Source organism: Helianthus annuus, chromosome 3, assembly GCF_002127325.2.
Source record: "Helianthus annuus cultivar XRQ/B chromosome 3, HanXRQr2.0-SUNRISE, whole genome shotgun sequence".
NCBI classification, from domain to species: Eukaryota; Viridiplantae; Streptophyta; class Magnoliopsida; order Asterales; family Asteraceae; genus Helianthus; species Helianthus annuus.
In genome coordinates, this window is record NC_035435.2 from 6,436,467 (window position 1) to 6,508,076 (window position 71,610).

General features: G+C 35.9%; 6 protein-coding genes and 1 long non-coding RNA gene across 13 annotated transcripts in view; 2 read left to right on the top strand and 5 right to left on the bottom strand.

Annotated features, from left to right (window-relative positions):
* Positions 1-2,470: 2,470 nt before the first annotated feature.
* Positions 2,471-9,627, top strand: LOC110928555 (probable lactoylglutathione lyase, chloroplastic). Its single transcript, XM_022171566.2, has 9 exons — positions 2,471-2,757; positions 4,502-4,691; positions 4,784-4,908; positions 5,540-5,604; positions 7,369-7,581; positions 7,750-7,797; positions 8,483-8,590; positions 8,693-8,833; positions 9,290-9,627. Exons 1-9 carry the CDS (start codon positions 2,631-2,633, stop codon positions 9,329-9,331), a joined length of 1,059 nt encoding a protein of 352 aa, XP_022027258.1. The 5' UTR covers positions 2,471-2,630; the 3' UTR covers positions 9,332-9,627.
* A 1,301-nt stretch (positions 9,628-10,928) lies between these two features.
* LOC110928556 (probable RNA methyltransferase At5g51130) lies at positions 10,929-26,723 on the top strand. 3 transcript variants are annotated; one of them, XR_004888176.1, is made up of 9 exons: positions 10,929-11,126; positions 21,645-21,759; positions 21,873-21,920; positions 22,013-22,268; positions 23,579-23,666; positions 23,841-23,906; positions 25,113-25,192; positions 25,294-25,362; positions 26,525-26,572. XR_004888176.1 is itself a non-coding variant. In XM_022171567.2 (8 exons), the coding sequence occupies exons 1-8, from the start codon at positions 10,995-10,997 to the stop codon at positions 26,612-26,614; spliced, it is 864 nt and encodes a 287-aa protein (XP_022027259.1). In that variant the 5' UTR covers positions 10,929-10,994; the 3' UTR covers positions 26,615-26,723. The 3 variants fall into 3 exon arrangements, 1 of the variants encoding a protein (XP_022027259.1); XR_004888177.1 differs by having other exon boundaries at positions 25,116-25,192; XM_022171567.2 differs by lacking the exon at positions 25,113-25,192 and having other exon boundaries at positions 26,525-26,723.
* Positions 26,724-26,975: 252 nt separating this feature from the next.
* On the bottom strand, positions 26,976-29,591 carry LOC110928554 (putative aldehyde oxidase Art an 7). Its single transcript, XM_035987947.1, has 3 exons — positions 29,103-29,591; positions 28,404-28,567; positions 26,976-28,362 (listed from the first exon to the last, which is right to left on the bottom strand). Exons 1-3 carry the CDS (start codon positions 29,589-29,591, stop codon positions 27,102-27,104), a joined length of 1,914 nt encoding a protein of 637 aa, XP_035843840.1. The 3' UTR covers positions 26,976-27,101.
* Positions 29,592-36,140: 6,549 nt separating this feature from the next.
* Positions 36,141-39,759, bottom strand: LOC110928553 (auxin-responsive protein IAA27). The gene is made up of 5 exons (XM_022171564.2): positions 39,309-39,759; positions 37,823-38,049; positions 37,207-37,348; positions 36,919-36,980; positions 36,141-36,412 (listed from the first exon to the last, which is right to left on the bottom strand). The coding sequence occupies exons 1-5, from the start codon at positions 39,638-39,640 to the stop codon at positions 36,375-36,377; spliced, it is 801 nt and encodes a 266-aa protein (XP_022027256.1). The 5' UTR covers positions 39,641-39,759; the 3' UTR covers positions 36,141-36,374.
* A 9,525-nt stretch (positions 39,760-49,284) lies between these two features.
* On the bottom strand, positions 49,285-60,840 carry LOC110928552 (NADPH:adrenodoxin oxidoreductase, mitochondrial). 5 transcript variants are annotated; one of them, XM_035987340.1, is made up of 15 exons: positions 60,679-60,840; positions 60,280-60,406; positions 58,523-58,759; positions 56,706-56,810; positions 56,173-56,286; positions 56,037-56,090; positions 55,071-55,187; positions 52,985-53,094; positions 52,801-52,874; positions 51,980-52,041; positions 51,697-51,895; positions 51,430-51,493; positions 50,349-50,416; positions 50,042-50,181; positions 49,285-49,747 (listed from the first exon to the last, which is right to left on the bottom strand). In XM_035987340.1, exons 3-15 carry the CDS (start codon positions 58,631-58,633, stop codon positions 49,532-49,534), a joined length of 1,434 nt encoding a protein of 477 aa, XP_035843233.1. In that variant the 5' UTR covers positions 58,634-58,759; positions 60,280-60,406; positions 60,679-60,840; the 3' UTR covers positions 49,285-49,531. The 5 variants fall into 5 exon arrangements, with proteins under 5 accessions (XP_035843233.1, XP_035843235.1, XP_035843234.1 ...); XM_035987342.1 differs by lacking the exon at positions 60,280-60,406 and having other exon boundaries at positions 58,523-58,689; XM_035987341.1 differs by lacking the exon at positions 60,280-60,406 and having other exon boundaries at positions 58,523-58,710.
* Positions 60,841-62,584: 1,744 nt separating this feature from the next.
* Positions 62,585-63,204, bottom strand: LOC110927505. Its single transcript, XR_002585679.1, has 2 exons — positions 62,960-63,204; positions 62,585-62,886 (listed from the first exon to the last, which is right to left on the bottom strand). It is a non-coding gene; the product is annotated as an uncharacterized LOC110927505 (long non-coding RNA).
* A 3,190-nt stretch (positions 63,205-66,394) lies between these two features.
* LOC110928551 overlaps positions 66,395-71,610 on the bottom strand; it is a 5,528-nt gene continuing 312 nt past the window's right edge. Inside the window, exons 1-5 of the mRNA XM_022171560.2 lie at positions 71,607-71,610; positions 68,630-68,714; positions 68,367-68,421; positions 67,410-67,548; positions 66,395-66,784 (exon numbers count right to left, since the gene is read on the bottom strand). The exon at positions 71,607-71,610 is cut by the window's right edge and continues 312 nt beyond it. Of these exons, the coding sequence (XP_022027252.1) occupies positions 66,686-66,784; positions 67,410-67,548; positions 68,367-68,421; positions 68,630-68,714; positions 71,607-71,610 (382 nt within the window). The 3' untranslated portion in view covers positions 66,395-66,685. The remainder of the gene's footprint in view (positions 66,785-67,409; positions 67,549-68,366; positions 68,422-68,629; positions 68,715-71,606) is intronic.

Sequence of the window (71,610 nt, forward strand, 5' to 3'; positions counted from 1 at the left end):
ATGGTACGGAATTCGTATACGAACCAATTCGCTATCAATTCGCGAATTTAAGGTTTGATTCGTCGTTTCAATTCGTTAATTTGGATCGTTCCAATTCTTGTTTCTAGAGCTGTTCGTAACTTGGGAATCCTGGCTCTGGTGCTGCACCATCAGCAGGAAAGAAGTAGAATAGCGGCTGTGCGTAGGGTTTCAACTTTAGGTTTAAATAAGTTTAGAAATTTTTAACATTTAACCCCTCTATCTTTTACTACTTTACATTTAGTGTGTAAAGCTTTAAATTTTTACATATAAAGTGTATAACTAGTTGTTTTATTTTAACATTTAACCCCCTCTATCTTCACTAGTTTACATTTGGTCTTCAAACTTATAAGTTTGTACACAAAAAAATATAAAATGAACATTATAAATGGTACACCGTACCGGAATAGCGTACCGGATCGTACCGAAATGAACCTACCCCCGTCCGTACCGAATTCGTGCCATCTAGCGAATCGCGAACCCGAACCGCGTACCCGAACCGGAGCGAACCACGAATTAGGTGACTATGATGTAGACAACCTTTGCCTCTACCGCGTAAGAATAGAGAAGCTGCTTCGAGTGAGACCCCCAACTCGATAATAGTTTTGCATCAAGCCTTGGACATAAGACACATAACACTGAGCAATTCGGACAAACGCCGATTAGTACATGTACCCCCATTGTCTTTCGGCTATCAACACCATAGATAAAAAGAATATTTAATTTATGATTTCATAGTAAATTATCGACATAACATTTGTTGTACAGAATAATAAAACCCCAAACATACCTATACTTTAATGAGCCATAGGCCCAAACCTACACGTTTATGAGCCACTGAACCCAAGATTAACGAAGTTGGGTTTAACTTAACAACTGGATAAATTTGGGCCAATGATAACAAAAAGCCCGTATATACATGGGCTCTTATCAGAGTTGCGCAAAACCTGGATTTTTTTTTTTTCGAAAAGCAATTCCGAATTTCCGATTACAAACCAATTCCAGACAATGGCGGACTCAGAAATTATTTACTAGGGGTGCGGATGAGACGTTTAACCATATTTTCAAGGGATGCGGTCGGGTTTTTTTTGCCTAAAATATACACTATTTTTTTTTTCAAGGGGTGCAGCCGCCCAACCACGACTGTGGGTAGGTCCGCCACTGGTTCCAGGTATGGTCAAAAGTTGTTCCACTGAAACATGGATATATAACCGGTCTTTAGGGAGGAAAATGATTGGTTCGGTTCAGGTTCTGATTTTTTTCTCGGGTTTTAACTAGTTCGGGTCGTGTATTATCATGTCAGAACTAGTTTCAAAGGATGTGGTAACACTTGGATGTATGCCTTGTGGATATAGTCAGTTACATAATGGTTCCTCCATATCCAGTTCCTAATTTGTTCCGGGATTTTTTTCGTTTTTCTTTTTTCCATCTATGGCTCTTATTAGAGGTGCACAAATCGGTTTATTTTAGTACCCAGGTCGGTAAACTGGTTTAGATGGTTATTTTATCATTTTTCTTTTAACCAGTTATTACTTTAACCGGTTATTTTCGGTTAATTAACCGGTTATTTTCAAAAATATAAATTATTTTTTCGGTTCTTTTTCTAGTTAACCAGTGCATCGGCTAGAAACCGGTACCACCCTAAAATATCTATATCTGGTTACGAACCAGCAGTTAATATTAAGTAGAAACCGGTTATCTATGAAGCACGGGGACACCATTTACGTCGAGTACCCGTCCCGGGGACGGCTCGGGGACGTTTTCCAAACGTACTCGGATGTTGGGGACTTCTACATATGCTTGGGGACGGCTCGGGTACTTCCAAAACAAAGTATCGGGGACGTTTCCTAAAATATTTAGGGTTTTAACCCTTTTAACTTCCAAAATACGAATGGTTGGCCTTTTTAAATTACATATGCTCGGCCTTTTAACTTCCAACATTCACGTCATTGTATTATCAAGTATCAACAGTAGGATCGAATTATCATTCAGCGAATTATCAAGTATCACTATCAATAGTAGGATCTTTCGCTAGATGAACCAGAATTTGAAAACGTTTCAATTAACGATAATTAATTACCTATGGTTTAAGTAGTGTTTTTGGAGTTTAATATATTTTTGGACTTTGTTTAATATTTTTTTTTGGACTTTGTTTAATATAATTTTATTTTTAATATTTTTTTTGTCGTACCCGTATCTTGTATTTTGAATTTTGTCGTTCCCTGTACCCATATCGTCCCCGTATCCCAGTCTCATACCCGTATCCGTGCTAGCCGGTTATTGGTCTACCGGTCCCGGTTAACAAAACCGGGTTTTTTGCCAACCTCTTACCTCTGGTTCTTATGCACGTGTAAAGATGTTATCCTGGCTAAGAATACCCTTACACCTGCAACCAAACAAACCCAAAACACCGATAAACCCACATTCATCTCATCCTTTCATACGTCACCTTTTAGCGGAATCAATCCTTCTCTTCTTCCTACACAAAACCAGTTTTATTCTCTCTTTCTCTCACACACACACATACACACTTCACTCACACACACAAAAATCGCCTCAAAATATCGATAGTGTGTGTTTAATTGTTTATGTGTGAAAATTATTGAACAAAAATGGTGCAGATAATGGCGTCAACGGTCCGTCCTTCGATCTCACCGTTCGGAACTGCTCGGTTTGGTGGTGGAATCTCCGTGTGCGATTCGTCTTCGCGGTTCGGTTCGATTCGGTTTGGTTTCAGTGGTATGGAATGTGAAATTATGATTAGGTTTTGTGTTATGTTGATTTGAGTATTTTGTTATGTGTGTATGTGGATAGAATGATTGATAGGGTTGTTTGTTTGATATATGGTTTTAATTTGCTGAATTAGGTTTAGTGTTTGCTTAAGAATGGATGAGTTTTAGGGCATTCGTGTAATTTTAGGTGTTTTTTGTTAGAATTGTTGTTAGGAACATGTAGGAACTAGGATTTTGGAATAATGTTGTGTGATTTTGCTAAAAATTTTGTTCGTTTTTGGTTACTCTTGAGTGGAAAGTTTTTAGGACACCTGAACACGCTTAACTGGTGAGTTGTAATGTCGTATAATAGAAACGTCTTTGGACTCGGCGTGCTCGATGAGGTTTGCCCCATCTTTGTAAATAGGACTAGAGATGAAACGAGAATGATATCGTTTGCCTATGAGGAGGTCATGAATTTGTTTTTGGTTATTGAATGTGAACTTTAGCAAGGTCACCAACCCGGGATTCCCACCCAAGCATGTTTAAGGGGCTGTTTGCCAACTTCTGAATGGTTAAGTGCTGAACCAGTAAGAGGTCTGAACCATTAAGAGCCAGTATAATGCTTAACCGTTCAGAGACAAATGTATGACCAATTCAGATTAGAGGTCTTAACCATTCAGATTCAGTATAATACTTAACCATTCAGAGGCAGATGTCTGAACCATTCAGACATCTGCTCACGAAACAAACAGTCTGAACCGTTAAGTGCTGAACCCGTAAGAGGTCTGAACCATTAAGAGCCTCATTAAGAGGTAAACAAACAGCCCCTAACTGTGTAGTTTTCCTTACATCCATGGTCAAATAGTCAATGCGCCCGATACACGTTGGTGGGATTTAGGGTCGGACATTTATGACTCAACATCTCTCTCAGTCTCTTGTGAACTGAACAATATGGGATTTGCCTAAGGTGTCCCATATGTATTTAGGCATTTATTGCTTGATATTGAAATTTAGGTTCGATTAAAGCATTCACATTGGAACCTTCTTCTTCATCTATAAATTTGATCTAAAAAATACATTTTTCTATAAATTTTGTATACTTTTCAAAAACATCCCACATCCAATTCTTTATCTCTACCTCTATCTCACCCACAAACACTTATTTTATTATTATTTTCTCTTTCCTACACACAAAAAAAAATAAAGAGTTGCATATAAACCTCTAAATATAGAGGTGTACTTTACTATTCTATAAAATGTTCTTTATAATAGAGAATCCAATGTAGTGTTGTTTTAGTTGTTTTCTCTATATTTCTCTCTATATTATATAGAAAGTATGGATATAGAGGTTCCAATGTGAATGCTCTTAGCTCAAGCTTAAATTAGAGCTCTTTTTCACAATCGTCTAGTTATTTTTCAAAATTTGATCCTAAATAAACTTTAATTACCCAAAAAGAGCCTTTTACTAGCCCAAAACAAGCCAGAGTATGAATTTGAAAGGTCAAAAGATATATTAAATTGATAAATAAACTGAGAGATACAAGAACTCAATACACCGATCCAACAAAAATCTATGAAATTTAACAGGCGGCAGCCTAGAGTTAAATGTGTATGCATGTTATATATTTATTTACAAAATGCATAATTCAGATGTAATATGGTATTAGTATAACAACTTGCTTATTGTATGTTTAAAAAATTTGGAAAAACGAGGGCTGCAAGGTTAACTGGTCTTTATTTAAAATTTATGATTTTGTATATTTGCCCAGTGGGACCACAATCGCAACGTTTTGGTCTGAATAGACAAGAAGGAAACCGTAAATCAGCTAAAACAATTGTAAGCATGGCTCAAGGAAGCACAACAATCACACAGGAAAATGCATTGGAATGGGTAAAAAGTGACAAAAGAAGAATGCTTCATGTTGTTTACCGTGTTGGGGATATGGATAGAACAATAAAGTAACATTTAAATTTAACCACATGTTAATTTTCAACAGTTTAATTCTTAAATATTTGTGAATATGTGGATATCAATTGATTTATGCTTGCAGGTTTTATACAGAGTGCCTGGGAATGAAACTGTTGAGAAAAAGAGACATACCCGAGGAGAGATACACGAATGCGTTTCTTGGATATGGACCAGAAGATTCTCACTTTGTGATTGAACTTACATATAGTAAACCATTTTTAAACTATTGTTTGTAATGCACAAAAAACTGACTATCATCAATGCGGACACAAAGCATTATATGCTCGAAAAATATGTGATTGCATTGCGTACATATTTTCTTTCGTTTTATTCACACCCTCTTTCTTCAAAAAAAGAAAAGAAAAAGAGTAAAATGCCATATTCGTCTATGAGGTTTGGCCAGTTTTGTGACTTTCGTCCAAAGGTTTGTTTTTCCGCATCTGAATCCAAAAGGTTTGAAGTCTTGCCATTTTCATCCGACTTGTTAACTCCATCCATTTTTCTCCGTTAAGTCGGGGGTATTTTCGTCCCTGAGAAAATGGATGGAGTTAACGAGCTGGATGAAAATGGCAAGATTTCAAACTTTTGGATCCAGATGCGGAAAAACAAACCTTAGGACGAAAGTCGCAAAACTAGCCAAACCTTAGGGACGAAAATGACATTTTACTCAAACAAAAAAGAAGTGTTAGTTTGGATAGTAACATCGGTGGTTGCCTTATACTTTTATGATGTTAACTTGTATAGCATGATACTTCATATGAGGCCTCTAGGTTAGTTTCAAAGCCGAATAAATATATATAGATTCTTTGCTTATGACTAATAACATTTATGCTTCCAGATTATGGAGTTGACAAATACGACATTGGAACTGCATTCGGTCATTTTGGCATTGCGGTTGATGACGTGAGTGAATCTTATACCATTTGCGTCCTCTTTAAGTTCTTGCATCTGCATATACACCATGAAGTTTTTGCACGGGTCAAAATGGGTTGGGTTGACCATAATACTTTTTGAAGTTCAGTTTTATAAAATAATTACAAAATGGGTTGGGTTGACCAGAAATATCTTCAGACGCTGGCCCGTTGCTGGCTCTCTAAGTAAACGGGTCGAAATCACGTCTCCATTTAGATATATTATCCTCGTTTTAACTTATGTAGTTAATATCGGTATTATATCACCAATATATCGGTTATTGGTCCCCATGTAAAATATCAGTGTCAAATATAGGTACCGATAGTATTGGTGATATTGACCAATATTTGACCCATAGTTATCGATAGCGCAGATAGCGTTCACTATCGCGCGCTTCGTAGCGAAGCGCCAATGTCTCGCAATCTGTTACGTAGTGACTGAATAGCGTGATTATAGCGGATTCCGACGACAAATTCCGGCTGGAAACCTGCAATTTCTGCCGGAAACTTGCTGGAAAATAGGAGAAAGAAGAGCGGCTGTGTTTTCTTGCGTGTTAGGGTTAAATAACTTTATGGATTTTAACATTTAACCCCTCTATCTTTCATTAGTTTACATTTAGTCCCTAAAACTTGTAAAAAAAATTACACAAAAGTGTAAAATTAGTTTGTGTATTTTTAACATTTAAACCCCCTATTTTAACTAGCTTACATTTGGCCCTTAAACTTCTAAATTTATATATAAAAAGGTATAAAATTAACATTATTTACATATAAAATTTATAGATAGCTATTTTTTATTTCTTAAATTTTTAACTACCTTATCGCTAAACACGAAATAGCGGGCACTATTTCATCACTATCGCTACGTAGCATATAGGTACCTTGTCGCTATTCGCTATCGATAAATATGATTCGACCGAAATTTTGCTGATATATCACCGATTTTCCCGATATCAGTACCATAGTTATTAAAGGCGTTAAGCGCACTCAAGGCGCATAGGCATCGCCTGGGGCCTAGGCGTAAGGCGCAAAAAAAGCGTGGGCCCGAGAAAAAAAAAGCGTACAACAAAAAAAAACTTAAAATATTTTTATATAATAGAAAATTATACTATTCTTCAAATAAAATAAAATAAAGCTATTATATAACATTTAATATCGTCTATTTAGTACCAAAAGTTATAAAATTGCTAGAGTTTCATTAGATAAAAGTAGAAATCTACTTAGAATCTTGCAAGAATTTAGAGAATTTGGTCGAAAACTCTCAGGAATCTAGGAATCTCGTTGGAACCTACGCATGAATCATCACTTGGAGAATTAAAGCGCAATTGCCTTGACTTAAGGCGCAATTGCCTCGCCTTGCTAGGAAATTGGGCCTAGGCGCAAGAGGCGATGGCTTTTAACAACTATGATCAGTACCTTTCTTCTTAGTTCTACCATTCGTCTTTCTTCTTATGGCTGCTATTAGTGTTTTAAGTCTTAATTGTTAAATGTTAGTGTTTTAAGTCTTAATCATTTCCTACGTGCTACAATTGTTAGTGTTTTGCAAGTTGCAAAAGGTTAATTTGTTAACGATAGGAGAGTATACCGAATTGTTAGTGTTAAATTGCTATATAGATATACATAAATTCTACATGATATTAAAATTACTGATTTCCCACTGCGATAACCTATATCTCAAATATCGGTCCTTGACCAATATCCGATTTTTTTACTGCTTTAACTGCATAGGTTTTAACAAAGATTTGGGTTTTTGCAGGTTGCCAAGACTGTCGATCTTATAAAGGCCAAGGGTGGCACCGTAACCCGGGAACCGGGTCCCGTCAAAGGTGGAAAATCAATAATCGCATTTATCGAAGATCCCGATGGTTATAAATTTGAGCTTATAGAAAGGGGTCCCACTCCTGAACCCCTTTGTCAAGTAATGCTTCGTGTTGGAGATCTTGATCGTTCTATAGCTTTTCATGAAAAGGTGTGTGGTTTTATCTTATCTAAAAAATATTTTATTCTCACATTCTATTAATTTTTGTGGGCTAACATGAAAAGGTGTCTGGTTTTGTCTTAATTAAAAAATATTTTATTATCACATTCTATTTATTTTTGTGGACTAACTTTTTTTTTAATCTCATATGTACTTTAGGCTTTTGGTATGGAGCTCCTTCGCCGAAGAGATAACCCTGAGTACAAGGTATATTGATGAGAGTAATGTTACACGTGCCAAAATATATAATCTTTTTATAAATAAAAGATTATATTGATGAGAGTACATTGTTCATTATTATCTAGATTATTATTTATGCTGTTGCAGGCTTCCTGTTTATAGACATTATAATCTTCCTCTTTTTATATTGAGTAAAGTACACATATGGTCCCTATGGTTTACCAAAATTTTGGATTTGGTCCCTAGCTTTCCAAAAGTACACGGATGGTCCCTGTGGTTTGCACTTTGTAACACATTTAGTCCCCAGCCAACAAAACTAAAGGTTTTAGCATGTCCAATTTAGAGACTAAATGTGTTACAAAATGTAAACCACAGGGACCATTCATGTACTTTTGGGAAAAGCTGGGGACTAAATGCATTACAAAGTACAAACCACAAGGACCATCTGTGTACTTTTGAAAAGGTAGGGACCAAATCCAAAATTTTGGTAAACCACATGGACTATCTGTGTACTTTACTCTTTTATATTAAATCAAGGTTTTTTTTTTTTTTTTTTTTTTTTTTTTTTTTTTTTTTTCATATTTGGGATCTTGAATCTCCATATTTTCTAAAATGTTTAAATTTGACATGTATTGTCGTCTTAAATAAGCCTGTATCATTCATTATAATATTTTATTAATAATTCGAACAAAGCACTTGGTTGATTCTGCAGTACACCATTGCAATGATGGGTTACGGACCAGAAGATAAAAACGCTGTACTGGAGTTGACTTATAATTACGGGGTCACAGAATACGACAAAGGAAACGCTTACGCTCAGGTCAACCGAGACTTCTTTTTGGTATTTATGTCATCGAATATCATCCTAATCAGTCAAATTTGGTAACTTGTTTTTTTTTTTTTTTTTTTTGCTCGGTAACAGATAGCAATAGGCACAGACGATGTTTATAAAACTGCAGAAGCGGTTAAGCTTTTTGGCGGGAAGGTTACCAGAGAACCCGGGCCCCTACCTGGTATCAGCACCAAAATTACCGCATGTTTGGACCCTGATGGTTGGAAAACGGTAAGATGTGCGGGTCTGGAACGGGTCAAAATGGTTTAGTGTTGAAAGAGGTTTTTTATTACGTATGAAAGGGTTGGGCAAGGTTGGGTTGACCCATGAACGTCTTTTATTCATTTTCAAATTTTATATAAAAATAGTTAATGTGCTACAAAAACAGTTTTATAACAGTATTAAACTGAAGAGTAAAGTAAACGCATGGTCCTTATTGTTTACCAAAATTTTTATTTGGTCCCTGGCTTTCTAAAAGTACACGGATAGTCCTTGTGGTTTGTACTTTGTAACGCATTTAGTCCCCAACTTTGCTTAAAAGTACATGGATGGTCCTGTGGTTTGCACTTTGTAACGCATTGAGTCCCTAACTTAGGCCTGCTCAAAACCTTTAGATTTGTTAGCTAGGGACTAGATGCGTTACAAAGGGCAAATCATTTGGATAACTTTTTTGACGATAATTTGCAGGTCTTTGTTGATAACGTTGATTTTCTAAAAGAGCTAGAATGATGATGATGTGGAAGATTTACTCATTCGGGGCTGAAACGCACACATCAAACTGTACCACCCACGCCATTTTGTAGATAACTGAGCAGTGGTTGCAACTTGTCACAAATTTGAAATCTTGGTAGAATGGCTAATAATGTGTATTTTTTTTTTTTTGGTGAAATTAATTGTGAACAGCCAAGGAAAAAGAGGAAATAGCATTGTAGAATTGGTGAAATCATTGCTTTATGCATCATTTGTTCCAATACATGTTGAACTTGTGTGTTTTACAATACATCTTACCGTTGTTTAAACATTAATTCTCGGTTTTGTACGAACATGATGTGGTCTTCAAATCAATGTCTTGAAATCAATTGAAGATTCAATATGTTTGGGGACTGTAAGTCTAGTATAAAAATTAATATGAAACATGTTGGCATCATGTCAATTATCACTCATAGGGAACCTTAAGAAATGAGTCTTACAAGCATCTGCAGATTTGAATAAGGAATTGACGTTTGACTTATGCAAGAATAAAACAAATCTATACGTACCTTTGGATCATACCTGTATTTGGCAACCTTCCTTTAGTACCTGATGAACCAAATCGATTCCAGCTGGGCAGCTGAACAAGATAGGTATTGCCTCGTTATTATTGGAACAGGTACCGGTATGTGTATTTATGGTTTTCGATCGGTATAATTATAGGGGTGTAAACGAGCCGGGCCGAGCCCGACTAGGCTCGAGTTCGGCTCGTCATGTTTTTATGAAGCTTGAGCTCGGCTCGGTTCTAGCCTTATTTATTTGAGCTCGTGCTCGACTCGCGAGTAAAATGCAAAGCTCAAGCTCGGCTCGGCTCGGTTTGAGCTGTTTTGAGAATAATCCCAAACTAGCTAAAAGCTCGGCTCAAGCTCACTTGTATATTGCTTAAATGATCTAAAGCTCGGCTCGTGCTCGGCTTGCCAATCTTATCATCATTATTATTATATATATAAAAAACTAAATTTTGTTTAGGCGCACGATGTTTAGGTTCGCGAGTCTAAACGAGCTTTGTATTTCAGTCTTGGGCGCGGACTCGATAACTAAACGAGCTCTATTTCAGGCTCGAGCTCATGCTCGTCAAGGCTCGGCTCGTTCGAGCTTATAACCGAGCCGATCACGGGTAACTCTCAAGCCTCTGGGATTGTTTATGCCCCTAGGTATATTACACGGGTTAGATATTCTTTTGGCCCTATCACCACGACTTTATATTTTTGGGTTACTACCGAGTACGGATACTGTAACGAACCGAAACAATACCAACTCACTGGTATATATAATAAATTATACATTAATGTAGTTCAAAAACCTGTTGTATATTAAATTTTAGAGTTAATTACTGTTTTAGTCCATGTGGTTTGTCAAAAATCACTATTTCAGTCCATTAGTTTAAAAATTGCGATTTCAGTCCCTGTGGTTTCACTTTCGTAATCATTTCAGTCCACCTCGTAACTATTTCAGTCCCTGTACTTAACAAAATAATGGATTGAAATGGTTACGAAAGTGAAAGCACATGGACTGAAATCGCAATTTTTAAAGTAATGGACTGAAATAGTGATTTTTTACAAACAATCGACTAAAACATTTATTGACTCAATTTTATTTCACTACAACAAAACCCTGTGTGCATAAACCCTAGAAGACGAAGATGGAAGACGAAGAAAAACCTCAAAACGACAGCGTACAAGCAATCAATGACAACAAACAATCCAACAAGAAGAGAAAGAAGCAGAAAGAAGTAGCTATATTCGGCAACTACAGAAACTATTACGGTTATCGAGTAAGTAAACCCTAATTAATTTCTCACATAATCATTTCATTCATTTTTCAACTCTTCGTCTTCTTCATGCATTGAATTTACTGTTTTAGACATCAATTCTTGAGAATTCAGCACAATTTTGGTATCTAGGGTTTGTTTTCAGCCCTAATTTGATGCATCAAGCTTAGTTAAATAGTAATTATATGATGATATTGTTTTGATCTTCTTTGTTTTGATGTTTACAATGAATATTAGTAATTTAGGATTCATACATCTGATCAATGCACATAGTTGTTAATAGCGAATAGCAACAAATAGCGACAAGGGACCTATATGCTTCATAGTGAGCGACCGCTATTTTATAAATAGCAATACACTAGAAAAAGAATTATGAAAATTTTTATATGTATATTACATCAAAGTATCATGGTATATATGTTATTTTACATGTATATTTAACAAAAACCTATAAATCCAGCTATTTACATAAAAAAAACTGTCTGCCTATGCAGTTAATAGCGGCGCTATAGCGGTTAGCGGACGTATGGGTTTGTAGCGGTCCAAATAGCGGTGGCTCATAGCGGTTCCGCTATTAGCGGCGCTATAGCCCGCTATTTGGCCGCTATTTGGAAACCTGTATAGCGGTAAAAGTCAAATTAGGTCAAAATTTGAAAAAATCGGTCAAAAGTTGCCTATAATCGAACCAAATCGGTCAAAACTGGATCAGATATTAGTCAAAATTTGACCAAATCGGTTAAGTGAAACGAATTGTTACCTTAATTTGAACAAAAATCAGTTGTTGCTCCATGATTTTGAACCATTGTAGAGATAACTGGGTACTATGCCTGATGAAGAAGAGAAGGGGAGCGGGAAACGGCATATGATGAAAGTGGGGATGATTAGGGTTATTTAAGTTTGGGTATTTTAACATATAACCCCCCTCCATCTTCATTAGTTTATATTTAGTCCTCATACTTGTGAATTTATATATAAAAAATATAAAATTAATGGTATATGTATATAGGTTTAGGTTCTTTTGTGAACACTTTCCAAGTAATGAACAAAACGAACAGATCCTGGCCATAGATCTTCTTAACCTTAACATAAGGGTAGGATCGTCTTTTAACATTTATAGTGTTATATATAATTTTATTTTTAAATTTCTCATGGCAGTTATCAGATAAACCACCCACGCTTCAACATGTCTAACAAATTCAAAATTCAATCGATCAACCAAAAAAAAATATGCGCCCATATCTTCCAGTTCGTTCTTCATATCATCAACCATCATTCAATTCGTTCTTCTGATTATCAACAACCAATTGAGCAGCGAATTTGTTCCACTGAAGATTTACTAATCACGACACATGATCAGCATGTTATTTCAGCGAATTTGCTAATTCATCAGAGCTCTCAACGACCAGGATTACAACATCAAGGTATAATCTTAAAAAAATTATGTATACAAGTTTGCTTCCAGTGGCGTTCAGGAGATTACATAGCTGTGTATTGTTCGGTTTTGGTTTTATAATTCCAAAGATTTATATTTTATGACAGATTCCAACGATCAACCCGATGTTGCAACCAATTTGTTTGTTCCTCAGAGCACTGAACGAGCAGTAGATCATCATCAAGGTATAATTTTAAAACAATCGTTTATACAATTCAGTATCCAATGTCATTGTGAGTTTAATAGATAACTGTATTATGTATTGGTTAGTTTAACTAACAGTTAAGATTTATAATTCACCACAGAGGATACCCTTTTGACAGAGACGAACGATCAGCCCAATGTTGCCGCCGTTTTTGAAATTCCTCATAGCTCTGAACCAGCAGGAGATCATTATCAAGGTATATTTTTAAATAATTGTTTATACAAATCAGTATTGAGTGTCGCTGTAGTGGTAATACATAGCTGTATTATATATTTTTTGTGTATTTTTTATAGTACTTAAGAATTATATTTTTTTGACAGAGGGTACTCGTATTACAGACATGAACGAGCAGCCCGACGGTCCAGCCAATTTGTTAACTCATCCGAGCTCTAAACGAGCAGAAGAACATCATCAAGGTATAATTTTAAAACAATTGTTTATACAAGTTGGTTTCCAGAATCGTTGAGTGTCAATACATAGCTGTATTATGTAATTTTTAGTTTTTAGGATCTTTAAGGTTTACAACTTATGACAGATACCAACGTTCAGCATGATGCTACAGCCAGTTTGTTAATTCCTCATAGCTAGATACATACATCCGAGATGGTGTAGAGATGCCATCCTAGCAAGTGTTCACTTCCTGGAGAATAGGTTATGTGACGACCAAAGTAGGAGTGGTGTGTTGTGGCACGAGATTTGTGATAACGTGAACATGTGTAGAGATAGGGTGCGTGGCAATATTGAGAAATTACAAGAGTTAAGTGACCAGATAAAAGCTATCAAAGATAAGCTTTTCAGCGAGATACCATGCGACCATTCAATCAATAAAAAAGGTGTTGTGATAGAGGATGTAATTGCGCATAAACAACCAGCCGAGGTTTCTTGCACGGCACCGCGGAAAATACGCAACAAAGGATGTGGTAAGCATAAACGAACAGTTAGTCCGGGAAAGAAAGCAATCAAGAAGAGTAAAAAACCGAGAACGAAATGCAATTTCTGCAAAAAAACAAGTTAGGGATCATGATAAGAGGAACTGTCCACTCAAAAAGGGGGATCCGGTTAAGGACGACTCGACAACCGACGAAGAAGATGAGATATACGAAGATGAAGAAACCGAAGAATCTGGGTCTGAGGATTTTGTAAGAGAAGAATATTTTCCGTAAACCGTAACAACATTCGCCTATTTTTCTAAACAGCCTGCTGGTTTATGTATTAGATTACATGTTTATGTAGTTTGTTTTCAGATGTACGACCGACGTATTTTGAGTTTTTTTAATTCTTATCCAGTATCCACTATCCATGCTTTGTTTTTGACAATATTCTTGTATCCTATTTTGACTCGCGATGTATGCTATAGGTTAAATTTACATGTAGTCCAGTAGGTTATAATGGTATATTTGCATATGTGTATTCTGAACCCAGTAGGATATCATTTTAGAGGTGTATATGTGGACATGTTGTTTGTATTGCGAGCAATATCTGCAGTTGCAGATTTTGTTCAACAAAGTAACTGGTATCTTTTAGTTCTGATACACTTCTGCAAGTAAACTGATATCTTTTTTATCAGCTGTGAATTTTGAACAAACTGGTATCTTTTTAGCACTTGTTCAGTAGGAATTTTGACCTCTTTGTTGATGTAATCGTAGTTTAACAAGCCAAACCGATAAGAAAAGAAGGTATGGGCATCCCTTTAGTTTAACGCAATATGAAAACTAACATTCTATTACCTTTGTTAGATATCAATTTTTAAATGACAAACTTGACCTCTTTAAAACCTGCTCTTAAAATTAATCTATATTGTTCACTTTGCCGGGCGTGAAGACTCATCAATTTGTTTACTTAAACGCCTTGTATCACGAAGTACCGTCAGCATTACTTTTATTATTACTAGGGTTAATTGCTGTGAGCCTTTGATGATACACTGTTAATTGTATCGTTTAGTCAGGAGTAAGAAAACGAAAAAGCTGAGTAAAGAATCTAAAAATCATCAAACTAGAGCCGGGTTTTACCATTTATGATGGAAGATGAATTTTTAGTTCATGATCCTACGTAGAGCCCAATTAACTCAACGAAAATGACAAAGCAGCCTAGACGTTGAACCAACTAGCAGCAGCGCAGAAGCCAACCATTACCAAGCAATAACCTTTTTTGATATAAATGAGTGAAGATGAACAGCGCGTTAGACATATGTGTGAAATAAGGCTCAAAGTTAATCAGACTAATTGTCTATACTATTTTTGTAACATGCGGAATGCACATCAGCGTGACCGTACAACTTATAAATATATACAGAAATTGGATGTTACGATGACTGTAAACATTATCCCATACACGATAATTCTACATAACATAATTAACACCCTCCAAAACAAAGCATAATAAGGAGCTTGTTCAGATAAACCAGTCAAATAAAAGTAAATATATTGTTTCAACACCAGGAAAACAAAACTACACAAAATAAATTCCAGTAGCAGTCTTTTGATCTATTTCTTTTTGTTGACGTCGGCATATTGGTAGGCTTCTTTTAGAATACGTTCACGGTGTTTGTTTGCCTCCGATGTTATCAATTTCGCTGCATACTTCTTCCTAAGTTGTGCTATCTTCGTTTTTGCTTTAGCCATGTCGGTTGGGAACCCAACTTCCCAGCGATCTTCAATGATCCCCATCCAGGTTTCCATGTGTCGCATTGTGTATATTCCGTAGTCTTCATTGTTTCCTATCGTCGCCCAACCTATCTCCAAACGAACAAGATGACGAGCTGCAATATCATAACAACGTGGATGACGAACACGCTTCAGGTACTTGACGACCACATCTTTCTGCACATAAAACAACTTGGTTAAATAAACCTGTGGTACACTTGTGTATTAAATAAATACAGTCACGTACCACTTTCATCGGAGTTGACTTTAAGAAAAAATCGTCATCGTCAACGACTTTAACTGGACTTTCAGAAGGATGCATATTATTTATGACTGTTATCGCCAGATTTTTCAGGTCAAAGCAAACCAAATAATAATGTCCACGTTCAAGAATTGGGAAAATAAGGTTCCCGTATTCTTTCAGGTCCATTAGCTCCTCCTTTTCCTCCAACACAACCCTCAAGGCGCTAGAAAACATCTCTATCATTTGTTTTCATCATAACTTGATTTGGTCAGCATCTCCTCAGCCTGGTGTTTGAAAAAAACAAAAAAAAATTAAAATACATGCATACGATATTCTAATCATCATCAGACAACGTATGTGTCGAATTTTCGTTGTCAACCTTCCGAATGACTCCCTTCTTCATCTTGTCAGCTGCAGATAATAGAAGTCAGTTAGAGGATGCACATGGCAAAGTACACACGTACACCTTTCTATTACTAGGTAACCCAATAAATAACATATCATAAGTACAACGCTCCAAACAACTTTACTTTCTTCATTATCAGAACATATAATTGGGTCTTCTGCTTTGTTTATAAATCTTGATTTCCATTTACCAGCTATCCGTTCGCTTTTTCGCCCTACATGTTTATATTAACAACCTCTTTTAATGAAATACTTGCTCATTTAATGATATGCAATTTATTTTTTACTAATAAATCCACTTACTAGTTCTCATTTTGATCTTTTTAAATCACCTAAAACAAACCATGGAAAACAATCAACTGGTAAAGTATTAGAACCAAAGATGTTTACACATTAACTATATGAGAACCAAAGATGTTTACACATTAACTATATGAGAAATAAGTACACAATTCTATGATAACAAAAAAAATGTATCACATTACCTACATATATGTACTTTTCAGCCTGTTCAGTATTAAACATATGTGTATTCCCATCACTTACACATGTGTATTCGTATAACAGTTAGGCTACCATTTTACACCATTCTTGACAAGCTCAGTTCAAGTCCCTTTTTTTAGACTAATGAAATCGATAGATTGTAAAAACCGTGCAACCTAAATACAAAATTCGTGTTTTTCGTCACAACCACATATCCTATGTACACAACAGTCTCAACAAGTTGTATACACATGTGTACTCTTATAACTTACACATGTGTATTATTATAATAGTTAACATAACAGGGTAAACCCTTTTAAACAACATTAGTTCAATTGAATTTTTTTACAGAACAATGAGATTGAACTACAAGACTCTACTAAACTGACACAATTACATACAAATCAGTATCTTACACTATGTAATCAGACCAAATACACAAATACTACTTTCTTTATAGACAACAAAATATACCTATCGTTAAAAGTTGGACGTATTTCGCAATCTCCAAAAAAGACAGAAGAACGACGGATATACACTACATTAAGATACACAAGCCGGGATAGATATACAACATATCTGAATGGTATATGATAAAGTTTGAAAAAGTACACAACTAATCGGTTAAATGGTCTCAGCAAACTAAGCCCTAGCTTCTGGATTAAAGGTATTTCGGGACATTAGGGCAAAATAACTCATAAACATTCGGCACAAATCTCTAATCAACCAAAACATATGAACAAATAACACCATTATATTAAAAAAAAGAGAAAAATGCCCGGATAGTCCCTGTGGTTTCGCCTTTTTTCACCTATAGTCCCCAACTTTCTAAAATTACCTGAATAGTCCCCAACTTTTCATTTATTGTTCCCGGATAGTCCCTGGGTCTAACTTCAGTTCGTTTTCTCTGTTAAGAGGGTGTGAAATGACAAAAATACCCTTTCCTTAAAAGGCCAAACCATAGGGACTATCTGGGCATCTTCTTCATTTTTATTTATAAAATCCCACCACCACACTTCATCTTCAACCTCCACCCACCATCACCCTCCTCCACCCTCCACCATCACCGCCGCGCAAAACCACCGTCGTTGTCGTCGTCCTCTTTGCCACCGACGACAATGACGGTGGTTTTGCGCGGCGGTGATGGTGGAGGGTGGAGGAGGGTAAAGACGATTTACAAAGTTCATTCATAAATTTAATAAGCATTTCAGAAACGTTCACCGTCTCATAATCAAAGCATGAAACAAGGGAGAATTAGTCTTGTAAAACAAAAGCATAAAGTTTACATAAATTACAAAAGTTCAAGATAAAGAGTGTCGTGCTTTAAAGCTAGTTATATAAATCATCATCATCAGACGCACCAGCAGAAGCAGCAAAAGGGTCCGAGCCACCGGCACCAGCGGCCGCACCGCTAGTCTCAGATAACCTAAACTCCGACCTGAAACCTCTAGACTGCTGCAGAGTCTGAGCAAATGCCTGGTACTTACGAATGTCAGCATCACTAACACTCCTTCGTGCAAACTTCATCGATTCTTCAAAATGCGCCGCCTTGATCTCCGGCACCTCATCCTCCACATCCTCCTCCATCGCCTCCGGGTTCTCACTCCTCTGTTTCTCCCTCTCAATATCCTGGAAAGAAAAAACACATCCCACAATTAGCATATTAAGATGTAATCAAATTACCAATCTACCCTCTATTAGGGGTGAGTAGAAAACCGCCAAAATTTAGGGTTCAGTTTCGGTTTTGCATGATTTCGGTGGTTCTGCGCGGCGGCGATGGTGGAGGGTGGAGGAGGGTGATGGTGGGTGGAGGTTGAAGATGAAGTGTGGTGGTGGAGTTTTATAAATAAAAATGAAGAAGATGCCCGGATAGTCCCTATGGTTTGGCCTTTTAAGGAAAGGGTATTTTTGTCATTTCACACCCTCTTAACAGAGAAAACAAACTGAAGTTAGACCCAGGGACTATCCGGGAACAAAAAATGAAAAGTTGGGGACTATTCAGGTAATTTTAGAAAGTTGGGGACTATAGGTGAAAAAAGGCGAAACCACAGGGACTATCCGGGCATTTTTCTCTAAAAAAAACATGAGAAAAACACTACCAAACGACTGATTTCACAGATCGAACTAAACCCTAGATTACGAGACGCGAAGATTCGTGTGTATAAAGACGGAACATTCAAAACCCTTGAATTAATACTACACTATGTAATGATACCTTGTTTTAATGATCCTTCTTGATGTTTATCATGTTGCAGAAATCGCCGATAAGAGGAGAGATGATGAAGACGACTGTGTTTTCGTTGTTGGTAGAAGTTATGATGTAGAGGTGGTTTTGTAGGATTGAAATTTACAAATTTGCCCTTATACGGTTACTATGTATCAGTTTATTCTTTTTTTTTAATTAAAAAACTATTAAAATCCTATAATCAAGATCTCATCATCCAACGCCCAGGATCTGTTCGTTTTTGTTCACAATTTAAATATGGTTCACTCTTGATCCCTACCCTATGTATATAATATATAACAAAATACATAAATTATGCATGGTATAAAAATTACCGCTATATCACCGCTATACCACCGCTATAACCTATATATCATATAGCGGACCTTGACCGCTATTCGATTTTGGACCGCTTTAACTGCTTAGCTGTCTGCTATTCACACTATTGGTCGCTATGACCCAAATAGCAACACTTGGTCGCCTTGCTAAATAGCGCGCTATAGCGGTCGCTATAGCCGCTATTGACAACTATGTCAATGCATGCAACTATACTTTGCTACTTAATATTCTCAATTTTTCATGTAAATTGGGGATGAACTGGAAATGGATTAACCGATTTGAAACCAAATTAACCGAAGTAATAGAACCATACAAAACACCGATGGATCGGTCTTGTAGTTTGTGAAGACCGAATTTTATGGTACTGTTTTGGTTTTGTATTTTCTGAAAACCGAACCGAGTAACCGAAAATAAATTGAATTATACAGTTAGGTGTTGATTATATGGAGTTATGACCAGGGACTAGGACGACAACTAGAAGACCGATAATTTGGAGAACATTGAAAATGGTAATAATACTTTATTTTTTTTACAATATAATTCAGTGTTTTAAAAACCGGTAAATACCGGCCGGTTATACCGGTATTACCGGTTCCGGAAGCAAATCCGGTACGAAACACCCCGGTAAATAAGTGAAACGGCATAAGATTCGTACCGGCGGTAAAATCTGGTATAACCGGTTTGAACCGTAATACCGGTACCGGCCCCATGGTTATTTTGGTATGGGTTTTTAGTATTCTAGAGTTATTTTGGTGCGCGCCGCGTACGTACGTACGTACGTATGTAATGTATGTATGTATGTATGTATGTATGTATGTATGTATGTATGTATGTATTGTATGTATGTATGTATGTATGTATGTATGTATGTTATGTATGTATGTATGTATGTATGTATGTATGTATGTATGTATGTATGTATGTATGTATGTATGTATGTATGTATGTATGTATGTATGTATGTATGTATGTATGTATGTATGTATGTATGTATGTATGTATGTATGTATGTATGTATGTATGTATGTATGTATGTATGTATGTATGTATGTATGTATGTATGTATGTATGTATGTATGTATGTATGTATGTATGTATGTATGTATGTATGTATGTATGTATGTATGTATGTATGTATGTATGTATGTATGTATGTATGTATGTATGTATGTATGTATGTATGTATGTATGTATGTATGTATGTATGTATGTATGTATGTATGTATGTATGTATGTATGTATGTATGTATGTATGTATGTATGTATGTATGTATGTATGTATGTATGTATGTATGTATGTATGTATGTATGTATGTATGTATGTATGTATGTATGTATGTATGTATGTATGTATGTATGTATGTATGTATGTATGTATGTATGTATGTATGTATGTATGTAGTATGTGTATGTATGTAATAGTATGTATGTTATGTATGTATGTATGTATGTATGTATGTATGTATGTATGTATGTATGTATGTATGTATGTATGTATGTATGTTGTATGTATGTATGTAGTAATTATGTTGTATGTATGTATGTTATGTTGTATGTATGTATGTATGTATGTATGTAATGTATGTATGTAATGTATGTATGTATGTATGTATGTATGGTATGTATGTATGTATGTATGTATGTATGTATGTAATGTATGTATGTATTATGTATGTATGTATGTATGTATGTATGTAATGTATGTATGTATGTATGTATGTATGTATGTATGTATGTATGTATGTATGTATGTATGTATGTATGTATGTATGTATGTATGTAATGTATGTATGTATGTATGTATCTATGTATGTATGTATGTATGTATGTATGTATGTATGTATGTATGTATGTATGTATGTATGTATGTATGTATGTATGTATGTAGTATGTATGTATGTATGTATGTATGTATGTATGTATGTATGTATGTATGTATGTATGTATGTATGTATGTATGTATGTATGTATGTATGTATGTATGTATGTATGTATGTATGTATGTATGTATGTCTATACGGGTAAAGCAATGTTATTGGAAAGATTGTATTTTGAAACTTGAAAAAGAAAGAGGACATGATAATAGTTATATTATAATTTATTATGTTAGTGAAAAAATTAAAACTGATAAGTTATGTCAATATAATTCATGTACGTATGTATCTCTATGAAATTATAGAGTTAACTAGTTTATCCGGTTGAACCACCCGGTACAACCCGGTTCTACCGGTTGAACCATTTTTAAGACCATCCCGGTATGATTTAAAAACCGGTTTTTAAAACATTGATATAATTCATTTTCTACTTAAATATTAATGCATAATTTGAGTCATTAAACTTCAGCCAAAATATTTCAAGCCCAAATAGCAAAACCGAGACCGAACCAAACACATATTAAAAACCAAAAGTTGAAAAAACCAAAAAGTTTTTAAGAACCCATAAACTATATTTCGGTTTTTGGTTCAGTTTGAGCCAAAAACCGACCCATGCACGCCTCTATTGTAAATTGTATTGAATTTTGTGTTTTCTTTTGATTTTATGGTTCAGATTGATCAAGGCTTGGAAGAGGATCCTAGGATAAAGATTATGAGGAAGGAATGGTTTGAAGGGAAAAACTGTCTTGACATTGGTTGCAATAGCGGATTAATAACCATTACGATTGGTAATCTTCAATTTCAGTTTTGAGTCAAAGTACATATTTGATGAACAATTTAAACCAAGCTAGTAAGCTGACTGTACATGTAGGCATGCATATTCATTTTTTTGTGATTGCAGCAAAAAAGTTCGGTTGCCAGAAAATCGTCGGGATTGACATAGATTCAGGTGAGTGGTTCTGGTCTTGAAAACCTCAGAACAGAATGTTACAGATTCATGACGTTGTTAATTAAAGAACACTTACAGATCTTCATTTCCAGCTCGAATTGAGGACGCACATTGGAATCTTAGAAGAATTGTGAAAATGAGTGAAAGCAAGAAGCATCCAAAGGTTGACAAGTCAAACAGTGCTGAAACAAACAATATTACAACTGATGTGGCTGATAAAACGGGTCGGGTTGAAATTTCAGGGAATTATTTTACTTCACATCTGTTTGAGCGCGTCTCTTTCTGGAAAGAAAATTTCATTTTTGGTTCTTCCACGCCAGGGGATAACGTGTATGATACCATTCTTTGGTAAGTTTATTCCGTCGATTCAGCCTAGACAGTTCATTATATAGGAGTGTTTGCCTAGGCAGTTCATTATATACGAGTGGATTAAAAATGGATTTGGGTCGGATCATTTGGCGCACGAACGCTTTATTGTTCTTTCCCTGGATTTTATAACCAATTAATGTGTTGCATTAGCATATGATTATGCTAGTGACTTTCGACTAGGTCTGTATACGAACCGAACGTTCGTGAACTGTTCGTGAACTTGTTTGGCGGGAAGTTCCTTTTTGTTCATTTATTAAATAAACGAATGAACATGAACGCAAATTTTTGTTCATTTAATTAAACGAACACGAACAAACGTTTGTTCGTTCATTTATGTTCATGAACGTCCGTTTATTTACATTTGTTTCTGTTTGTTTGTTTTAATATAAATACATAAGTAGTTATATTATATAAATATTAAGAGTTAATTACTGTTTTCGTCCCTGTGGTTCGTCAAAAATCACTATTTCAGTCCATTAGTTTAAAAATTGCGATTTTAGTCCCTGTGGTTCCACTTTCGTAACCATTTCAGTCCACCTCGTAACCATTTCAGTCCCTGTACTAACAAAATAAATGGATTGAAATGGTTACGAAAGTGAAACCACAGGGACTGAAATGGTTACGAAAGTGAAAGCACAGGGACTAAAATCGCAAATTTTAAACTAATGGACTGAAATAGTGATTTTTGACAAACCACAGGGACGAAAACAGTAATTAACTCAAATATTAAACATAAAATAGACTTCCAAACTACTTATATAAATATAACTAATTGGTAATTGAGCTTTGCGCTTTCTAGTAATAAAAATAGGTTTTCCAATAGAATTTATCGTAAGTAATCACTAATTTACAAAAAAAAAAATTACTTTATGCTTGTTTATGTTTAGTCAATTATGTTCATTTATTTTTGTTCATTTGTGTTGTTTATTGTTTGTTAAATTCCTTTCGTTTATGTTTGTTTGTTTTTGTTCGGACGTTCATGAACTGTTTGTTTAGGTTTTAAACAAACAAACAAAAATAAACACAAACATGCCCCTTTTCTCAATAAACGAACATGAATAAAGAACATGTTCGGTTATATGTTCGCGTTCGTGTTCGGTTAAAGTTAAATGAACGAACACGAACATGCCTCTGTTTGTTTTCGTTTGGTTCATTTACAGGCCTACTTTCGAGTTTCGGCCCATTTGATCAGTGTCCTTTCTAGTTATATCTTTTTTAATTAATTTGTTTCCATTTAACTCGTTTCCGTCGAGCGTTAAATGCATTTGTTTTCACAAATCGCAATGCAGTCTAAGTGTTTCAAAATGGATCCATTTGAACTGGGGTGATGAGGGTTTAATAACACTATTCTCAAAGGTTTGGCGGCTTCTTAAACCTGTAAGTGTTCAATTAGCTACATAATTATTATTAGTGTTAATTGTAAATATATTAATTAAGCCCATGTATTATACTAGTTAAGACCCATTTATTTGACCCCACATAGATTATGTGCCAAAATTGCTTCTTTTTATTTACACTTTCCATTTCTTATGTGTAATTGATCCCAAACAGGACGGAGTTTTTATTTTGGAACCGCAACCATGGAAATCATACATCAGTTGCCGTCAAGTGTCCGAGGTATATTCATCTCTAGGACTTATTGCACTAAATTGCAACTTACTTTTATTTGTCATTGCAACCTGTGTTTAAAAAAGCGCGCTTAAAGCGAGCGTGAAGCGCTGAAGCGCTGGAAAAAACGCTTTTTTGGGTCTGAAGCGTTACATTACGTGAAGCAATGTGAAGCGACGCTCCAGCCAATCAGATCACCATTTGGGCCATTTTTTAAGCCCAACAGTCTTTACAAGGTACATATCGACCTTATATCGACGATATAGCGACTTCCTATGTGAAATCCGGCGACAAATTCCGGCGACGGAGTTGCTTTCAGCCGGAAACCAGGAAGAAGGGGGAAGAAGAAGAAGAGAGATGCTGAGAGCGGCCGCGTATCTGTCTTTTAGGCTTTTAGGGTTTTTATAAGTTAAGGTTTTTAAACATTTAACCCCTCTATCTTTCATTAGTTTACATTCAGTCCCTGAAACTTCTAACTTTTTACTTAAAAAGTGTAAAGATACTTTGTCTATTTAAACTTTTAACCCCCTCTATCTTCAGTAGTTTACATTTGGTCCTTAAACTTTTTTAATTTATGCATAAAAGTACAAAATTAACATTAGAGTTAATTGCTCGGATGGTCCCTGTGGTTTCACGTTTTTTCACGTTTAGTCCCTACATTTTGAAAATACCATGTATGCTCCCTATGGTTTGTCATTTTGTTACTCGGATAGTCCCCCAACATTTACTCTGGGGACTATCCGAGTAACAAAATGACAAACCATAGGGAGCATACCTGCTATTTTCAAACTAACTGACATCTACTCAGGGACTATCCGAGTAACAAAATGACAAACCATAGGGAGCATACCTGCTATTTTCAAAAGATGGGGACTAAACGTGAAAAAAGTTGAAACCACAGGGACCATCCGAGCAATTAACTCTTATCATTATAAAATACATATATATAATATGGATAGCTATTTTTTATACATATATATAAAATTAACATTATTATATAATTATATATAATATGGAGCGCTTCGTATACGTGAAGCTCTCGCTTCGCGCTTGAAGCTTCGCTTAAAGCTTTTGGAACCAAAACGCTTCGGAGCGCTTCGCGCTTTTTTAAACCAAGATTGCAACGAAGAACACGTTCTTTTTCCCATTCTATGCGACATACTTTCAGTATCATCTTAGTATCATCTTACGATTGTTGTAACTAACCTTCTATAGCAGGTAAAGACGATGACGTGGCACATCCCAACATTGTCAAAATGAATGGTGCCACGTCACCATTTTATCGGCTATAGAAGGTTACTTGCATACAACAATAAAAGATATTTGGAGGTAGCATATGCCCTTTGGTTTGATATAAACAACTATTTTTTTTTTTTTTTTTTTTTGTTTTCTGCAGGTAGCATCAACTAACTATAAGAATCTTACTATTTTCCCACAACAATTTCAGGAGATTCTTTTGGATAAGGTTGATTTTTTGTTCTCTCGGTTCTTAAATTAATGCAGCATCACACTAGATGCATAGTTTTATAGAACGGTTAAACTATAACGGGTTGTTTGGGTATCCAAAATGATTAGCTTGATCTTAAGAAACAAAGTCAGATAATCACCTTTACTTTACGGCTCTGGATTTATGACACGACATGAACCTAACACGAAATTTGCGGGTTGGGGTTTAGTATAAACGGTTTCGGGTTAGTGTCACCCGACTGTTTAGTGGGTTGACCTGTTTAACCCATTTATTTATTTTTTTAATATGTATTCAATGTCATATGTTAAATTGGTTGGGTACTTTATGCAAAGATCTAAAACTTAAAAGAAAAATTGAGATAAGATTTTATAATTAAAATGTAATTATTCTATATACAGTTGTATTTTTTTTTTGTTGTAAAATGTAAATTTAGAGTAATAATAAGTGAAAAAATTAAAAAAAAAATAGGTTGAATGGGTCATGTTCGTTTCAACCGTCAACCCGTGAATATTTTTGTCGTACACGGGTTCATATGTCTGACACTCTTGACACGGTTTTCGGGTTCCGTTCGTGTTTGTGTTCGAGTCCATAGTTGTTAATAGCGACAAGGGACCTATATGCTACATAGCGAATAGCGACAAATAGCGACCGCTATTTTATAAATAGTGATACACTAGAAAAAGAATTTTGAAAATTTTTATATGTATATTATATCAAAATACCTTGGTATATATGCTGTTTTACATGTATATTTAAAAAAAACCTATAATCCAGCTATTTTATAGCTATATCTAATTGCTATTTACATCAAAAAAAAACCTAACTGTCGCTATTCACGCTATTGGTCGCTATGACCCAGATAGCGACACTTGGTCGCCTCGCTACATAGCACGCTATAGCGGTCGCTATAGCCGCTATTGACAACTATGTTCGAGTCCATGTCAAATTTTCGGGTTCGTGTCGGGTTGTACCCGCCAACCAGCGAACACGACCCGTTTAGCACCCCTATTTTACTTGCGCATCAAACACCCCTGTAAGTTCAGAGCTTCTTGAAGCAACATGTTTGACCTGTAAAGTCACACCGTACCTTTCGAGTTGTTTTAAACTCTCAGGTGGTATTGTCGCTACATATTTTCATTTTGAATTGTTTTGATTGCAGATCGGGTTTAGGAAAATCGAAAACTTGAGTTCGAGTTTAACCGGAAGCAAAACGGGGTTTAATAGGCCGATTTTAGCTTTATGGAAGTGAATAGCTTTGACTTTTGAGTACCATTTTTGGAGGTCTTTTGGAGACCCTTGTTAAAATCTGTAAGTCAAAACATTGTTAATAAATATAGCTCATAGAAAAGCTCATATAATGCCGGTATTAGTTTGATCTGGGCTTGCGATTTTGTTTTGACCCGTTTACTTATGCATGGTTAATCGGGCTATATGTTATTTCTAACGGGTCAAACCGGTAAAAAGCATATTTCACTTGAAGGGAAACATGTCAAATGAATCGAAATTCGTCTAAAGTGTATTTTAATGCACAAAACCTCCTGATCTAATTTTTAAATATATAATTATGTATATAACATTTTATAGAACTTGCTAACATCTCATAATTGTATAAACGTAGAAAAATTCTATTTTTTTACATTTAAATCCTACTTTTTACTCTATACATTAACTCATAAATTAACTTAAACAAGTCAAACATTTGACTTTCTAAGTCAAACACTCTATTTTTTACAATCTTAGTCAACGTGCACCCAAATACCCTTTCCGGGAACTCCCCGGAAATTCACAAACAAAATATAATACCCCGGCGGAGCAATCTTTCCAGATGGCGGCGCTACGGTGGTGATGAAGTCATTCGTCACCACCTTCAACGGAAGAATCAACAATCTTTGATTCATTGAAAACCCATGAGTTGTAAATGGTGGATAGAACAATGTCACCGTCACATCTTGAACATTTGCCGGACCACCAGGAAATTTCACCGTAATCCTGAACTCTCTACCGTACTTCAACACTTTCTCCGACGTCGGAGCGATCACCGGCCGTTTTCCGGCCAATGCCGGGTCGAGATAGTGAGGGGAGAATTTCTCGACCCGAAGCTCCGTCGGGTACTGCGCCTTCGTATCGTATTTTGAATGCGGGTTGCTTCCGGCTACTAGTATTTTGCCGTCCGGCATCAACGCCGCGACCGAATGGTACATTCGGGCGATTTTGGTCGGAGCCATTTCTTTAAACCGTTGACCCATCGGTTTATTCGGCATGTATAGCACCGGAGTCAAGTTCGGGTCCATTGCGTTTTCCCATCCGGCGACGCCCTTTTGGGCGCCGTTGAGCATTAAAAGATGATTGCCCGTGGGGAGGTGTACGAGGTCCCCCATACACCGCCCCGATGGCATGTCTTGTTCTTTCACCCATGTCGAGGCTGGATTTGTCACCACTATCCTGTGGCAGTCTCGGAGTGCGGGCGTGAAAACGCGGTTTCTCGTATGTTTGCTGTCGACGGACGCGTAGGCGTTCTCGGTGTTTCCCCCGCAAATCACCACCTCAGCGGGGATGTTTCCCGGGATGAGGGTTATTGGAAGGAGGGCGGCCATCCCGGAAGGCGGGTAGTTTCGGGCCCCACCGGGTAGTTTTGGGAACTGGCGGACGATGGTGCCCGTACGCGGGTTGAAAATTATGCCACGGTCGTTTGCGAAGAGGAAAACGTTTCCATCTGGAACGAGGAAGAGGAACGGGTAAAGGTTGTTTTCGATGTACATTCCCGGCCCCGGTTTCTTTGGTATGGTGGTTTCTTGGAGGAATGGGAGGTTGAATTTTCGAGGAGCGAATTCGAGTTTGTTCGGCGGCACAATTTCATAGCTGAATGAGTTTCGACCGCCGCACACCACCGCACTTCCGTCTTCTAAAACAACGTTAGATGAATACCTGCATAAAGAGTCAAAAGAGATTAATGAAATTTGAAAGAAAAAAAAAAACTGAATGATTGAACCTAAATGACTATGGTACATGTAAAAGTGTTTAGGATTACACATATGTACCATCTTTTATCAGCAAGAATATTTTTCTTCTCCACAAAGTTGGCATTCGGGTTAGCCATCGACAACGTTCGAACGGATCTAGAACCGCCTCTAGTACCCCCGGTAGCCACCAAGTCTCCATTGGGCCACAAGTGTCCCGACGAGCACCATGGTTCACCATCCAACTGCCACACGCATACATATATGTAACTACGGATGGTAATTTTCGATATCACCCGAAACATAAAATGAAAATAATTTGGTTTTTGGTTGTCATATCCAACCCGTTATATAACTAGTCTGGTCGTGTTCGGTTGACCTGTTTAATTGAGTGGGACATATTCAGGTCAGCCTATTTAACTCGTTTAACTACCCAAGTCAGCCTGGTAAACCGGTCAACCCCATATTTAAAATATGATATTTTACTAACCACCAGCCCGATTAACACGTTTACAATTTAGTTACTACCCGCCAACTAGTCAATCCATTTGACACGTTTCCCTAAGTAGGTTATGTTTAGGTTACGCAATTTTAAGCGTTTGTGGGTTAGGGTTGACTTTTTTTATGAATAAATATTAAATATAAGGGTCTGGTTTGATTGATCAATTTAACCAGCTAACCTGAAACATGTCAACCCGACATGATTTACTACGCTACATGTTTTTTGTCCGACATATGTAACTACTTTGCAAAATATCATGATTTGAAAAGAATACGCACATAGATGGTCCGACTTTGTCCGGTCTCAACATCATACGCGATTGCATGCGCAAAGCAATCGGGCGCAAAGTTCAACTCGGGGCTTTTCGGGCAATTTCCGGGCGGGCCAAGTATGCGGGCAGATGGACCAAGCGACGTCGTATCAAACCACACCGCCTTGTTGTTTGGCATTAACTGGAATTGCATCGCGGCAACGCCCGCATTAGGGTTATCGATGGCCCACGAACCCCTAAATTGTGTCTCTATGTCATTCCCGGGTACCGGAATGGGCATTCCGCCCAAATTATTCCCGGGCGCCTTAAGGGGCCCCCCTTTATTATTTTTGGGCACGGGAACGGGTCCACCTTTTTTGGCACCGTTGTTGTTGCCCAAGTTTTTACCGGTTTTTCTAGGGGGGGCACCGTAGGTTGGACCCGCGGCGGTGATGAGAAATGCAACGAATAGCGGTAGCCGTAGACGGCGGAGCGAGGTGGAGGAGGGGGTAGCCATTTTTTCAAATGACGGTAATAAAATTGTGGCTTTTAATAGATGTAATATTGGTCCAAAAACAATGGAAATCCGTACACAACTTGGTTGGTTGGTAGATTTTGCAGTTAGTGATTACAAATCTGATTTTGATTTGGTTTTCTGATATTTTTGGGCCCAAAATCAGATTTGTAGTAACATAATATCATAAAAGTAATATTAGCCAATCATCCTTGGTCCAAGTGGTTGGTTGGCTGGATTTCTTGTGAGAGACTCCGGTTCGATCCCCACAGGCCACTAGACACAACAAGGTGAGGTCAGGGGGTTTTCTTCTGGAGCAGGCCGAGTGAGAATTAAATGCCTATGATATCCATTCTTAGTGGTGTTTTATCCCCAGGTGGATTGAGGCTCAGGATATACCTAGCCCAAAATGGAGGGTCTCCTGGTTTCGAACCCGGGTCTCTCGTGTACCATTGAAAGTTGGTGCGAAAAGCCCAACTAGTTGGTCTACTGACCGTTCAAAAAAAAAAAAGGTAATATTAATTATTTAGATACCATTGGGCCAATGTCTCATTTTAATTAATTAATTAATTAATTAATTAATTAATTAATTAAGATGCATATAAATCTCATTCAAATGTTAAAAGCAAACATACAAGAAGCTCTAAATATTTTTAAACTAATGTATTATAAATGTAAAATTAATTATTTAGATACTATTGGGCCAACATCTCATTTTTCATTAATTATTTTATTATACAAAGAGGCTCTAAACATTTTTAAACTAATGTATCATTTATGTAAAATTAATTATTTAGATACTATTGGGCCAACATCTCATTTTTCATTAATTATTTTATTATACAAGAAGCTCTAAACATTTTTAAACTAATGTATCATAAATGCAAAATTAATTAATGTAGATACTATTGGGCCAACATCTCATTCTTCATCAAGTATTTTATTATTTAGATTCATATACATCTTATTTAAATGTTAAAAGCACAAACATACAAGAAGCTTTAAACATTTTTATAATTCATAAAAAAATTAACTTATAATTGGTTTCTTGAGAGAGGGAGGTCTTGAGTTCAAGTCCCATACACGACATGGAATAAAAGAAATTTGCCGTTCAAAAAAAAAAAAAAAGAGGATGATGTGACGTGGATTTATAAGTTTTATTAAAAACGAATATACCGTAACTTATGATATAGACAATGTTACATGTGAGTGCGGTTTAGGGGTGACAATTCGTGTTAAAAAGTCAACTTCAACTTGTATATGCTTAACCCATCTTCTACACCAGTATCACATAATCTATTTATCTAAACTAGTCAAACTAATTGTAAGTAAAATACAATTAAGTTGTAAATGGGTCAAATGTATTGAAGAGTAAGTGGGCGTAAACTAATTGACATGTATAAGCTATAAATTCTATTTTTTTTTCAATATTTGAAATGAGTTAGGGTTGACCCTTTCATTTTACAACTAAACATGTTCACGACCGAGTTAATTTAAACCCATATAAAACTATAAACATACTCATGGTACTTTAAAAAATGTACGCTAAAATGTTCTTTTATTGTTTACATTTTTTGAAGTGTTTTTGTATTTAAATAAATCATATATCATATATGATTACTAAATAAACTAAGAAAGTAAAGGTAGCCTTTGTACATATTTTCACAAAAAAATGGTATAAAATATATCATTTAAAATTGTTATAAAGTGTTAAGAAAGTTATAACAACGCCAATCTCTCGAACTATTTATATGATTTACGATTTTCCTTTAATGGCTAACTCATACCCTTACTAATGGCGGAGAGTATGACTTATGAGTGGGAAAGAGGGGATGCGAAAGTAGTTCACATCAGCAAATGTCAAAAGGAGAGTGGGAAGAAGTGGAAAGTAGTCACCGAGAAAGCTAAAAACTCGTGAAGAGCATATTATGGAGTGGGAAAGAGGGGATGGGGTTGGAAGAATACCGTCCCCCCTTTATCAGGATGGAGGATCGGGACAACGGAAGGCAGAAAATAAAAAAAAAAACTAGTCCATACTGTCCACTGTCCAACCTAATGTTACTCTTAAATTTACATCTTTTGTATACTATGAATAGGGCTGCAAACGAACCAAAAGTTCCGTAAACAGTTCGTGAACCGTTTGGCGGAAAGTTCATTTGTGTTCGGTCACTTATTAAACAAACGAATACGAACAAGAAATTTCGTTCGTTTAGTTAAATGAACGAAACAAAGATCGTGTTTTTAGTTTATATTCGTGAACGTTCGGTAACGTGTTCGTTTGTGTTCAATAGTTCATTAGTGTTTTTAGTTTTTATATTATTTGAATATTTCAAAACTTCAACAAATAAAATATTGAGTAAATTGCTAGTTTTGTCCTTAATGTATGTACCAAATTGCAGGCGGTGTCCTTTGACTTCAAAATTGACTGGTTTTGTCCTTAACGTTTCAAAATCCTGCACGTTATGTCCTTTAGGCCAAACCCAGTTAGATTTTTTTGTTAAAGTTGGTCATGTGTCTTGCAAATGAGGGCATTCTTGTCATTTCACCGTCCCATGAGCTATTTTGTAAACAATTATTATTCAAGGACTAATTGTATAAAACTGAAAAATAAAAATAAATATAAACTCTTTCTCCCTCTCTCTTTTGTATCTCTCTCTCTCTAATCTGAACCCACGACCACCATCTCTCTTAACCCACCACCACCCCACAACCTTCACCACTACCACCCAAATCAACACAAACAAAGTTATCACAAAAACTAAAATAAAGGAGGATTGTTCTCGGATTCAAAACGAACGACCAATGTATAAAGATCTTACCAGTTCTGAGAATCGATGAGAAAGGTGAACTCCGGCGAAATTCGAACTCCGGCTAACACACAGAGAATTCCGGTGAAGCTTGTATTTTCTAGTGAGATCCGAAGATAATATCAAAGGTCATTTGGCCCATCTACTTATCGGTACAGTCTCTGATAGGAATCATATTCTAGTTCTAGTCTAAATTGTCGTTGTCTATTGTTAGAGGGGGTCAAGTGCAATTTACTCTTATATAAATAAGTGTCAATATCGCATAGGGAGGTAGGAAGAATATTAGTTAGATCATTTGGCTCCTTGCTAGGGAGAAGGGCATGGCCCTGGGCCACTTCGGTGGTTAGTTATAGAGTCTGTATCATCTTCCTCGATATATTGTGTTTTTCTCAGTTTCATTTGAATCGTTAGTAATCAGAATCAAAACCCTAACATTGGTCCGACCTGCCTTTCTGCTCTACTTCAAATCACCTCCTGCTTCACTCAGATCTCTCTTCCATTTTAGGATCTGTGTTTCCTGAATTTTCGGATCTATCTTCAATCAGATCCCTGAATTTTCGGATATTTCTCAATTTGAATCCGATATCCCTGCATTTTTGGATCTATCTTCAATCAGATCCAATTTCCGCTTCAACATCGTCTCAGATCCATTCCCAGATCCGCCAGCTCTACCTCCAATTCGTTTCAGATCTGCTTCAATTTCACCCTCTGTTTCGATTTCCGCTTCCAATCGTTCGATTTCTGAATCTATTCAGAGATTCCTTATCGTATTTCATTTCCGATTTACTGTCCATTGCTCGTCTCAATTCGCTGTTAATTTCCGATTCCAATTTCACGTCAATTTCCGTTCAATTATGGTGAATCATAACGCTCGTTTGGATGCTCATGAGCAATTGATTCAGAAACTTCAAGACGATTTGACCGCTCAATCTTCGCGTTTGGATTCCATAGCGGCGATTCTAGAGGCGGATCGTTTGGAGAATTCCGAGTTCCGTAAAGCTGTCCTCGCGTGGATGAAGCAACAGGAGAAGAGGATTGATGACAGTTCCTCAGGATTTGAGTTCGCCGGTACATCTCCACGAACTTCTACAGAGTTTGATAGTAAAGTAAATGTAAAGATACTTGGTACAAATCATGATGAAATTAGTGTTTTGGAAAATAACCGTTCTGAGGAGCATTTAGATGAGGTTATTCACTCCTCAAAAATTGAGTTATGTGACATTCTAAAGGGATCAGGTTCACCTCCTGCTTATGGTGTGGAGATGTCCACTCTAGGGTGGGCACCTACTCATACTCTCATTTCCGATTCCATCCGAGTTGCGACTCCGGCGGGTAATTCCCAATTTGGTGTGTTCGTGTCCTCAACAATCTCTAATAATCACCCGAGTTCGGACCGAATTGGTAGTAAATTGCTTGATGTTCAAACCTTTGGGTGGAAACCGGGTTGGGACTTTGGTTGGCTCGACTATGCCCGACCTCTTGTTTTTGCTTCGAAGCTGTTTGTGTTGGATGCGGATCCTAAACCACCTGACCCGTATACAAACCTTAAATCAGATTTGTTATGGAAACGGTTTCATGGTTGGTGCAAGACTGCAAGACAGGTTGCTGCGGGTATGGTTGGTTCTTATCATTTGTGGGTAGTGCATGGGCAGGGGCGACCACCTGAAGACGCAACCACGACGATCTCCACATAAGATTTGAAGTTAGCCGATTCCAGTCTTGAGGACAAGACTGTTTTGAAGGGGGAAGTAATGATAGGAATCATATTCTAGTTCTAGTCTAAATTGTCGTTGTCTATTGTTAGAGGGGGTCAAGTGCAATTTACTCTTATATAAATAAGTGTCAATATCGCATAGGGAGGTAGGAAGAATATTAGTTAGATCATTTGGCTCCTTGCTAGGGAGAAGGGCATGGCCCTGGGCCACTTCGGTGGTTAGTTATAGAGTTTGTATCATCTTCCTCGATATATTGTGTTTTTCTCAGTTTCATTTGAATCGTTAGTAATCAGAATCAAAACCCTAACAGTCTCCGACCACCAACACTTGTAATCGCCCAACTCCACCTCCACCGGATCGCTGCCGCACCCACCCCTTCACCCACTGTCGCCTCTAACCCAGCACAATCAACCACCCACCACTGCTAAACCCACCATCAACATCGCACCCACCACCGTACACCTCCCACCACCGCTATACCCCCCATCACCATCGCACCCACCACAATAATAACCCACCACCGTACACCTCCATGACCGCTAAACCTAATATCTTTTTGCTGCAATTTGATCCTGTTTGGGTAATTAGGGTTTAGAAACCGAAGATGATTTAATTGTATTTTTGCACCTTCTATATCACTAACCACACCTTAATTAGGGTTTGATATTTTTGTTTCTTATCAAATCATATTACATGGGTGATGGGTATAATTCTAACGATTTTAGTGAATATGTGAAATTGGTATTCTTTTTCTTTAGTATGTAGAGAGAGAGAGCATAGAGCGTTTTGTAGAGAGAGAGAAGAGAGAGGGAGAGAGGGAGAGAGAGTTAGAGAGAGAAAGAGAGTGCAGGAATGAAATTCATAAATTGTATTTTATATCTTTACTTTTTTTTATTTTTACACAATTAGTCCCTTGTTATAAGTCATTTACTCAATAGTCCATAGGGAGGCAAAATGACAAAAGTGCCCTCATGTGCAAGGCACATGACCAACTTTAACAATAAAAATTAACTGGGTTTGAGCTAAAGGACAAAATGTGCAGGATTTTGAAAAGTTAAGGACAAAACTAATCAATTTTTGAAGTCAAAGGAAAAAACTAATCAATTTTTGAAAAGTTAAGGACATCGCCTGTAATTTGCTCTAAAATATTTAATAAGTGTTATTGTATTATATATTCTATTCATGAACGCTTGTTTGTGTTCGTTTGTTTTCATTTGTTTTCATTTGTGTTCATGAACATTAGTTTGTGCTCATTTGTGTTCGTCAACGTTTGTTTTCGTCCGTTCCTAAAATTAACAAACAGACACGAACGAACACGAATAAGTTCATTTCCTTAACAAACGAACACGAACGAATTTATTCGGTTCGTATGCAGCCCTAACTATGAGACTAGGACCTTCAACCATGTTTTCAACACCTTAGTTTCACTAGGCTACAACACTATCTAATTTAAGATAAGTGTAAATTTGTGATTTGATATATAGGGTAGGGCTAGATAGAAAACCCTATCTATATAAAAAACCCTAGAAAACCCAACCTCCCGACATTTTTTTTTTTGAAAAAAATAACACATGTAATATACATGTTTTTAAGAGTTTTGGGCCAAAAAAATCAAAAAAGCGCCGAAGGGATAATTTAAAAAAAAAAAAAATTTCAGCAACTTTCAGCATTTTTGTCTAACACATGTTAGGCACTGAATTTTGTTTATTTTTTTTAAAAAAATCCCTTCGGCGCTTTTTTGTTTTTTTTGGCCCAAAACACTCTAAAACATGTATATTACATGTGTAATTTTTTTCAAAAAAAAAAAATGTCGGGAGGTTGGGTAAAAATGGGGGGAGATTTGGGTTTCCAGAGTTTTCTAAGAATTTTAGGGTTTTTTGTCTAGCATTACCCTTGATATATAAAACACAACTATCCAACATATTTGTAATTTAAAGACTATATGATACACAAATTTCAACTTTATCCAATTAAAACATTTGAAAAGCACAACCATGTTTGTGTCTTCTGTATCATTTTAATACAGCCCAAAACACAACCACATATAACATTTACAAGCACACACAACCACAAGGGTCCAATCAACTTATGAAAAAAAAAAGACATTTATCATTATATATATGCTTATGCCCCCATAAGCCTAAAGATGGGAAAAACAAATGAAATAAAATGAAATTTATTGCTTCACAAAAATCATAAGATAACTATACGAGCCAGTAGCTAAATTGTTTGCTACTTTGGCATGATATCGCGATTCATGGACCCTAGTTATTGCTCTTGCATTCCTCTACGGCTCGAGGGGCTGTAAAACCATCAAACAACAACGAAAACATTAATAAAATGAATATTTTTTTAAATAAAACAATTTTCTTTCATTCCAATCACCAGGGCAAATTACATAAGGATAGCAGGTAGATAGATGAGCAACAAACTGCACCGCCATCCCCTTTTGAATAGAAAACCCTAATATGCTAAAAACAAAGACTCGACCCTGAGGGGTCGAAAAGTTGTTGTGGACCACACATTCAAAATTTTCGATTTAAATCTATAATTATCATGGATATAGGTTTCGTGATTCTTCTTTACACATTCAAGAATAAGGGCTCGTGTGATCCGTATATGATTAAATATATAAGATTATTTACGTTGTAATTGTTTGAACAAACAAGATTAAAGGGGAGTTTGGGATTGAGTTTGGAAATGACTTATTAACTTATCGAAGTTTAGACAGTAAACGTTACGTGTGTTTTTTATTCGAGTTTGACTAATCAATGATTCCAAGATTCTTTCTTGGAACAAAGTGTTTACCTAATCCGATCGCGTCTGAACTCTTCATGATCCGCATCCTCTTACAAGAACCGGTGAACATACTGAAACAGTCAATAACATTGAAGGTCAAAGACATTTGACCAAAAAGAGTTTGACTTTTTAGGTCAAAGAATAAAAATTGCAGCTTCAAAGATAGGTAAAACCAACAAAATTTTAACAGATAAGTTGGGTACAGAAAAACATCAGTTTTGACTTTTGACTTTTGAATCTGAACAATCAAAAGTCAAACAGTTTGACCAAAAATATCAAAGTTATGAAAAAACTTACCCCCATGGAACATCACCAACAAGCATCAAGTCACCATCTTTGTCTTCATAAGTTAGTACATATTCAGAACCATTAAGGAGATCCATTGATGGACTTTCACTTGACCCTTCTCTCCTAGGAACTCCATGAGTACCATATTGACCTGAAAAGTCAACAATAGTCGGGATTCATCGTTCAAACAAGAATGAATTTTAGATGACATTCAACGGGCTTGATTGTTGGACCGTATTCAAACAAGTGTTCCTCGGTCGTTTATTGGTTGAGTTTGGAAAGTGGGTTAGCCAATATCTAAGATAGCAACTTTAGTGTTGAAGTAAAGTTGCTAGCCTAACTAGCGACATATGACTAGATTCTCTTCAAAGTGAAGTCGCTGTCTTAGATAGCGACTTTAACAACTAAATGACAAAACTGGTACCTTTAAGTCAGTTTGTGAAATTCAAGACACTACAGTCGCTATCTAGAATAGCGCCTAACCCATTTCTCACACTCAGGAAAAAATGACCTAATTGTCATCGTCACATTTCAATACAAACCGTTTCCAGAAAAAAAAAAAAAAAAAAGTCATTTGAGATTAAACGTAACCCAAATTAACCCATTCATAGAAAAGGGAAGTTACCAAGGGTGAAGCTACCAAACATTTTTTCTAAAGCCAAAGAAAGATCCAAGTAACTTGAATAGATCTTTAGATCCACTTTCCTCAAATATGGAGCTCCATCCATGCTCACTTTCACATACACACATGATCCGACTGTTGCATTCGGGCTATCTTCATTTTTTGCGTTTTTTGCAGCCATGGAATTCTTTCGAAAAGAACGAATCGGAGGCCATCCCACCACTTGTGCCCTATTCAAAATAGTTTTTCATAAATTCAACTCCCCCTTGTCAAGAAAAATAGTCATAGGTTGACTTTTATGATCATTTGATTTTGACTTTTGAAAGTCAGAAGTGATTTTAAAAAAGAAATAACAAACAAGGGCATATGATTATATTTAATTATTTATCAAACCACCAATATAAAGCCCATATCAATACTCAAAATAAAGAAAATACTTTTACTAGAAGCTAGTAAAAAAATTAACTTCAAAAGTCAACAAAATGACTTTTAAATTACAAAAATGGTTCCCATATGGTCCTTTATAAAAGAAAAAGTTTCACAAGTCCATCAATAGGTACAAAAAATTGCTATAAATGAAAAGGGAATATTTCCAAAACAACAAACATATTAGGGTGTAACTTACATTTCGGTTTGATACAAATTATGGGTCAAAGTATTTGGTTTCATGAAATGACAAACCAAACCAGTTTCATCGGTTTGGTGGTTTAACGCAGTGGCGAAGCTTGAGATTTCCGTCCGGGGGGTCGAAAACATATATACCAAAAAAATTCTATAAAACGGGGGGTCGAAAACGTATATACCTAAAAATTTCTATATGAAAACTACATACTCTCCACTGCTAAGCGAAAAGTTCGGGGGGTCGGCCGCCCCCTCCCGCCCCCATGGTTTAACGGTTCAGTAACTGTTTCGGTGGTTTGAACTGATTCTTTTCAAAACCATTTGTTTTATTAAAAAACGTAAACATAATAAATATGGTTCATGATATATACCATAAAATAAAAAATATAAATTGTTAAACTGTTGTCCGGTTTACACAGTCAGTTCCAAGTTTCAAACTAGACCGACAAAACGTCAAACCGAACTATTTGAATCTCAAACCGACGATATAAGCCAACTTGCTTGCTTCGGTTTAAACATTTCAGTCAGTTTTAACTTTTAACGGTTTATAAGCACCCCTAAAACATATCACAATGTAATAAAAAATATTAAACTCCACTAATACAAGTTTGACTTGCAAAGTCAATCATAACACCATATCATACAGGGGAGGGGGGCGTCCAACCCCTGAACTTTTCGCTCAGTAGTGTTATATAGTTTTCGTATAGAATTTTTTGGGTATATACGTTTTCGACCCCCGGTTCTATAGAAATTTTTGGGTATATTTACGTTTTCGCCCCCCCCCCTCCCCCCACACACACACACTTCATTCAGGTCAAGATTCGCCACTGATATCATACAACCAAACAAGAGCAAGAAAAATCCTTACTTTGAAGCAGAAAGAGAATCTTGGGAGTGATTATCATGCAACACATGTTTTGATGAAGCAACATCACCTTTTACATAATCAGAATTCTTGTTATCACCCAAAAAGCCACCATTTTTAACAATATCAGACAAACCCCATGTGCTAGAACCAATATTAATGGTGTCTGAGTAACCCCTTTTGGCTCTTGACACCACAGCATTGGTACTGCTTCTTTCTGGTGACTCGGAACCCGGTAAACCGAGTCTTAACTCAGTGGCTTTCAAGTTCAAATCTTCATGTTCTTGTTTGGATATTGGCATTGAAAAAAAATAGAGGTTTGAGTTTGCTAACATGAAAATGAAAAGAACAAGTAAGTGTGCATAAACTAGAGGGGAAGAAGAGAAGTGAGTTGGCTTGTAGTAACCTTTCTTGATTTAATATAGTTTTTATATTTTTTGGGAATGTGAGTTCAAAGAAATTACTATTTGTTTGAAAGAGACAAAGTATTACATGTGAATATGTGATTTGGTTTAAAAGAGACAAAGTATAAGAAAAGAAAAAACAATATTGTATTACATGTGAATATGTGATAGATTTTTCCTTTTGGAAATGGGAAAATATTATAAAAAAATGCGTAATTTTATTTTTTGAATATAAAATAAATATAAAAAAATACATAAGTTATTAGGAGGGTTCATAGTCTGGTTCAACTTGTTTTGATGGAAGTTCGGGTCGAATCAATAGCTACAGTTTTGAGAAAATATAAACTGAACCAATCGTGTTGGCTGAGTCGGCTAAAGCAGGTTGGTTTTCACGGTTTTATGGTTTGAAGATTCTAGTTTGCGGTTTTAGATAGAAAAAAATATATAATTTTTTCCAAACATAACTTTTAGTTAATTTTTGAAAAGTGATAAGAATTGTTCATAATATAAAATATATATACTCATACTCAGTTACAACTTTATATTTCTATACTAAAATTATAAATTTTAAATGTTAAACTATCTATTTGTTTTACAGAGTTGATTCCAAGTCAGTGGCGGATCTAGGATTCGCGCCAAGCGGTAACGTTTTATAAATAAGTGGTAACGAAATCGAAAAAACGTCAAATTTTTCCAAAATTTACACTAATTTTACACTACCGCCGGAGCGCCAAGCCGTAGCGAAGGCTACCCCTATATCTATGTACATCTGCCCCTGTTCCAAGTTATAAACACTAAATCGATCATCAAACTGTTAAAACCAGCCCGTATATATTTCAAACTAACCAAACTGGCCGATTTTCTTTGGTTTGTGCAGTTCGGACGTTTTCTACGGTTTATGATACCCCTAAAAAGTACAATACTTTTTTTAAAAAATTTAATTAGAGTGTTTACTTGAAATTTTTACTTTTAATTAGAGTGTCTAATTATCTCGAAATAAATTTTGTGTAATTCAAAGTAACTATTGGCTCGAGATACTAATTTTGAAAAGTTTAATACACTCGATTCAAGTTTTTATCCAAGATTAACATTGATATCAATCAACTCTGAAACCAATATTCCAAATTTATAAATTCAATATAACAAATTTATATCTTAAAAAGAAAAAGTAAAACACTCAAGCAATGTAAGTTTCAAGGTGGATTGAGAGTGGTAATCTTTTGTGGGTTCACTATGATTTTCACTTTTGTAAAAAGATGAACCATATAATTTAACTTATAAACATGACTACCCGAAAAGAAACAACATAAATAGCTACAATCTTTTTTTAAACAACGGTTAAGCTCGTACACCTTAAAAAAAATTACAACAGTGTTCACTTTTGGACTATAACTGTTAACCAACTGACGAGGAAAATTTTTACTACATACCTTGATAACGCTAGGCTGCAAAGGCTTTAATCAAAGCTAAGTACTGCTATAAGTTTGTGACCCACTAGAATAATGATCATTTGAGGTTGCACTTAAACGGCTAATTGAGGATTTTGTGAAACGGTCTTTTTTTTAGGTTAGTGCTTGCATCATAGTCCCATACTTTCAAACGACCTTTTGAGTTTTTCTTTGAACGACCAATGAGTTTAGGGAAAGCATATTTGAGTTTGGAGTGACGTAGGATTAGTAGGGCCCACATAACATATTATTAAAGACGCGGATATAATCATGCCGTAGAAATACATGATAAATAATTTTAATTAGTTTTATATGAATCAAATCGATCTCTTTCTCACATGTCATGTGTGATGATGGAAAATAAAGTAAGATGCAAAAACATTAAAATTATGGATGTCATAATCCTAAACAAAGACTTTTGGTTAACAAACATAATAGGAGACAACATGAATCTTGTAACAGCATAAGCTGACCCATGAAAATATTTGGATTTCATTTCAAATAAAAAGTAACCAAAAGGTGAGGGTGTGAATTTACAAATATACCCCTATGCATCAATTATTTGGCACCAACTTAAAAAGCCTAGAGTGAACCAGATGGACCCCACCTGAATCAGTGCAGGCTCAGACTGCTTGCTCCAATTGTATATTTTGATTTCATTTCAAGGTTTGTGTTTAACCACCAGGCCACCAACTCAGGCAGTCCCCTACACTAAAACTCCCCAAGGATCACATTTATTAGTTGTACTAAAAATGTTTTTTTTTATGTATCTTTTATAAATAAAACATAAAAAATTAAGATCTGTTTAAAAATAAATAAATACTAGCTATCGCTTACGTGGATGAAGATTTTACTCACATTAAAATTTTTGTAATTAAGTCAAAATTCAATATAATGTACTCAACAATAAATACATGAATTCAGTAGTCAGTGTAAGTGTAACTGAACATCTAAAATTATATTGGGTGACGTTGCCTTCAATTCTATTCATGGTGAATACAACATTTTTACGTTAATTTAAAAATGTTACCATGTTCATATAGTGGGGTGTATCATGTTCGTTTGTCTCCACCGATTAATATAACTTTTTTTAGCGTTAGCTACGAAAATTGTCACTGTATAAATACTCTTTCATCTTGCAAATGTAGCCCTAAAAGGTAATTATTATTTTTCAAGATAATTCTTAAAACCAAATTATATATGCTAAACATTAATTATTTAAGCAATTCATAGTTTAATTAGAGCTAAAACAAAACTAGTTATCTAAGATGAAATAAGATCATTTTTTTACATAATTAGAAGATGATGTGTAACTACACAGATCTTATGTACAACAAAGGTAAAAATGAAACATTATATATTATCATTTTGTAACATGTTTGTGTATGGTTGATTTGTACTTTATGTTTTAGATGTATTTTTTGGTTTTTTGTATTGTTTATTTGTTGGTCATTGAGTTTTTTTTTTCTTTGTTTTGTTGTATTTTCATATGTATTGTGTTTGTACTTTTTCCTTAGCCCGTCACGTCACGTGTGGTTTATTTACATATTATTTTGTAGCATAAGTATGTAGCTAGGAGTTGTACATCTTGCTTACATGATGCTTTATGCTTTAGTTGTTTATATGGTTAGTCTAGGTGATTGTACATTCATATTTACATAATATAAATTTACAAAAAGTTGAGCCATTGGGTGTTGGGTTGTACCCCATGTTTTGAGGTTTTTTTTTTAAATGATGTTTTACTTTAAACCCAAAACTACTTGATTTTATAGTTTTAACCAAAAAGTTTTTAGTTTTTCCAATTTAACCTCACAACCTTTTTTCTTTCAAGTTTGATCCCCTATGTTTTTTCATATTTTGCAAAATTTTTCATTTTACGTTTAGATCTAAGTTTTGCGACTTAACACGGCACAATGTGTGTGTGGTTCAACGATTTTACGTTTTGTTATACGCTTCGTTCTAAAATTTGTGAGTTAGCATGGGGTAACGCACGTGTGTGGTTCAGTGTGTTTACGTCGTCTATTTTTTCCCGTTTAATAAGTTGGTCACAACGCGCGAGTCCTAAATCGAGTTAGTTATTATTTTCTATGTTTTATATGTCGGTCTATTTTTTCACATTAAGACGCCGCAACTTCAATGTTGGTGGTCGTTGGCTATAGTGTGGCATTAGTGCTATTTGTCACGGTTTTACGCCCCCGCCACAACGCGGGGAGCTTAATACGATAGATTATTTGTATGGATACAAGTCATGTAACGTGGTAATTATGATACCGTTAATTGTATTGAGCTTATTTTGTGAATTACTTATTTGTATAAGATAGTAATGCAGACTTAACCGACAAAAACATCTTTAACATACTGTAAATGTGAATCTGATCAACGACATGTCAATTTCGTTAACCACGGCGCAACTCGCGCGGATGAAGCTTCTAGTTAACTTTAAACAACAAAAACTTAGAAATATTAAAGTGTAAATCTTTATTAAAATATGCTTTTAGTTGCAATTCTGACATGTGTTCAATTATCTACCCCAATGTTTTTATTATATAATTAAGTTTGAGAATTCCCTTATTTCATATTTGTTCTTATTTTCATAAAACGCTTTTATCCTTTTATCTATGCAAATGTAATAATAATTATGTTGCAGGATGTAATTTGCATATAGCAAACTATTGCTATGCATCATTATGATGTGAATGATGGTTATCGCTCTTAGAGCATCCACAATGGATGGTTTGTAGCTTTACAAGACGTGTAAAGAAATAAAGAAATAAAGAAAGAAGACATACGTGTAAGAGAGATCGTGAGAGAAGTAGTCGATATCTCATAAAACACACAGTAAAAATGAAATTGTTATTTGTGCATTGATTATATTAAATTGACAAATCAAGTAAACCAGCTTCAATATCTGGATTTAACCAAAACCAAGCAACTAGACTAGAGTGGTACTCCCACTTGAACCCCACATTTGGAAACAAAAATATAAATATTATTAATGTATTTAAGTCATTGGTTCTCTCACTTCATCATGTATTTGTCTATTTGAATATAATATGTTGATTTTAAAACATATATATTTAAAGATATGTTAAGAATAATAATTGAAGAAAAAATCACAAAAATAACCCTGTTGACTACATATTACCAATATGATAATTGATTTTTTTTTAATTTATCACTTGATTGTTACAAAAGCTTTAATACCAGCATTTTTCACAAAAGATAGCCATTTCCATGCAAAAGTGGTGGTAATTGTATAAAATAATAATAATAATAATAATAATTATTATTATTAATAAAAATAATAAAAATATGCGATGCTGTAAAAGATTGAAACTGAAATTAAAGAGAAGTAAAATTGTGAGATTTAGAGTTTGATTATGAAACTACTTAGAAGGTAAAATAACATATAATAATACGTTCTAAAATCTGGATTTTTTAAAAAATGCATATGTTGTAGTCTAATAAAATGTGTATATTTCAAGTAATTTATTTCTCAGATCAATATAAAGTTTTGGATCAATTAGTCATACCCGCAAAAATATAATCACTCTTGCGCCACTTGACGAGACGGTTAGTGCTACCAACTCGACGCAAATGCTATCATATGTCTTGTTATGATTGGTTTTTCTTGTACTTGAAATATGTCTATTGTTCAAACTGGTAAATTTACTAGAAAAAAAGTGAGTAAGTGACTTCTTTATTACTTTATTACAAATATTTGATAATGTTTATTCTTTTGATTTTTTTTATAAATTAAATATATATTTTAGATACACGTAAAGGGGCAGCTATTTTTTTAAACTAAAGTTACACTAACGTTATATTTATTTTCTACCAGTTTTATTTATAGTAAATTCGAAAATAAACATACGGGATGTTAAAACAATACTAAATAAAAACATCTAATCTAACTTATAATAAAAGACTCCAAATAATGACACATGACATTCTCTCCTTCAACCTCATAAATTTTATTTATATTTGTTTAATAAATTTCTTTCAATATTAATATTATTTAATAACCAATATATAAATATCATTTATTTTTATCCTTATCTTTATTTAAAATTAACAAATAACTTCAATTTTGCAATTTAAACCCTTTGTTTTTTTACTTTTGATTCAAAGTTTTTCATCTTTTACAATTTAATCCCAACTCTTTTTTATTTTCAATTTTGGTCCACCATACTTTTCATCTTTACCAAGTTTTTCGTTTCGTTCTAAATGACTTAACGCACCGCAACGTGCGTGCGGGGTTCAACATTTTTTCGTATATTTTTTTCCCGTTTGACTGGCCCGTCTCGTCACATCTATTTTTCTGCGTTTAACAAATTCGTCCAACACGCGGTTTCTAGATGGACTTAGTTATTTTTTTCTATGTTTTACGTTTCAGTTTAATTTCTCAGCAACGAGCGTGCGTGATTCAAATATTTTACGTCTGCTTTTCGCTCAACGTTATTTTTTTCCCGTTTTTATTTATTTTCTTTTTACGAGCTTTTTCAGTGTTGGTGGTCGTTGACATGAGTATAGTATTGCTACTACTTAACAGAGTTTTATGACAACCGCTGCAACGCAGGGGCTTAATACTAGTAATATATAAAACTAAATAAAAACATAAAACATAATATATGTTTTGTAGGTGTAATATGACAAGCATGAAAACAAAGTAATTATGATTGCAGTTATTAAATACAGAAAGGTAGATCTCCCAAGTATACGTTTCACTGGGCCCATAAAGCAAAAGATTAAAGTTACGTAGGGCCCATAAATTAAACGACTGAAAAACTTTTACTTCAGGACCTCATTTGGGGCCCAAAAGTAATATTAAAACAATATAGGGTCCATTAATATAAAAGGTTAAGCATTGCTTACTTCACAACTTTATATATATATTAAAAGATTAAACTGTAGGTTCCAATATAAATCAAGGGCAAATGCCATAAAAAAAACAATATACTCATGTGAAAATATTAAATATGTGTTTATTTACATTTCTTTGTCCAGATCCGAAACCAAACCCGAAAACTGAATAACTAAGTTACATTTCGGTCTGAATATCAGATACAATTTGAACTTTAAAATACTCAATCAACCCGAAATAAGTACATGATTAACACCCAGCTCGTTAAAGTTAACAGAGCTCTAGCTCGTTTCGAGCTCTATCCCAAAGCCCATGTTTAATTCATTATGGACTATATTTATAGTTATAGCTCGGCTCATCAGTAATTTTTTATGTTCTAGCTCAGCTTCAGCTTGTTTTTTATATATTTTATATTTACTCAATACTTTTACTATAATTGTATATGATTTTGAACTACATAAACCAACTAATGTACTCCTATTAACCACCAATACTCCTATTTTTTTTTTTTTTTTGAACTACATAAACCAATACTAGCACACTATGTACCTTAGGGACAATGACTAGTGTTAGGTTGTGTGTTGTCAAATAACTAAACCATTGCCATGTTACTGCCACGTATGAATTTAAGCAATTACTAAATACCCAATAACTAGGTGTATTGAAATAACTGGTTAATAAATATAAAATAAAAGAAAAAATAAAAATAAAAATAAAAAATGAAAAAAGGCATGATTGGCTAAAAGGGGTGTACCCCATCTCTCAAGGGGTTTGACGCCCGTTATTGCAATGGTGGGGTCGCCCTTAACGCCCTTCATCGGCGGCCCCAAGTGGTGTGTATGTTGACTTTGTATAGGGGCGCTATTCAACAACGGATAGCTTAGATGCCATACAATATTCTTTTACCTAAACATTTATCTTTCCCTCCTTTTCTATATTCTTTTATAAAAAAACTAGTTTGGTACTCCAAATTAACGACAACCATACATAGTAAATCCCATAAATGGCAAAGTCATTCGTAGGGTCTAGGGAGGGTGGGATGTAGGCACATCTTACCTCTATTCTAAGGATAGAGAGACTGTTTCCAGAAATACCTCCGACTTCAAAACACACAAACTATATATAAAGCACAAAAAGTGGTGAAAAAGTAGAACAGTCAAACCGAAATAAATATAGCATCATGTAACCACATATAGACATAAACACATGAAGGCAGTCACTTGTAAAAACCACCGAAAGTGTATTAAGGACCTAAGGCTCTAACATCAAAACTAATACACATATGTACTCTTCCCTAAAAGTCCTTAACCTTAATTCTAAGTCTCCATGAGCTCCTATCATGAACCATCTCTTCAGAGAGGTGCAACTCTAGCAAATCTAGCCTAATCCGCTCTTCCAAAGTCAATTTAGGTCTGCCACTACTCCTCAACCCTTCCATGATTAAGGTTTCCACAACTAGGGGTGAGCAAAAGGAAAAACCCGACCCGACCCGACCATTACCCGACCCAACCCGAGAACCGATCAAACATAAAATACAGAACCGATTCACTACCCTATATATAGGGTCGGTTCCGGTCCATAGGTCCAAGTCGGGTTTCACCATGAAAAGAACCGAGAACCGACCCGACCCGACCCTATTTTAGATGAAAAATTGGAACCGATCTAAATACCTAGGTACTTGGGTTCGGGTCGGGTTGGTATATTTTCGGTTCGGTTCTCGGTTATTTTCGGTCCGGACCTAAACTTGCTCACCCCTATCCACAACTCTTACTGGCGATGTCATTTTTCTCTTCACATACCCAAACCATCTCAATCTCCCCTCCTTTATCTTTTCCACTATACTAGCCACTTCTAACATTCCCCTTATAACTTCATTTCTTATTCAGTCTAACCTTGTATACCCCCACACATCTACCTCAACATCTGCATCTCTGCTACCTCTACCTTGCGTGCTTATGTCTTCTTGATAGTCCAACAGTCTGTCTCATACAACACAACTGGTCTTACTGCAGCTATATAGAATTTCCCTTTTAGTTTAGTTGGGAACCTCTTGTCGCACAGTACCCCAATGGCTGCTCTCCACCTACACCAGCTTGCATGTATGCAGTGGGCAATATCGTTATCTATCACCCCATCACTTTGTACAAACGATCCTAAGTACTTGGACGTAGTTACCTTCGAAACCACCTACCCCACAATGGTGAGCTAAGTTTCCCCTTCATTACCTGCACCACTGAAATCACAGGTATTCTGTCTTAGAACGACTAATTCTTAAACCATTGTCCTCCGAAGTTCTTCGCCACTCCTCCAACCTCACATTCAAACTTTGTTTTGTTTCTGCAACTAACACAATATCATCTGCAAAAAGCATGCACCACGAGACTATCTCCTGAATCGACTTTGACAACTTGTCTAGGACAACCGCAAAAAGAAATGGGCTCAACGCAGCCCTTGGTGGAGCCCTGCCTCCACAGGGAAGAAATTAGTATCGACTATAGGCGCCCGCACACTAATTTCAGTGATATCATACATATCCTTAATTATGTATATATATTTCCCAAAAACCCCTCTATCCTACAAACTATCCCAAATCAGTCTATGTGCGTGTATCATATGCCTTTTCCAGGTCAATGAACACCATATGTGAATCTCGCTTCTTCTCTCTATACTTTTTGATCACTCTCAGAATGTGTATCGTTTCTGTAGTTGAACACCCTAGCATGAAACCAAAATGGTTTATCGTAACCTGAGGTTCCCTTCTAATTCTAGTCTCAGTTGCTTTCTCCCGTAATTTCATGGTATGACCTAGCAGCTTAATCCCTCTGTTGGGTGTCTCATTTGTTCTTGTATAAAAGAACTACAACACTACTCCTCCACAGATGTGGCATTTTTTTAGATTTAATATAAGATTAAACAAAATACTTAGCAATTGAACTCCTTCCTCTCCTAAACACTTCTACACCTCAGTCCGTATGTTGTCCAGACCAACTATCTTAGCCCTTCCCATCTTTCTAAGTGTCGTCCTCACCTCTCCTTGTGTAATACCCCAACAGCAACAGTTATTCCGTCGTCACCTTTGCGATTAGGGTTGTTGCATTCTTGTTGGTCCGAAGATGAAAAGATTGTGTTTGCCATCTCAACTTAATGTCCTGCTCTTCGACTAAAACACGTTCATCCTCTCCTTTTATAAACCTAATTACTCCTAGATCCGGCCTCCTACAATATTAATCAAACTTATTTCATAAAACTATAGGTTCACTAAATTAATGCTGCTAAAAATGTTTTAATCATGAATTACAATGTGAAGAATTGTGTTGTACAACAATCATCTCACGGTTGAACATAACTTCAATACTTCATACAGAAGAATTATAATTCCAGTTTGACCTCTTACCCAACCCACCCGTTTTGCTACGCTTAATAACTTTACTGCTTCGTACACGAGTATCCTCGTAAAGTGAACGTTTGAATAGAAAAAGGTCAAAACTTGTCGTCTCAAAACTTGTTGCTTCATTTTGCTAGTAGATCTTTCCAATTTGTTAGTTTTTCTCGGGGTTTTCCCATTAAACTCCCAAGTCGTTTTTCTTCGGAATCTATTTTCTCCCAATCATTGAATGTAACAACTTTAATCTTTCTATTTTCCAGTAATTGAAGAAGCCCCTCTCTGCCCGATGCGAATTCAGACGTCAGGTCTTTTTTCTTTATGTCTTCAGAAATGCTTGTCACCTGTTGATCATTTAACCGATCGATTCAAATCTTCATAGCTAATAGCTTGTAACAAATATCTTGAGATTCACTGATGAAATAAGTCAAATAACTAAACCCACAAAAAGTATACAACGCAAATTGGCGAATACAGGCAAAAGCCATGCCGTTTGACCATTTTCATTCCAATTTTTTTACCTGTTTGACCCGAATCGGCCCGTTTAAATGTAAATGGGTTGAAATTGATACCTCCGGCTTATCACAACAAAATGCATGAATAAAATCGTAGATGGTAGAATGAATATGTCTGCTTACAGTTTCTTCTGCATCATAAAGATTCGTAGCGATAATTCCAGTGGGTCCCCTCTTTAACCATCCACAAACATACAACCCATCCACAGGTTGACCAACATCGGAAGAAGATACAACCCGGCCTCTAATATTTGGAACCACACCTGTAAAAAGTTCATAGAGGAAGCTCGATAAGTGAAGGTCGAGAATGGGCAGGTCCAAATGGTTGGAGTTTATACGGGTCAACATGGGTCAGGTCAGGTCAGGTTAGCCCGATACACTTTATATCGATTTTACCCGTTTGACCCGTTAGAGATATAAATATACATACCTTTGGAATGGTCAAAAGGTAAACCATCAACCGGTATAGATTTGTAACCTATGCTCTTTAGTACCAATCTGTAAAAAAGCAAATTTTAATTCACATAGTAATATATCTATGACGCCCAAAAGAAAAAAAACAAGGTCATAGAGCCATATATATGGTTCACATAATCATGTAGCATTTATTTTTATTGTACTGATTTTTAACTTCAAGCAATAAGGTTATAGTCTCAAAAAAAAGTAGAAAGTAGGTGAATGTTTCTTTGCCATGAATTATCAAATAAGAAAAAGCGTCCACAAACAACGCAGAAATTCTTTAAGATTGCAAGCATTTCTACACAGATATTATATATACACACACACACATACTAACCATAGTTATTAACGGCGCGAGGCGCACTCAGGGCGATTTGTTGGGCCCGAGGCTTTATTTGCGCCTTGGCGCACCTGGGCGCTCGCTTTAATAACTATCACTTGAAGCATAGTTATTAAAGGCGTGAGGCACACTCAGGGCGATTTGTTGGGCCCGGGGCTTTATTTGCGCCTAGGCGCGCCTGGGCGCTCGCTTTAATAACTATGATACTAACTACCAACTTCTTTATGTTTTAATGGTTGTGTATTGTGCTTTGTTGATATTTTTTTTATTTTCTTCCTTTTTCATTTTTTTTACTTTTAACCCCTGTACTTTTCATCTTTTACAAATTTGTCACAAAACATTTTCTATTTTTAACCCCTATACTTTTCCACTTTCAACTTTGATCCCCTATACTTTTCATCTTTTACAAATTCTTCGTTTTACGTTTCACTCTAAATTTTGCGAGTTAACACGCTAAAACGTGCGCGTGTGGTTGAACGATTGTACGTCTATCTTTTTCCCGGTTTAACCACCCCATCACAACGCGCGGGTTCTAGGTCGACTTAGTTATTTTTTTCTATATTTTACGTTTCCGTTTAACTTTTGCACGTTAACACGCCGCAACGGGCGGGCGTGGTTCAACGTTTTACATCTTCTTTTCGTTCAATTTAATGGTCCCACCGCAACGCGTGAGTCCTAAATACTAGTTATATAAAATTAACAAGATTTTTACCCGCATTTCAAATCCTCATACTGCCCTGTACCCGCTGCAATCTGATTTCCAGAGCCTGCACTTGCTATAAAATAATACGGATTTTAAATTTTCCATATTTTCAAAAAAAGAAAGAAAAAAAATATTACATCGTTACTTTCAAAACGCACATCCTTGATATTTTTAATAAAACAAAGCATACTCGTTGGTTATTAGTGAAAAAGAAATAAATCCAAAAGGCAAAATATTCATCGAACCGGTAACACGAGTTATTTTGGTAAATTTTACCTTTAAGTGTTGTCTTCTCAAATTTCACACCAGCAACATGGCCACTTTTGTCACTTGATTCTAGAAATTTATCGGGTTTCCGGAAGAACGTGAAGTGCAATTCTGGTTGACCAGAACTTGGATGGGTTTGACTTGATGAAGATGCCTTGGATAACAAGTCATATACCCTTCTCCGTATACGACTGTTCTTCATTTCTTCCTTTGCAGAACAAAACAAATAAACCTCAGTCCTAAATATTTAAAAAAAAAAAAAAAATTATCGAAGCGGAGAAAATGATTTAACCTCATCCGCAGAGGTTATTTGGAGATCATCTTGTTTGATGTTAACATACAAATCCTTGATAGCTGCAATGAGAAATCCAAAGTTTTAACCAAAAAAAAAGGCATTCATGTAAGCAAATATATTGGTATTCTATGACATTTTCCAAGAATAAAAGATATATTGATGAATTTTTCTATCAAACCGTGAAGGGATAAATGATTTTGGTAGAAAATTGGTCAAAAACTTATTTTTAAACTTTGATATTATTTGGATGATTTTAGTTGCTAATTGTATTAGATTTTTCAAGATTTGCATAGTAGTGTACTTATTTTCTTCACATATCATATATTTTTAATGTATAATTCCAAAAACGTACCAAAGACTATGGGATATTACCATTTTAGTCCCTAAGGTTTTGCCAGTTTTGCGACTTTCGTCCAAAGGTTTGTTTTTCAACATCTGGATCCAAAAGGTTTGAAATCTTGCCATTTTCATCAGGCTTCTTATGTCCATCTATTTTTCTCCGTTAAGTCAGGGGAATTTTCGTCTTTTTTGCCAACTTAAAGGGCAATTCGGTCCCAACTTAACAGAGAAAAATGGATGGAGTTAACGAGCCGGATGAAAATGACAAGATTTCAAACCTTTCGGATCCAGATGCGGATAAACAAACCTTTGAACACAAGTCGCAAAACTGGCCAAACCTCAGGGACAAAAATGGCATTTTACTCTTTTTATAAACATCAGCCCTTTATATGCTTTTGCATACCCGTGTCTAGTCATGAAAAACACATTATTTATGGAGCATTTAATAAAACCAGTAAACTATAAAATTAAAAAATTACCAAGAATTTCTCGTAGTTCTTTCGCAGTACAAGCTGCTTGCACTGGTCCACGTCTACCAACAAGATAAACTTTCCTGAAAAGTTTAAGATATAAATATATATACCATGCAGCAGGCACCAAACAAAAATGAAGATTTAGTTTTATTTTTGACTTTTTTTTTGTCGGAGCGAGTGTTTATTTAACCTTATGGAGCTCTCCTTAAGGGCAGCCAAAGCATGGCTGGCAATATCAGTTGTAGCCAACTCAGCAGGTGGTCTTAAAAGTATCCGTGCAACATCAAGAGCTACATTACCCTATAAACAAATGAAAAGGATGATCATCTCATAACAGGTGTTCGTTTAGAATAATTAAATGGGGAATTGGCCTGTAATAATCCCAACTACACGTCATTGGCCATTGCCAGTCCCACCTTTGAATATTCCCCATGCCAGTCCCACCTTTCAGCTATTTTTCCTCCACCGGTCCTCAGTTAAAAAAAGTTAACAGAGTTAAGTTTTTTTCTGAATTATAAACTGACGTATTAGGGCTTTTGATCAGAACGAGGATACGAATCTATTGATGTAAAACTTACCTCGAAACGGTGCACCAAACGACTTGATTTTTGTTAATTGGAAGTTTAAACACCCGAATTGAAGCACCGTTTTCATCGCTTGGAGCACAATTTCAAGGTAAGTTTTACATCATTCGACTCGTATCCTCGTTCTGATCAAAAGCCCTAAAACATCAGCTTGTAATTCAGGAAAAAAAAAAAAAAAAACTTAACTCTGTTAAGTTTTTTTAACTGAGGACCGGTGGAGGAAAAATAAGTGAAAGGTGGGACTGGCATGGGGAATATTCAAAGGTGGGACTGGCAATGGCCAATGACGTCTAGTTGGGATTATTACAGGCCAATTCCCCTAATTAAATTAAACACACATGTAACCTACCGCAAGTTTGCGATGAAAAATGTACATGAACACTCAAACATTAAACATCTAGCCTATAGGTGGAAAAATAGGCAGATCAGATAGGTTGGGTAGCGGGTCAAAATGTGTTACTTTGACTTGTGTTGAAATGGATCTGGTCACCTTGGGTTGACACGTCAGCATTTTTGTGTCCTCTTTCTTTTATTTTTTTATAAATGGCCTATGTATTACACAAACTACGTTAGTATACTAAAATTCTAATTTTCCTTTTAAACTGAGACAATTTAAAAGATTCTAAGCATTTGATTTCAATATAAGTGAATTTTGACCTATTCAATCTGTTTCTTTATAGCTTATAGTTCACTTTTTTTTACCGTATGACCCTTTATCAAAACACTACAACCCAAAATTGACCCGTTTTCATATAAATGAATTTAAATAGCAAACATTTTCACTCCACTTAACCCCTTTTACAGCCTTTTCTTTTTTATACTTCACCTTCGTATCAATATACTGCAAACCACGCCCCGCTTGCGGTATGCGCATATAATGTATATATCTGTGGGCCCTCGGGGGGCAAAAGTGAAAGTGCACTAATTTTAACGTTATTTTACTAATTTCTGAAAATAACGTTAAAAGCTGAGGATGGTTAATCATGCATCATGTGGTGGCATTGATAGCCGAAAGACAAGGGGGTACATGCACTAATCGGCTTTTGTCCCAATTGCCGAGTGTTATGTGCCTTATGTCCAAGGCTTGATGCAAAACTACCATTGAGCCGGGGGGGTCTCACTGGAAGCAGCCTCTCTATTCCTACGATGTAGAGGTAAGGTTGTCTACATCTTACCCTCCTCAGACCCTACCTTAACTTTGCTATTGGTGGGATTTACTGAGTATGAGGATGATGATGATCAATATACTACAAACCGAATTGACCCGTTTACATATAGAAGCATTGCAATATCCACATTAGTTTTTTTTATAAATCTTAGTGTGTGATCCATTATCAATAACTTACAACCTGAATTGAATCATTTTCATAAAAAGCGATAAAATAGTTGTCTCCCGGGCCCATTTAAGTATTTAACCAATTTTGTTAATAGTTTTTTTTTCTCTTTACCTGTTAGACCCTAAAACGACCGGAATTATTTTTAACCATTAACTAATAGATAATATGAAGTAATAAGGGTACAGTGTTATATTACCAAATTACTAAAAGGGTAACTATTAGTGCCCCTTTGATTCGTATAAGGCCCATTATCCATCAATGATCTACCCAATCAACCCGCTTTGATATGAAAGAGTTGAAATAGCTGCCTCTAATCTATAGCTTATGCACAAATATTTACACACGTGTGAAGTACCTGTCCCAGAACAATGGCCGTATCTGTGTTCTTCAAGTCTGGTGCCAGCTGGCTTAAATCCGGGTGCCCGTTATACCACCATACAAATTCTCTAGCTGAGTGCACACCACTCAAATCCTGCAATCGTTACAAATATCATATTACATTACATAAACCTTAAACTGAAAGGTCGGTGCTGAGTGCCAACCACCTTTCTGATTTGACAAAATCACCCCTCAACTTTCCTAAATTGACAAAATTCACCCCTCATATTTCTAACTTGACAAAAACCAACTTTCTAACTTGACAAAAAAGGCCCCCATAGGCCCATACTTTCTAACTTCTCTTTAACCCTCAAACTTTTGACATGTAACCCATTCTACCCCAAACTTTACTATAATGTGAAAGGTAACCCTCTAACTTTGTAAATGTCACTTTGACCCCCTCAAGTCTCTAAAGTTTCGAGCTTACCCTAAAACTAGTTTCTTACGTTTTTTCTATGGGCGTGTATGTAAAAATTCGAGTTCGTCTACGCGTTAACGTAATTTTGTTTCAAAACGAGTCGGGTCAATTATAAAATGTTTTTTATACGTTTTGAGTTGGACTACGTTTTGACGCAAATTTTGTTTCGAAACAAATCGGGTCAAATGTAATATGTTTTGATTCGACGGTATAAATTTGAGTTATCATAAGTTTTGACGTAAAATTAGTTCGGAGACGAATCTGATCGATCGTAGTCTATACGTTATCATTTCGCGTACGGGGCGGGTAAGAAGACTGGTTATTTTAATCATAAACTACTTTTATCAAACGAATAAGGAAGTTTAACGGATTAAAAATACACTTTTGGCAACTTTTCGACTCACCTGATAAAGTTTGACTTTGACCCCTATACCCCGCTTCCTTCTAATCTAGTTTTTTTATTCTACAGATACGTAAAAAAATATAAAAACACCATATCTGCAAATGACGAGAAAAATAACATACCTCTCCTGGTATACCAAGAACTCTATCACTTTCAGCACCATACGCAAGCACAACCTGATTCAACAGCATATGACTGTAACAACTATACACATACTGTTAACGACAAAATAAACTCAAAAGACTATTTTACCCTTACCACATGATAGATTTGGCGAAGCTCAGACAAAGAAACTGAGGATCCAAGAGACACATTCCCGAAGAATGAACACCGTTCATTATGCGCAACACGAGAAAATTGGTTGATGACAATCTGTTGCAAGTTTTCTGGTCAACTAGATCAATTGAGATGAATTTTTTCAGGATAAGATAACAAATACTGACAGAATGTGGTTTATATACACTCATTTTAAACCATTTTATATTGTTCGCAACATCAATGATTCATGGGCTAACTGCGTGAATCGACACAAACTTTACACCTTTTCATAAATTTAGCAATTCGACTAAAGTATACAAATTTCAGTAACCACGTTACATTTTATTTTCGACAGTAGCAACGAATGACCTGTTCAAGCGGTAGCAGGTCGCTTTTTAGCTGGTTTTTTTTTTCAAGAACAAAAAAAAAAGAGAATGCTGACTTGGCAGTGTATTTGTTAATTTTGGTGTGTATGTATATGCCACATCATATTTAATTTAACTAATTTAAAACATAGATCTTGCAACATGTACCTTCGTTTCAGGGTGATCAGGTGCTACACCAGAACGGACCAACCCAAATGGTGTTGGCAGTCTATCAATGATGTCAACTTCTGCTTCTTCGTGTGCTTTCAGCATCTATATTAATATGTATAACAATTCCAGCAAAAGATTAATATTTGGAAGTAGAACATAATATATTCTAAATAACTCAACTGACACAGACTATAATTTTTCCGATAAGCAATCAAGATAAGTGTAAGAATTATATACAATCAAGTTCACTAAAAGTGTCAACTATTAGTGACGTATAGATGACAACACTACATGAAAATAATTAGGTTTTACGTCTTGTGTCTAACCCATTTAACATATGATCATGTTCATTGTACAAAAATTAAATGAGTCAGACCTGTCAAATCGTTTAAAACTGGAACAAATATTTTTAAAAGTATATAATTTACAAGTTCAACCCGCACACCCTCTACGACACTTTACAGGTGTATTACCATCTATTTACAACCAGCCAACCCATTTCCGACCTATTGACAACCCGTCGAACCCATTTACTACCTATTTACCAGTATCACCCGGCACCCCTGATAACAAATTAACAACAGCTATGAGCCAATGAAACTAATCCTCTTTCTAACATTAAGAGAACCTAATATCTATTAGTTTGGCAAGTCAATTGAAAATATCCAAATTAAACTCAATTACAAGTCACTATATACATACCATTCTATTGGCCCGCTATCTAACTTTTTCTTACATATTGTTTTTATAGATTTTTATCCTTTAAAGTCCATGGGTGTGGTGTTTAAAACTAACTAGTTGTGTTATCTACAAGGTTTAAAAGAACGGAAATGAGTTTCGAGGCGTTTTCCCTTCGCCTCACAAGGCGAACCGAGGCATAAGCCCGAGGCGGAACTAAAAAATAAATCTAAAAATTATATATCTTATAAATATAACAATACTCACTAAATTCATAAAAAACACACATAAGAAAGACAAATTGCTTGAAATTGACACAAAAAGTCAAAAACAGATATCAAAAACCCTGAGGCGCAACCTTTTTAGCGCCTCAGCCCCTCTGAGGCGCAAATACTATATAAACCCCCTAAGGCGCGCCTCAGAATCGTTTTTGGCCGTTTCGCCTCGAGGCGCACGGCTCAACCGTTTTTTAAAACCATGGTTATCTGGTTGTATTTGTTGATCTAAAGAGGTATTTTGTTAATGATGATGAAAAGAAATGGTGTACGCCACCCCTAGGCGTGGTCCCACGGCCAACATGAGGGAGGTAAATCACGTGTCCCAGAGTAAACCGGTACCGGGGTTTGAACCCTAGACCTCCACAACAGATCCCCAACTCCATATCACTGAAGCACTATCGTGGGGACCTTTGTTAATACTGATGCCAATGAGCTAATCAAGCTTTAAGATTCATGTATTTTCTTGAACCTAACTTGTGTTTTATATTTGTATTTTGTTGAACTTGTTTTCTATCTTTTTTACTGTTGAGTTTGAGTTAGACCTCTTAAATGAATTACAATTTGAACATTTAATTTATAATTGAAAACTTTGTATTAAATTTTAATTTAAAATTGAGCCAAACCGAGTTCAAGCCTTAACATCCTGCTCGATTTCGTAAATTCCATCTGAGCCGAGCCACAGTTAAGTAGACCTCGCTCAATTTGGTTCGGCTCAATCACAAACAACCCTGGTCATAGTCAGTATTCTATAATAAACTAATAATCATAAAAACTGATCATCTAACTGACCTAAATTGTTCTCACTATTGCACATAAACAATCACATATCTTCAGAGAGAGAGAGAGAGAGAGAGATACCTTCTCGGCGGTGTAGAAACCGGCAGGACCGCTGCCGACAACACAAACGCGCAGTGATCGACTGGTAGCAGCCGAAAACGTTCGAGCAATCATTGCTCTGAAAACGCCCATTGATGATCGGTGATGGAGAATACTTGCTCGATTTAGGGTTTTTCAGGAAGGAAGCTCTAAACCGCCATTAAAGTTTACTGTTAAGTCTTTGGCTTAGCTTTTTTGTTTAATTTAATAAAAAAAACCCTACAAAATAAAAAATATGTCTTTTACAAAAAAAAAAAAAAAAAAAAAAAAAAAATACACAACAATACCACCGTAGTTCTCATAGTACTAGGGCTGTAAACGAACCGAACGTTCAGCGAACAGTTCGTGAACCGTTCGGCGGGAAGTTCGTTTATGTTCGTTCGTTTAATAAACGAACGAACATGAACAAGAAATTTCGTTCGATTAGTTAAATGAACGAACATGATCAGAGGTCACGTTCGTTCGATTGTGTTCGTGAACTTTCGGTAAGGTGTTCGTGAACATTCGTTTATGTTCGTATGTTTAAGTTTTAATTGAAGATCTTTGTACTTTCTTATATTTCATTTGTACTTCTTATATTATTAAACTTTTATTTGTTTTATTTCCCTAACAATTAAACTAGGAAACCCACTTTCACCTTGTTTATGCATCATTTCCCTTTCATTTCTCATTATTTACATCCACGAATACGATCGACATCCGTTCCACAATAAGGGATTCAAGTTCGAGTGCTACTCTCTAGGCCATCTATCTTTATCCTTCGTCGAGTTCGCCAAATTTATTTGTGTTCGTGAACCGTTCGCGAACATGCTCATTTCCTTAATGAACGAACACGAACATAAAATCTCGTTCGGTAAGTGTTCATGAACCGTTCGTGAACACATTTATTTCCTTAACAAACGGACATAAACAAGGCCTTGTTCATGTTCGTTCGGTTCGTTTACAGCCCTACATAGTACATTTATCCATACAATTGAAATGATCCTAGAATTTTTAGCGTACAAGTGTAACGGATCCCAGAATTCCATGGTACTTACGTGAGCTTATTAAAGGCTAAAACCTTGTTAGTCCAAGTTTCACTCCATCTCATTCAACTAAATCAAGTAAGTATTTACAAACAACAAATCACAAGCTACTGCAAAACTGAAGATTTCTTCTCCTTAAGGTTCCCAGTTCCATACCTAAAACCTCCATGAACACCTTAAACTATCTTTACCTACCTCCATGACTATCAGTCCAGCTACAAGAATGTTCTGGTATGAATCAATGAATGTCTTACCAAAATTGTCTTTTAAGATAATCACTTAAGCAGCATACCTACTGCTAATATGCACTGAAGATTACAACAGTCCTTTGGTACTTATTATTCTTGGTATCACTGGCAAACATTCTTCATTTATAACAGATCAACAACCGCATAATGCACTTGTTTGTTGTTTCAGCTTCACCAGAGCAACAAAACTCTCGAATCTCCTAGTGATTTTATAACATATCATTCAGAAATGCTCTCCAACAAGACAGACAGACTGAGGGACTTGTAATCTTTATTCAGTGTTAAACAATTGCAGTCAGTCAATCATCTAAACTATGTAAAGGAGGCCAGAATAACTGTGCTAACCTTATTGAAAGATCAAACCAATGTAGAGAGTAAGTACTTACATGTTGTTCAAATACAATTTGACCTAAAAACACAACACAATCGACGAATTGAGAGTCAGTCAAGAGATCTACAGACATACTCACGACACAACTCCATTGTAGCATCATCATCTTCCAATCTCAGATTCCTAAATTCGATTTCTAAGGATTTGAAAGCGGCAATGCAGCAAATAGGAAGGAACAAATAGGAAGTCACAGGCCTCGGTTCTGAAACCGAAAATCACATTACTAATGAGATAACAGAGAATCATAAGATATTATTAAAAATTGTCAAGCTATTGGACAAACAGTCATCAAAATTCATTCAGGAAATTTGCAACTAATGAGATAACAGAGAATCATAACATATTCATACTCCTAAAACAACAATTTAATGCAGCAAGCAAGCAATCATAAACACGCTAAATGATCGTAAACAGTGAGTCATGATGTAAAACATATTCAAACAATTAAACAAACAAGAGCAGAAATTGATTTACAAAACAGCAGCAGCAGCAGCAGCCGGAACAAATCAATCAAACAAACAATCTGATCTGAGCGGAACAAGAAGGAGCAGGGGACGTGTCTGGGAGCCGGAACTGGCGTCGCTGTGGAGGAGAAAAGAAACAGCAGGCAGGCAGGCAGCGATTACATACGTGTGTAGGGCACAGGGATAATTTTGTAATTTTGTTTTTGAATAAGTCATTTTGGTTTGCCAAACACCTTTGGAAAAGCTTAGGCAAACAGCCCCTTATATCATGGGGTATGGTAGGGCGGGAGTTGGGGGCATAAGTTGACACGTAGAGTTCGAACCCCCACCGATGAGTGACGTGTCCGTGGGGTATGGCAGGGCGTGGGTAAACCGCGTGGCTTGGCAGTTTATTAAAAAAGATACAAAAATTTAAAAAAATACACACAACATTAAAAAAAAAAACCTAAAATTTTATTAAATTCTTAAAAATTATATAATTCCTAAAAATTACAAAAAAAAAACCTAAAAACGATTACAAAATAAAAAAAAAACCTAGAGTGTTAGGTAAATTTCAAAAAGCGCGAGCTTGTCGAACGGCTTTCGCTACTTGCCCCGAAACTCAATGTTCGCCACCGCCACCCGGTCCTCATGGCTTAACTCACCGCTCGGAACGGCTTCATAGTAGGCTTTGAAACGATCAAGCTTCGGCCGTAGCTCGTGCCATTTATGTTGGCACGCGTTTAAGTTGTGCCGGTCGTTTCCGACGTTATGTCGGTAGCTTGCAAAGGCTTCCGGCCAATATCGCGTTTCACCGGGTTGTCGCCCCTTCATTGCGTCAACGACGCTCGTGACGAGAGCTAGCTCTTCTTCGTGTGTCCAAGAGGCCATCGATCAAGTGGGTTTGGGTAGCGGGTTCGATCAAGTGGGTTGGGGTAGCGGTGGACAGCCAACAAGTTTGTTTGGGTTGGGGTATCCGGTGGGGTTGGGGTTATATATATAGCCGGGTGGGTGACTGTTGGGTTGGGTGAACCGCTTGGCTTGGCCAAACGGTTAGATTTTGAATTTTAAAATGCCCCGCTATGACCTAGCCAACAAGCGAATAGGAGCCGACCACATAGGATCGCTAGCCCACCCCACGCCCGGCTTTAAAGAGGAAGAGAAATATTGTCATTTCGTATTTTCTAACTCAATATAGCATATGTCATCCCTCTCAAAGTCCCAAATTAAACAATTCAGTCCTCCCGTCTTCTCCATTCATTCTCTCAATGATTTCATGTTTTGTGAAGCACCCAATTCCAGCTATCGGAATACTTTGTATCTTCTCCTTCGTCTTTTTAACATCTTCTAACCACGGCGACACATGGCGAGATACGTCTCTATATATAATAAAGAGTTAAATGTCATTTAGGGGCTGTTTGGCAAGTGCTGAACCAGTAAGTGCTGAACCAATAAGAGATCTGAATGGGTAAGAGGCTCTGAACCAGTAAGTGCTGAACCAGTAAGAGCTGTTTGGTTGTATCTCTGAATGACTGTGCAGAATGACTATATTACCCCTCTGAACTATTATGTGCTGAATGAAATGTATCTGTTTGGCAAGAGTTCTGAATAGTGTACAGATTGATGAAAAATTGTAAAAGAAAAATACAAAACGCCATAGAAAATCCAACTTACACATCAATCCTTTAAATTCCATGGAAACATACGAAAATCCAAATACAAACTAACACAACATACGAAATCCAAATACAAATAACACAACTCTGCATACAATTTTAATTTGAATCATTTGGAAGCAACTGATTAGCAATCTGGTTACGTAAAGAAGTCATATAGTCAATACCTTGTGAACCCCACTCTATGTCTTGAACTAACAGGCCATCATTTTCCCCACTTTGCATTTCATGAAACATCGTGTTCTCATCATAGTCCATAAATAACTGATCATAAATATTGCATTTCCTTATAAAATTATGGATGGCGAAACAAGCAATCACTATGTCTCTTTGTATTGGAAAAGAAAAGGGAGCCATTTGCTTTAGGATTGGGAATCTCGCCTTTAGAACACCATATGCACGTTCAATGACATTTCTGAGTTGTGCGTGAGCATGATTGAATCTTTCTTCCTTAGTTAACGCACGTTGTCGTCGAAAATCGGCTAACCAATACCTCGTACCACGGTAGGGAGTCATAAATCCACGAGTGTTGGTGTACGCAGCGTCACAAAGGTAATACTTATCTGTATCAGTATCAAAACTATCATATAAAAAACAAATAATGTGTGAAATGAACATTGAAGAATGGTTAAAAACCTGGTGGCGGAAAAGGAAAGCCAGAATTGGGTTGAATGCAACTTCTTTTAAAACTCGTGAATCATGTGCAATGCCCTCCCATCCGGCCCATACGAATGTGAATATCATATCAAAGTCACAAATTGCTAATACATTTTGAAAGCATTCACCTTTTCCTCTTCCCCTGTAACGAGTCTGTTGATCAACAGGCACGATCGCATGTATAAGAGTTCCATCTAAGGCACCTATTGCTCCAGGAAATATTTCTTTTAGCATTCTATGTCGTTCGGAGTTATTTGCGCTTACATTAGAAGATGTTGGAACTATAACTTCTCTTGCGAAATTCATCATTGTCTTTAGGACCTCATGAAAACATCTATGAATTGTTTCCGTTGAGTGTTGAAACCTTCGTTTAACCATTCGAAAACGTTCATTATGTCCAATGACCATCAAAAACATAGCCAACTTTTCTTCCAAGCTTATTGACCTACTACTTTGCACCCAATTTTTTTGTTTAAAATGATTGCATAATAGTATAAATGCATCACGTGAAAGACGCATCATCTCATGACATTGTGTAGAAGTACCATGCAATAATTCTTGCGTGTATTCATGACCGGTTAATGCCGAATTCAAGTCTCTTATCCTTTCAACATTTATTCTCGAGGCTAATGAAACCCAATACCAACAAAAGATCATGATAACTATAATCTCATCGTCCGGATCCATAAGGTACCTATCATAACATCCACATTAACATAACATTCACATTAACATAACATTCACATTAACATAACATCCAAAACATAACATCCATAACATAACATCCAAAATATAACATCCAAAACATAACATCCTAACATCCAAAACATAACATCTAACCCAAAAAAAAAAAAAAAAAAAAAAAAAAAATTCAAAGCACAATATTAGTTAAACAATCCATACTTCGCTCCCGCATTCTTAACCCATTTCTCACAATTCTGCGGCTTAAGACATACCCACAGTTTCCTAAGATCGGCACTCTCACCAAAAAGCAAAAGCGCTGTTTTGTATTTCGCATCCGACTCATCCCAACCCAATGTATCTAACTTCTCCAAACATGCATCCATATCATCAGAAAGTGTGTGTTTCTCAATCATCATCTTTGCCAACTTGCTAATATCTTCACCAACTTCTATAAGCTGTGACTCTAATGTTGCCTTATGTTTTCGTTTCTCTCCTTTTTCTTTTTTTTGGGACCGAATACTTGACTCCTCACTAACACCTTTACCTGGGGAATCCACTTGAGTGCATTCGACATCCATACCATCCAAATTGTGCTCATTCACTTCCTCAGAAGGATGAGGAAGCGTAGGCGAGCGTGAGGAGGAAGAGGGAGGCGGCGGCGAGTGAGGAGGAGGAGGGAGGGCGGCGAAGAATGAGAAGGAAAAGTGAACCCTAGCTGTTGTTGTTGCTTAATGATACCATTAAGAGGTTGGTATTTTGCCAACCAAACAACCTACCTCTGTCCGAATAAGAGGCCAGCCTCTTAATGAATCATTAAGAGGGTTGCCAAACAGCCCCTTAGTCCCTGTGGTTTGGGTCATTTTATCAGTTTAGTTCAAATGTTTCATTTTTCGTCTGTGGGTCCAAAGAGGTTTCACCGTTGTCATTTTAGTCCACTGGGTTGAATTCGTACATTTTTTCTGTTAACGTGAAGAGCAATTCAGTCATTTTATATGTAATTCTGTTAACTAGAATGACAATTCGACCATATAAAATGACCGAATTACCCTTCTAGTTAAGAGAAAAAATGGATGAAGTTAACCCAGTGAACTAAAATGACAACGGTGAAACCTTTTTGGACCCACAGGAGAAAAATGAAACCTTTGCACTAAACTATCAAAATGTCACAAACCACATGGACTAAAAATGGCATTTAACTCTATAATAAAAGAACAAAGGTTGGGACACTTTTCCCCTCCACATCCATCTAAGACACGTGTCAACCCCTCATTTCAATTGCTACCGTGTTCATCATTCAGCCTATCCACGCCTTCTTATTGCTGAGCCGGGTTTTTTTTTATTCCTTTACATGTATTCTTCCTAACCCTAATCATTTCCCCCCAAATTTTTGTCGTATCTCAATCTTGGTTCTCTCATTTATTCTCAATCTATTGTAAAATGTCTTCTTCTACATCAAAGATCTACTTTTTTCTACTCTTCACCTTCATCGCAATCTAACAACTATTTGGAGGTTCGATTTCTGTTGATTGATTTCGATATATTTGGGGTAAAATCATTACAATCTTGTGTTCCATATAAAAGATATTTTCTATAAGGTTTCCACACAATCCAAAAGCTGAACTGCCGCAGACCACCTCTTCACGTAAGATTTCTTTTATCTCAGATCTATTAATCTCATTACAAACGATGATAGTTTTGGTGTTGTTGAAGAACTTAATCACATCAAATATGATAAATTTAATAGGATTTGCTTTGGGTCCCATGAGAGCCAAATCATAAGCCCATATGATGTTTTGACTTGCAAGGATGACTGATTTGACCAGGACATCCCCATATGGTTGGTCGTATTTTTCGCTATGTCATATGACCCATATGATGTGACAGTTGGGCTGGTATACACTAATTGGGTGGTGTATCTTTAACAACACCCAAAATAAAATAGCAATTGACTTTTTCTATTACTTGTACGTTATGTGTCATTTTGGTTATTCAAGTTTGAAATATTGTGCGTTTCAAAAAAAAAAAAGTTTGAAATATTGTGCATATTTTAGCATCTGGTTATCTAGTAACCTGCTGAATTGTCTTTGTTATGAATTTGATTATGTTCCTTTTGTTTTAGTCATTTTATGTATTAGTTTTTAGTAACATAAATAATGAGAATTTCAAAAACTCAGCTTAATCTTTGATTATTACACCTCAAAACACTTTTTTTTTTTTGCAAAATGTTTTACATCTGATTATTGAATTGTGATTAAGTTGAGTTTTTTTAAAAAAACACACAATTTCTTCATTGAACTGGAAACAATTCGGGATTATTTATGGAACGCAATGACACTATTAATTCGATAAATTTTCAAATACTTGAACACCCAAAACAGGTTACATAGATGCCTATTTAAACTAGACCAAACCTAGAATGTATCCAGTCTCATGTATACAAATATGGCAAAAAAACATGGTCAATGATGAATATGCCCTTAAAAGTATATACAGTGTTGTAGTAATCACTAGTCTCTAGTCTGGTTCAATCGGTTTTAACGAAACTTCTTAGCCGAACCACCAACTACAGTTTCGAGAAATGAAAAACGAAGCTAGTTGGTTTTAGGGGTTTGGCAGTTTGATGGTTCGGCTTTGATGGTTTGAACCAATTTTTTCATTTTATTTTTCAAAATCACCTGTTTGTATTAAAAACTGTAAAATGATAAAGCTTGTTTATGACTATAATACATATACATAACTACCAAACCGATCAACCTGTTAAACGATCAAACAACCACTTTAATGTTTCAAACCGTAAAAAACGAACTAAATGGTTGTCTAACAAACAATCTTTATAATGTACATTGTAAGAAGACCTTGAACATTGTTGAAACAAAATCATCCTTCTGTTGTTTTTTCGGGTTCTTGTTTAGAACATGAACATCATGCAAGAAAGCGGACGCGTATATCTTGATCGAGAACTTGTTTGTGTTTTTACATGCAAGAATTTGTTGAAATACGATGTACGGTTCTCAGCATAACCTACCCATCTTCTTGAATCTCAAAGCTTTCTTTACAATCAGTTGCAACACATAAAGCTTTCCAGATGGGTACTAACATTTTCAAGGGTGGGCGAAATTTCTGAGAAGCGAAACATTTAAACAGTATAAGAAAAACATGTCTGGTTCAAAGTTTCAAACCATGAACCGAACTATTAGAACCCGGTTTACGAAATCAAATTAAAATTTCCAAACACCCAATAAAAAGATGAGTAAACTGCCTAAATGGTCCCTGAGGTTTGGTCACTTTTGCCACTTTAGTCCAAAACTCAAACCTTTTGAATCTGGGTCCCTATAGTTTCAATTTTGTTGCCATTTTCATCCAATATCAAAATCTGGTCAGATTTTTCAGTTAACATCCAGTTTTTTTGTCTTTTTCCTCCCTTTTAATAAAGGGCAAAATGGTCTTTTAACGTTTTATTATTAAAAATAAAAAAAAAATCTGACCATTTTGCCTTTCATTAAAAGGGAGAAAAAAGACAAAAAAAACTGGATGTTAACTGAAAAATCTGACAAGATTTTGCTTTTGGATGAAAATGGCAACGAAATTGAAACCACAGGGACCCAGATTCAAAAGGTTTGAGTTTTGGATTAAAGTGACAAAAGTGACCAAACCTCAGGGACCAGTTTAGCAGTTTACTCTAAAAAGAGTATATACGAATCCCGTATGTTGGTAATGATTATAAAGAATTCTAATTGTAGTTTACCTTGAAAACTAAAGTAAGCTCGTTTTCATCCCGAATCAAGAAAGACAGGCACCAGCAACAAGTAACTGGGGTAACGCATTCATTCAGCACCGGTTTAAGAATCTTGCTTACAGGAATAAAGCGCCGGTTTATCCTTCCACTACAAATCATATAAAAAGAGGTGACTTAATAATCTTTGTACTGTTCTTTCTTTTGCAAATAGTAGAGGTGACGAATGCGGGTCTTTAATATTTTGCATTCTTTTTGGGAGACCGTCGACCCATTTGAGAAGTTTTCTTTTTAGCTGATTACTTTAATTTTACGGGTTAGACCCGCTAGAGAAAAAAACATAACCCAAATCAACCCGTTCGAAGTAAACAAACCGAGATTGCCACTTCTAGCATTTAGTATGAAACTGTATAATATCGCCAATCAATATATATGATATGGAGTTAAATGCCATTTTAGTCCATGTGGTTTGGGCCATTTTGCCAGTTTAATCCAAAGGTTTGAAACGTTGCCCTTTTAGTCCAAATAGTTTCAAGCGTTGCCATTTTAGTACACTGGGTTAACTCTGTCCATTTTTTATGTTAGCTAGAAGGGTAATTTGATCATTTTATATGGTCGAATTGCCCTTCTAGTTAACAGAATTACATATAAAATGACCGAAATGCCCTTCTAGTTAAGAGAATAAAGAGATGAAGTTAACCTAGTTGACTAAAATGGCAACGTTTAAAACTATTTGGACTAAAATGGCAACGTCTCAAACCTTTGGACTAAACTGGCGAAATGGCCCAAACCACGGGGACTAAAATGGCATTTAACTCTATGATATATTATACAGCTACCATAAAAAGATATAAAAAATTGAGACGGAAGTACGGAACTGGAAATACGGTTTGATTGTGTATATTTGTTATCCACATAACTACTACATAAATGCCAAAAATCTTTAAAATGGTCAGAAAATTTTAGTACCTTCCATAATGAGTTTCAAGCTGAACTCCAAATTCAGGCATAATTACGACCGACTCTGAAACAAACAAAATGAAAGATAGCGTGATGTGCCCTGAATATATTTACAAATAATTATCACAAAAAGCATTGTAAGTTTCAACAGTTTATATATGTTTAAAAGGCCAAATATTGCATCATGCGGAAAACAGTTTGACCACAATAGCACTAAAAGATTATCAAATTATTATATTCCAGTGATAATCGAACCCATCTAAGATGCTCACCTTTCACAATCGGCCTCCAGATAAGCAATTTGACCATAATAGCACTAAAAAAGAAGCTCCATATAACAGTGGTCACTGGCTTTCCCTGTATATGAGTGAAATTGTAACATGTAAGTTAAGCAAAATCCTAGATCATCGTTATCCTAACAAGATTATAATTCAAGTCAAAGACTCAAATCCCACTATTTATGTTCGAATGAAACCCTTAACACATATACGGTGTATTCAACAAGTATAATTCTTTTAAGGGATAATGACTACACCACATTGATGGCGTTAGCCTGTCCAGCGAATCATAGACGGGACAAACAATACTAAAAGATAAGTACATCCAGAGTAACGTACGACAGGTGTCCAGACAACCTAAGACATCAAGACGGTTCCCTAACAACCGGACTATCCTTAATCCGCCTATAGTTCGGACCTCTGTAGGAGACAAACTAGAGGCAACCGGCACATTGAGATCATTCCTAGACCTTGTTTTTTTTTTTAAATGAGGCACTCCAAGGTGTTTATTGTTTAGGCCGTGAAGTGAGGCGAGAGCTTCATGTTGTTCTATGTACAACCAAAAGTTGCATCTATTGTAGGCCTGGCAATAAAAACCCATTTGGGTATTTTGGGTCATTTTTAAAATGAAGATGGGTTAGGATGGGTAGGGAAATAATTAAGGATGGGTCAGGATGGGTTGTAAGATACCTATTTAAAATAATTCGTGGGTCAGGACGGGATGTAAGATCCAAAACATACAAACGTTAACCGTATCTAATCAAAACAGTCCGACACGAACAGAAATGAACCAAAATACACCTAGAAACAATTGAAATTGTTCACCGAAACTGATTGAAAAGAACAAAATTCTTTATATTATTTATTTTCAGTTTCAATCGTTCATACAATTTTTAAGTGATAAGAACAATCCGAAATGTTTTCAACTTTGATCAAACCAAAGAAACTTGTCCGAAATGTCCGGAATCGCACCGAAACTCAATCGAATCAGTCCGATATACACAAACGATACATCGAAAGATCCGAATCACTTTGAAATGTATCAATCTTCAATCGAAAATCATCTAAACAGACTGAATTTCAACCGATACAAATCTCAGTGCGATTTAATTCAAAACAACATAACAATGATGCGCATAAGCTGCAGATCCAAAGCAAACAGTTTCAGTTCGTTATTTCATTATTGTATCAGATTCAGATGTTTATAAAAGATCTGATGAAGTTTGTATTGTATCAGTCGAAGAACAATGTTTCTGTGCTTTCAAAAACAATTTTATATAACCATTTTATGAACAAGAAGCAAAACTTTCAGTTTAAAAACAATTTTAAGCGATTTGTAATATCTTCAAAAGTTTCACCGAAATGATCCGAAAACCAAACGAAATCGATCTGATTTCACCGAAACTGATCAATTTAGTCCGAAACACATGAACAATACACCGAACAACACCGAAATTGATCAAATCAGTTCGAAATTCGATGAAACTTGTCCGATTCGTAACACGGTTACTCGCAGAGCTATCCGAGCTCTGATACCACTTGTGAGTTCAAGTGGGAAACTGGGAATTAAGGTTTTTTAAATTTTTTTGATTTTTTTATTTTTGTTTTTTTTTTATTTTTTTGATATTTTTAAATTTATTATTATTATTGTTATTTTTTTAATTTTGATTTTTTTTATTTTTTAAATTTTTTTTTATTTTTTTGATTTATTTATATTTTTAGCCTATCATGCCCACAGCCCAAATCCATCTTGACAAAAACCAATCTTAACCTAAACCCAAACTAACCCATTTCTTAATAAACCCATCCTAACCCAAACCCATCCTAACTCATTATCCATTTTGCCACCTCTAATCTATTGCATCGCGTCTACATATCAGCCTTTTTATCAATTTAACCATCCATAATCTCTTCATCCTTTAGGTTGTTTTTCACCATAGCCGGCCCTGGGGGTGGGCGGGGAGGACCACCGGCCAGGGCCCGATATCTCGAGGGGCACATTTTTTTATAAAAAAAACCCGATATGTATATGTAAAATATTGTTTTAATAGGGTACACGCATACAAACACCAACATAGGCCCGTTACAGAACTATTCTTATGGTTTAGATTAGTTATTAACCCCTTTGGCATTAGGTTTAGACCTTTAGTAAGCCCAATACCCAATTTCGTTAAGGCCTAAGGGCACATTTCTTTGAGCTCGAACAGGATATACGAATTCTCAGGGCCGGCCCTGTTTCACATATCATCCTCCTATATACCCCACTTTTGACCTACATGTTCATGAGGCGCCCGCCTTGAAGTCCTTATGTGTTTTCCTGATCGACACGCGTTTAGAAACCAAGCCCTAGACCACCGAACGTATACCACCATAAATTCCATTTAACAAGACACATAAACACAATGTAAATCACAAGCATAACCATACACCAGCAAGTCTACAACTAAAGTTTAAAGCTTACTGATATGGTCAACACGTCCACCGGATAATTCTCAGCATTTGTTTGTTTCAATTCAGCATGTGTTTAATTCCTTTTAATGTTAGGATCGTGGGTAGCAAAACAAGGGTGAATGGGATGCCATTTTCATCCATGTTCTGGTAGTGTTCCAGTAGTAGTTATTTCCTTGTAAACCCTATTTAAAGGGCTTTGTTCTACAATTTATGGAAGCTGAGAAATTAAGTCTAAATTCCCTCTAGTTTTCTCTCAAGAATCCCTTCTATTTTCTGGCCATTTGGGAATTGCAAATCTGATACGTATCACTTACTTCTCGCCACGATTATAAATCAGCCAATAAAAGTAGTATTTCTAAATCAGAAAAATGTATCTAGTTTCCACACATTATCTAATAGATATGTTATAAATTTATAGAAAAATCGCCTAAACATACTACAACTGGTAAACCCTAGGTATATATGACGCAATAATCGATAAATTAAAGCAACTAACTAAGTAATTAACAGTTAATTGTACCTTA

Bases quoted from the DNA above. Each gene is read 5' to 3' on its own strand.
- LOC110928552 (XM_035987342.1), bottom strand. From the start codon at position 58,633: ATGGGCGTTTTCAGAGCAATGATTGCTCGAACGTTTTCGGCTGCTACC. The intron at 50,417-51,429 runs GTAAAAATCTTG...GCTTTTTTACAG, and splicing joins TATGAGGATTTGAAATGCGG to ATTGGTACTAAAGAGCATAG. The intron at 49,748-50,041 runs GTAAGCAGACAT...AATGATCAACAG, and splicing joins TTTATGATGCAGAAGAAACT to GTGACAAGCATTTCTGAAGA.
- LOC110928554 (XM_035987947.1), bottom strand. From the start codon at position 29,591: ATGGCTACCCCCTCCTCCACCTCGCTCCGCCGTCTACGGCTACCGCTA. The intron at 28,568-29,102 runs GTGCGTATTCTT...TGCGTGTGGCAG, and splicing joins GACAAAGTCGGACCATCTAT to TTGGATGGTGAACCATGGTG. The intron at 28,363-28,403 runs GTACATATGTGT...CATGTACCATAG, and splicing joins ATTCTTGCTGATAAAAGATG to TCATTTAGGTTCAATCATTC.
- LOC110928556 (XM_022171567.2), top strand. From the start codon at position 10,995: ATGGAAGACGAAGAAAAACCTCAAAACGACAGCGTACAAGCAATCAAT. The intron at 21,760-21,872 runs GTAATCTTCAAT...TTGTGATTGCAG, and splicing joins ATTAATAACCATTACGATTG to CAAAAAAGTTCGGTTGCCAG. The intron at 22,269-23,578 runs GTAAGTTTATTC...ATCGCAATGCAG, and splicing joins GTGTATGATACCATTCTTTG to TCTAAGTGTTTCAAAATGGA.
- LOC110928555 (XM_022171566.2), top strand. From the start codon at position 2,631: ATGGTGCAGATAATGGCGTCAACGGTCCGTCCTTCGATCTCACCGTTC. The intron at 8,591-8,692 runs GTCAACCGAGAC...GCTCGGTAACAG, and splicing joins AAGGAAACGCTTACGCTCAG to ATAGCAATAGGCACAGACGA. The intron at 8,834-9,289 runs GTAAGATGTGCG...GATAATTTGCAG, and splicing joins ACCCTGATGGTTGGAAAACG to GTCTTTGTTGATAACGTTGA.
- LOC110928553 (XM_022171564.2), bottom strand. From the start codon at position 39,640: ATGTTAGCAAACTCAAACCTCTATTTTTTTTCAATGCCAATATCCAAA. The intron at 38,050-39,308 runs GTAAGGATTTTT...TATTTTGAATAG, and splicing joins GATTCTCTTTCTGCTTCAAA to GGCACAAGTGGTGGGATGGC. The intron at 36,413-36,918 runs GTAAACACTTTG...ATGGTTTTACAG, and splicing joins TTCAGACGCGATCGGATTAG to CCCCTCGAGCCGTAGAGGAA.